This window comes from Scyliorhinus torazame, chromosome 5 (genome assembly GCF_047496885.1).
Source record: "Scyliorhinus torazame isolate Kashiwa2021f chromosome 5, sScyTor2.1, whole genome shotgun sequence".
Classification (NCBI taxonomy): Eukaryota; Metazoa; Chordata; class Chondrichthyes; order Carcharhiniformes; family Scyliorhinidae; genus Scyliorhinus; species Scyliorhinus torazame.
In genome coordinates, this window is record NC_092711.1 from 154,351,641 (window position 1) to 154,422,862 (window position 71,222).

A 71,222-nucleotide genomic window follows, 5' to 3' on the forward strand; every position below is an offset into this window, starting at 1 on the left:
CTCACAGTTTCTCTCAGTACACTGACTGGGTTCTCTCTCTCTCACAGTTTCTCTCAGTACAGTGACTGGGGTCTCTCTCTCTCACAGTTTCTCTCAGTACACTGACTGGGTTCTCTCTCTCACAGTTTCTCTCAGTACACTGACTGGGTTCTCTCTCACAGTTTCTCTCAGTACACTGACTGGGTTCTCTCTCTCTCACAGTTTCTCTCAGTACACTGACTGGGTTCTCTCTCTCTCTCACAGTTTCTCTCAGTACACTGACTGGGTTCTCTCTCTCACAGTTTCTCTCAGTACACTGACTGGGTTCTCTCTCTCACAGTTTCTCTCAGTACACTGACTGGGTTCTCTCTCTCACAGTTTCTCTCAGTACACTGACTGGGGTCTCTCTCTCACAGTTTCTCTCAGTACACTGACTGGGTTCTCTCTCTCTCACAGTTTCTCTCAGTACACTGACTGGGTTCTCTCTCTCTCACAGTTTCTCTCAGTACACTGACTGGGTTCTCTCTCTCACAGTTTCTCTCAGTACACTGACTGGGGTCTCTCTCTCTCACAGTTTCTCTCAGTACACTGACTGGGGTCTCTCTCTCTCACAGTTTCTCTCAGTACACTGACTGGGTTCTCTCTCTCTCAGTTTCTCTCAGTACACTGACTGGGTTCTCTCTCTCACAGTCTCTCTCAGTACACTGACTGGGTTCTCTCTCTCTCACAGTTTCTCTCAGTACACTGACTGGGGTCTCTCTCTCTCACAGTTTCTCTCAGTACACTGACTGGGGTCTCTCACAGTTTCTCTCAGTACACTGACTGGGTTCTCTCTATCTCACAGTTTCTCTCAGTACACTGACTGGGTTCTCTCTCTCTCACAGTTTCTCTCAGTACACTGACTGGGGTCTCTCTCTCTCACAGTTTCTCTCAGTACACTGACTGGGTTCTCTCTCTCTCACAGTTTCTCTCAGTACACTGACTGGGTTCTCTCTCTCACAGTTTCTCTCAGTACACTGACTGGGGTCTCTCTCTCTCACAGTTTCTCTCAGTACACTGACTGGGGTCTCACTCTCTCACAGTTTCTCTCAGTACACTGACTGGGGTCTCTCACAGTTTCTCTCAGTACACTGACTGGGTTCTCTCTATCTCACAGTTTCTCTCAGTACACTGACTGGGTTCTCTCTCTCTCACAGTTTCTCTCAGTACACTGACTGGGGTCTCTCTCTCTCACAGTTTCTCTCAGTACACTGACTGGGGTCTCTCTCTCTCACAGTTTCTCTCAGTACACTGACTGGGTTCTCTCTCTCAGTTTCGCTCAGTACACTGACTGGGGTCTCTCTCTCTCACAGTTTCTCTCAGTACACTGACTGGGGTCTCTCTCTCTCACAGTTTCTCTCAGTACACTGACTGGGGTCTCTCACAGTTTCTCTCAGTACACTGACTGGGTTCTCTCTCTCTCACAGTTTCTCTCAGTACACTGACTGGGTTCTCTCTCTCTCTCACAGTTTCTCTCAGTACACTGACTGCGGTCTCTCTCTCTCACAGTTTCTCTCAGTACACTGACTGGGGTCTCTCACAGTTTCTCTCAGTACACTGACTGGGTTCTCTCTCTCACAGTTTCTCTCAGTACACTGACTGGGGTCTCTCTCTCTCACAGTTTCTCTCAGTACACTGACTGGGTTCTCTCTCACAGTTTCTCTCAGTACACTGACTGGGTTCTCTCTCTCTCACAGTTTCTCTCAGTACACTGACTGGGTTCTCTCTCTCACAGTTTCTCTCAGTACACTGACTGGGTTCTCTCTCTCTCACAGTTTCTCTCAGTACACTGACTGGGGTCTCTCTCTCTCACAGTTTCTCTCAGTACACTGACTGGGTTCTCTCTCTCACAGTTTCTCTCAGTACACTGACTGGGTTCTCTCTCTCACAGTTTCTCTCAGTACACTGACTGGGGTCTCTCTCTCACAGTTTCTCTCAGTACACTGACTGGGTTCTCTCTCTCTCGCAGTTTCTCTCAGTACACTGACTGGGTTCTCTCTCTCACAGTTTCTCTCAGTACACTGACTGGGTTCTCTCTCTCACAGTTTCTCTCAGTACACTGGGGTCTCTCTCTCTCACAGTCTCTCTCAGTACACTGACTGGGTTCTCTCTCTCTCACAGTTTCTCTCAGTACACTGACTTGGGTGTCTCTCTCTCACAGTTTCTCTCAGTACACTGACTGGGGTCTCTCTCTTTCACAGTTTCTCTCAGTACACTGACTGGGTTCTCTCTCTCTCGCAGTTTCTCTCAGTACACTGTCTGGGTTCTCTCTCTCTCACAGTTTCTCTCAGTACACTGACTGGGTTCTCTCTCTCTCACAGTTTCTCTCAGTACACTGACTGGGGTCTCTCTCTCTCGCAGTTTCTCTCAGTACACTGACTGGGTTCTCTCTCTCTCACAGTTTCTCTCAGTACACTGACTGGGGTCTCTCTCTCTCACAGTTTCTCTCAGTACACTGACTGGGGTCTCTCTCTCTCACAGTTTCTCTCAGTACACTGACTGGGTTCTCTCTCTCTCACAGTTTCTCTCAGTACACTGACTGGGTTCTCTCTCTCAGTTTCGCTCAGTACACTGACTGGGTTCTCTCTCTCTCACAGTTTCTCTCAGTACACTGACTGGGTTCTCTCTCTCTCACAGTTTCTCTCAGTACACTGACTGGGGTCTCTCTCTCTCACAGTTTCTCTCAGTACACTGACTGGATTCTCTCTCTCAGTTTCGCTCAGTACACTGACTGGGTTCTCTCTCTCACAGTTTCTCTCAGTACACTGACTGGGGTCTCTCTCTTTCACAGTTTCTCTCAGTACACTGACTGGGTTCTCTCTCTCTCACAGTTTCTCTCAGTACACTGACTGGGGTCTCTCTCTCTCTCAGATTCTCTCAGTACACTGACTGGGTTCTCTCTCTCTCACAGTTTCTCTCAGTACACTGACTGGGGTCTCTCTCTCTCACAGTTTCCCTCAGTACAGTGACTGGGGTCTCTCTCTCTCACAGTTTCTCTCAGTACACTGACTGGGGTCTCTCTCTCTCTCAGTACACTGACTGGGGTCTCTCTCTCTCACAGTTTCTCTCAGTACGCTGACTGGGTTCTCTCTCTCAGTTTCTCTCAGTACACTGACTGGGTTCTCTCTCTCAGTTTCGCTCAGTACACTGACTGGGTTCTCTCTCTCTCACAGTTTCTCTCAGTACACTGACTGGGGTCTCTCTCTCTCACAGTTTCTCTCAGTACACTGACTGGGGTCTCTCTCTTTCACAGTTTCTCTCAGTACACTGACTGGGTTCTCTCTCTCTCACAGTTTCTCTCAGTACACTGACTGGGTTCTCTCTCTCTCACAGTTTCTCTCAGTACACTGACTGGGTTCTCTCTCTCTCACAGTTTCTCTCAGTACACTGACTGGGGTCTCTCTCTCTCACAGTTTCTCTCAGTACACTGACTGGATTCTCTCTCTCAGTTTCGCTCAGTACACTGACTGGGTTCTCTCTCTCTCACAGTTTCTCTCAGTACACTGACTGGGGTCTCTCTCTCTCACAGTTTCTCTCAGTACACTGACTGGGGTCTCTCTCTTTCACAGTTTCTCTCAGTACACTGACTGGGTTCTCTCTCTCTCACAGTTTCTCTCAGTACACTGACTGGGTTCTCTCTCTCTCACAGTTTCTCTCAGTACACTGACTGGGTTCTCTCTCTCTCACAGTTTCTCTCAGTACACTGACTGGGGTCTCTCTCTCTCACAGTTTCTCTCAGTACACTGACTGGGGTCTCTCTCTCTCTCAGATTCTCTCAGTACACTGACTGGGTTCTCTCTCTCTCACAGTTTCTCTCAGTACACTGACTGGGGTCTCTCTCTCTCACAGTTTCCCTCAGTACAGTGACTGGGGTCTCTCTCTCTCACAGTTTCTCTCAGTACACTGACTGGGTTCTCTCTCTCTCACAGTTTCTCTCAGTACACTGACTGGGTTCTCTCTCTCTCACAGTTTCTCTCAGTACACTGACTGGGTTCTCTCTCTCTCACAGTTTCTCTCAGTACACTGACTGGGTTCTCTCTCTCTCACAGTTTCTCTCAGTACACTGACTGGGTTCTCTCTCTCTCACAGTTTCTCTCAGTACACTGACTGGGTTCTCTCTCTCTCGCAGTTTCTCTCAGTACACTGACTGGGGTCTCTCTCTCTCACAGTTTCTCTCAGTACACTGACTGGGTTCTCTCTCTCAGTTTCGCTCAGTACACTGACTGGGTTCTCTCTCTCTCACAGTTTCTCTCAGTACACTGACTGGGTTCTCTCTCTCTCACAGTTTCTCTCAGTACACTGACTGGGTTCTCTCTCTCTCACAGTTTCTCTCAGTACACTGACTGGGTTCTCTCTCTCTCACAGTTTCTCTCAGTACACTGACTGGGTTCTCTCTCTCTCACAGTTTCTCTCAGTACACTGACTGGGTTCTCTCTCTCTCACAGTTTCTCTCAGTACACTGACTGGGTTCTCTCTCACAGTTTCTCTCAGTACACTGACTGGGGTCTCTCTCTCTCTCAGTTTCTCTCAGTACACTGACTGGGTTCTCTCTCTCTCACAGTTTCTCTCAGTACACTGGGGTCTCTCTCTCTCACAGTTTCTCTCAGTACAGTGACTGGGGTCTCTCTCTCTCACAGTTTCTCTCAGTACACTGACTGGGTTCTCTCTCTCACAGTTTCTCTCAGTACACTGACTGGGTTCTCTCTCACAGTTTCTCTCAGTACACTGACTGGGTTCTCTCTCTCTCACAGTTTCTCTCAGTACACTGACTGGGTTCTCTCTCTCTCTCACAGTTTCTCTCAGTACACTGACTGGGTTCTCTCTCTCACAGTTTCTCTCAGTACACTGACTGGGTTCTCTCTCTCTCACAGTTTCTCTCAGTACACTGACTGGGTTCTCTCTCTCACAGTTTCTCTCAGTACACTGACTGGGGTCTCTCTCTCTCACAGTTTCTCTCAGTACACTGACTGGGTTCTCTCTCTCTCACAGTTTCTCTCAGTACACTGACTGGGTTCTCTCTCTCTCACAGTTTCTCTCAGTACACTGACTGGGTTCTCTCTCTCACAGTTTCTCTCAGTACACTGACTGGGGTCTCTCTCTCTCACAGTTTCTCTCAGTACACTGACTGGGTTCTCTCTCTCACAGTTTCTCTCAGTACACTGACTGGGGTCTCTCTCTCTCTCACAGTTTCTCTCAGTACACTGACTGGGTTCTCTCTCTCACAGTTTCTCTCAGTACACTGACTGGGGTCTCTCTCTCTCACAGTTTCTCTCAGTACACTGACTGGGGTCTCTCTCTCTCTCAGTTTCTCTCAGTACACTGACTGGGTTCTCTCTCTCTCGCAGTTTCTCTCAGTACACTGACTGGGTTCTCTCTCTCTCACAGTTTCTCTCAGTACACTGACTGGGTTCTCTCTCTCTCTCACAGTTTCTCTCAGTACACTGACTGGGGTCTCTCTCTCTCACAGTTTCTCTCAGTACACTGACTGGGTTCTCTCTCTCTCACAGTTTCTCTCAGTACACTGACTGGGTTCTCTCTCTCTCTCACAGTTTCTCTCAGTACACTGACTGGGGTCTCTCTCTCTCACAGTTTCTCTCAGTACACTGACTGGGGTCTTTCACAGTTTCTCTCAGTACACTGACTGGGTTCTCTCTCTCACAGTTTCTCTCAGTACACTGACTGGGGTCTCTCTCTCTCTCTCTCACAGTTTCTCTCAGCACACTGACTGGGTTCTCTCTCTCTCTCACAGTTTCTCTCAGTACACTGACTGGGGTCTCTCTCTCTCACAGTTTCTCTCAGTACACTGACTGGGGTCTCTCACAGTTTCTCTCAGTACACTGACTGGGGTCTCTCTCTCTCACAGTTTCTCTCAGTACACTGACTGGGTTCTCTCTCACAGTTTCTCTCAGTACACTGACTGGGTTCTCTCTCTCTCACAGTTTCTCTCAGTACACTGACTGGGTTCTCTCTCTCACAGTTTCTCTCAGTACACTGACTGGGTTCTCTCTCTCTCACAGTTTCTCTCAGTGCACTGACTGGGTTCTCTCTCTCACAGTTTCTCTCAGTACACTGACTGGGGTCTCTCTCTCTCTCTCTCTCTCAGTACACTGACTGGGTTCTCTCTCTCTCACAGATCCTCTCAGTACACTGACTGGGGTCTCTCTCTCTCACAGTTTCTCTCAGTACACTGACTGGGTTCTCTCTCTCACAGTTTCTCTCAGTACACTGACTGGGTTCTCTCTCTCACAGTTTCTCTCAGTACACTGGGGTCTCTCTCTCTCACAGTCTCTCTCAGTACACTGACTGGGTTCTCTCTCTCTCACAGTTTCTCTCAGTACACTGACTTCGGTGTCTCTCTCTCACAGTTTCTCTCAGTACACTGACTGGGGTCTCTCTCTTTCACAGTTTCTCTCAGTACACTGACTTGGGTGTCTCTCTCTCACAGTTTCTCTCAGTACACTGACTGGGGTCTCTCTCTTTCACAGTTTCTCTCAGTACACTGACTGGGTTCTCTCTCTCTCTCAGTTTCTCTCAGTACACTGTCTGGGTTCTCTCTCTCTCACAGTTTCTCTCAGTACACTGACTGGGGTCTCTCTCTCTCGCAGTTTCTCTCAGTACACTGACTGGGTTCTCTCTCTCTCACAGTTTCTCTCAGTACACTGACTGGGGTCTCTCTCTCTCACAGTTTCTCTCAGTACACTGACTGGGGTCTCTCTCTCTCACAGTTTCTCTCAGTACACTGACTGGGTTCTCTCTATCTCACAGTTTCTCTCAGTACACTGACTGGGTTCTCTCTCTCTCACAGTTTCTCTCAGTACACTGACTGGGGTCTCTCTCTCTCACAGTTTCTCTCAGTACACTGACTGGGTTCTCTCTCTCAGTTTCGCTCAGTACACTGACTGGGTTCTCTCTCTCTCACAGTTTCTCTCAGTACACTGACTGGGGTCTCTCTCTCTCTCAGTTTCTCTCAGTACACTGACTGGGGTCTCTCTCTCTCACAGTTTCTCTCAGTACACTGACTGGGTTCTCTCTCTCTCACAGTTTCTCTCAGTACACTGACTGGGTTCTCTCTCTCTCACAGTTTCTCTCAGTACACTGACTGGGGTCTCTCTCTCTCTCAGTTTCTCTCAGTACACTGACTGGGGTCTCTCTCTCTCACAGTTTCTCTCAGTACACTGACTGGGTTCTCTCTCTCTCACAGTTTCTCTCAGTACACTGACTGGGGTCTCTCTCTCTCACAGTTTCTCTCAGTACACTGACTGGGTTCTCTCTCTCTCACAGTTTCTCTCAGTACACTGACTGGGTTCTCTCTCACAGTTTCTCTCAGTACACTGACTGGGGTCTCTCTCTCTCTCTCAGTTTCTCTCCGTACACTGACTGGGGTCTCTCTCTCTCACAGTTTCTCTCAGTACACTGACTGGGTTCTCTCTCTCTCACAGTTTCTCTCAGTACACTGACTGGGTTCTCTCTCTCTCACAGTTTCTCTCAGTACACTGACTGGGTTCTCTCTCTCACAGTTTCTCTCAGTACACTGACTGGGGTCTCTCTCTCTCACAGTTTCTCTCAGTACACTGACTGGGGTCTCTCACAGTTTCTCTCAGTACACTGACTGGGTTCTCTCTCTCACAGTTTCTCTCAGTACACTGACTGGGTTCTCTCTCTCTCACAGTTTCTCTCAGTACACTGACTGGGGTCTCTCTCTCTCACAGTTTCTCTCAGTACACTGACTGGGTTCTCTCTCTCTCACAGTTTCTCTCAGTACACTGACTGGGGTCTCTCTCTCTCACAGTTTCTCTCAGTACACTGACTGGGGTCTCTCACAGTTTCTCTCAGTACACTGACTGGGTTCTCTCTCTCACAGTTTCTCTCAGTACACTGACTGGGGTCTCTCTCTCTCACAGTTTCTCTCAGTACACTGACTGGGGTCTCTCTCTCTCACAGTTTCTCTCAGTACACTGACTGGGTTCTCTCTCACAGTTTCTCTCAGTACACTGACTGGGTTCTCTCTCTCTCACAGTTTCTCTCAGTACACTGACTGGGTTCTCTCTCTCACAGTTTCTCTCAGTACACTGACTGGGTTCTCTCTCTCTCACAGTTTCTCTCAGTGCACTGACTGGGGTCTCTCTCTCTCACAGTTTCTCTCAGTACACTGACTGGGTTCTCTCTCTCACAGTTTCTCTCAGTACACTGACTGGGTTCTCTCTCTCACAGTTTCTCTCAGTACACTGACTGGGTTCTCTCTCTCACAGTTTCTCTCAGTACACTGACTGGGTTCTCTCTCTCTCGCAGTTTCTCTCAGTACACTGACTGGGTTCTCTCTCTCACAGTTTCTCTCAGTACACTGACTGAGTTCTCTCTCTCACAGTTTCTCTCAGTACACTGGGGTCTCTCTCTCTCACAGTCTCTCTCAGTACACTGACTGGGTTCTCTCTCTCTCACAGTTTCTCTCAGTACACTGACTTGGGTGTCTCTCTCTCACAGTTTCTCTCAGTACACTGACTGGGGTCTCTCTCTTTCACAGTTTCTCTCAGTACACTGACTGGGTTCTCTCTCTCTCTCTCAGTTTCTCTCAGTACACTGTCTGGGTTCTCTCTCTCTCACAGTTTCTCTCAGTACACTGACTGGGTTCTCTCTCTCTCACAGTTTCTCTCAGTACACTGACTGGGGCCTCTCTCTCTCGCAGTTTCTCTCAGTACACTGACTGGGTTCTCTCTCTCACACAGTTTCTCTCAGTACACTGACTGGGGTCTCTCTCTCTCACAGTTTCTCTCAGTACACTGACTGGGGTCTCTCTCTCTCACAGTTTCTCTCAGTACACTGACTGGGTTCTCTCTATCTCACAGTTTCTCTCAGTACACTGACTGGGTTCTCTCTCTCTCACAGTTTCTCTCAGTACACTGACTGGGGTCTCTCTCTCTCACAGTTTCTCTCAGTACACTGACTGGGTTCTCTCTCTCAGTTTCGCTCAGTACACTGACTGGGTTCTCTCTCTCTCACAGTTTCTCTCAGTACACTGACTGGGTTCTCTCTCTCACAGTTTCTCTCAGTACACTGACTGGGTTCTCTCTCTTTCACAGTTTCTCTCAGTACACTGACTGGGGTCTCTCTCTCTCTCAGTTTCTCTCAGTACACTGACTGGGGTCTCTCTCTCTCACAGTTTCTCTCAGTACACTGACTGGGTTCTCTCTCTCTCACAGTTTCTCTCAGTACAGTGACTGGGGTCTCTCTCTCTCACAGTTTCTCTCAGTACACTGACTGGGTTCTCTCTCTCACAGTTTCTCTCAGTACACTGACTGGGTTCTCTCTCACAGTTTCTCTCAGTACACTGACTGGGTTCTCTCTCTCTCACAGTTTCTCTCAGTACACTGACTGGGTTCTCTCTCTCTCTCACAGTTTCTCTCAGTACACTGACTGGGTTCTCTCTCTCACAGTTTCTCTCAGTACACTGACTGGGTTCTCTCTCTCTCACAGTTTCTCTCAGTACACTGACTGGGTTCTCTCTCTCACAGTTTCTCTCAGTACACTGACTGGGTTCTCTCTCTCTCACAGTTTCTCTCAGTACACTGACTGGGTTCTCTCTCTCTCACAGTTTCTCTCAGTACACTGACTGGGTTCTCTCTCTCTCTCACAGTTTCTCTCAGTACACTGACTGGGTTCTCTCTCTCACAGTTTCTCTCAGTACACTGACTGGGTTCTCTCTCTCTCACAGTTTCTCTCAGTACACTGACTGGGTTCTCTCTCTCACAGTTTCTCTCAGTACACTGACTGGGGTCTCTCTCTCTCACAGTTTCTCTCAGTACACTGACTGGGTTCTCTCTCTCTCTCAGTTTCTGTCAGTACACTGACTGGGGTCTCTCTCTCTCACAGTTTCTCTCAGTACACTGACTGGGTTCTCTCTCTCACAGTTTCTCTCAGTACACTGACTGGGTTCTCTCTCTCTCACAGTTTCTCTCAGTACACTGACTGGGGTCTCTCTCTCTCACAGTCTCTCTCAGTACACTGACTGGGTTCTCTCTCTCTCACAGTCTCTCTCAGTACACTGACTGGGTTCTCTCTCTCTCACAGTTTCTCTCAGTACACTGACTGGGTTCTCTCTCTCTCTCACAGTTTCTCTCAGTACACTGACTGGGGTCTCTCTCTCTCACAGTTTCTCTCAGTACACTGACTGGGGTCTCTCTCTCTCACAGTTTCTCTCAGTACACTGACTGGGGTCTCTCTCTCTCACAGTCTCTCTCAGTACACTGACTGGGTTCTCTCTCTCTCACAGTTTCTCTCAGTACACTGACTGGGTTCTCTCTCTCTCTCACAGTTTCTCTCAGTACACTGACTGGGGTCTCTCTCTCTCACAGTTTCTCTCAGTACACTGACTGGGGTCTCTCTCTCTCTCAGCACACTGACTGGGGTCTCTCTCTCTCACAGTTTCTCTCAGTACACTGACTGGGTTCTCTCTCTCTCAGTTTCTCTCAGTACACTGACTGGGTTCTCTCTCTCACAGTTTCTCTCAGTACACTGACTGGGGTCTCTCTCTCTCACAGTTTCTCTCAGTACACTGACTGGGTTCTCTCTCTCTCACAGTTTCTCTCAGTACACTGACTGGGTTCTCTCTCTCTCACAGTTTCTCTCAGTACACTGACTGGGTTCTCTCTCTCACAGTTTCTCTCAGTACACTGACTGGGTTCTCTCTCTCTCGCAGTTTCTCTCAGTACACTGACTGGGTTCTCTCTCAACCCTGGTTACTTTCAGTATAAGTTGTCATTTAAAAAGTCACGGATTAGACAATGGAGGGTTCCCGTTCAGCAACGGCATTTTCGGGGCTTTAAGCCCGGTCCCGGGATCCACGGAGGCGGCAGAAGCAGGGAGAAGGCACGGAGAAGGCACAGTGAAGACACAGGAGGAAAAAAAGAACAAAGAAAAATGTCGAGGGTGAGCAAGAAAACAGCCAGAAAAAAAACAGCTGAAGGTCCGTCAGGGAGTGGAAAGGTCACCGTGGGGTCACCAAGGAAAATGGAGGCTGGAGCACCAGGGAAGGCCGCACTGCTTACGGCTGAAGAAATAACCAAGGTGATGGCTGCGGAATTTGAAAAGCAGTTGGCGCAGATTGCGAAATGCATGGAGACGGTGAGGAAGGAGATGTGGGAGGTTTTGAGTGTGCTGGTGGAGGAGGCGGTTTCCCCGGTGAGGACGGAGGTGGCGAGCGCAGTGGCGGAGGTGCGAGAGCAAGGGGAGGCGCTGAAGGAAGTGGAGGAGACGTTATTGCAGCACGGTGATCAACTTGCCTCGATGGGGAAAGAGATGCGGAAGGTGATGGATACTAACAAGGATCTGCGAGGAAAAATGGAAGACCTGGAAAACAGATCCAGGCGACAGAATTTGAGGATTGTGGGGCTGCCCGAAGGAGTTGAAGGACCGAAGCCGACTGAGAATTTTGCCGCGATGTTGGCAAAACTATTGGGGGAGGGGGAGGATCCTTCCCGATATGAACTGGATCGGGCTCATCGGTCGTGGAGGCCTGTACCAAAGGCAAGTGAGCCGCCAAGGGCAGTGACTCTGTGCTTCCGTAGGTACAGGGTGAAGGAGAAGGTCCTGAGCTGGGCCAAGCAGAAGCGGGTGGTGCAGTGGGCTGGAGCTGGTATACGTGTATACCAGGACTTTACGGTGGAGCTGGCAAGGAGGCGGGCTGCTTTCAACCGGGTGAAGAGGGCACTGTACATTAGCAAGGTGCGGTGCGGCATTGTATAATCCAGCGAAGCTGAGGGTGACTTACAAGCTCAGGGACTTTTATTTCTATGTTCTATTTTGGAACGGCGGAAGCAGCGGAGGAGTTTGCGAAAGCAGAAGGACTGTGGCAGAACTGAGAAATTGAGGAATGGCCATGTGCCGATCTAACCTCGACTGTATTTTCTTCTTTTTTGTATCACTGCGCGCGGGTGTAGAGACTAAAGGAGCCAATGTGGTATATATTTGGACAAGGGAAGGTACAGGACTTTCACTCGAAATGAGGGTTCTTTGGGGTGTAGGTGGATATGCGGGGTTTGTGTGCTAAAAGGGGATCTTTGGGCTTTCCTAGGGCCGGGCAAGTGGGAAAGGGACCCGGGCGGGGGCCTCCACGCTGGCCGGTTTAAGCTGGCCAGTGAATGGGAGTGAGGTGGGGGGAGGGGCTGCAGCCATCGGAGCCTGGCAGAACAGGGTCCGAGTGGTCTAGCCGGGGTGGAAAGTTGGGGGGGAAGGAACCGAGGTAGGGGGGAGGAGTTTTACAAGAGGCAGTGGACGGGAGGAGCTGGAGACCTGGGGTGGGGGGGGGGGCTGTGTAAGATTAAGGGTGACTACGGGTAATCCCTGATTCCTTTTTGTCATTTGTTTATTTAAACATGTGGGTTGAGCTTTGGGGGTTGGTGGGTAGATGGGATCGTTGTTATTATGGGGACTGACATATCTTGCTGATTATTGTTTATTGTTGATGGATGAAAATGTGAAAAAGGAGGCGAATAAAAGATTTTTTTTTTTTTTAAACTCTTTCTGTGGTAGCGAATTCCCCAGCCAGACCACTCTCTGGGTGATGAAATTTCTCCTCATCTCTGTCCTAAGTGGTCTACCCCATATCCTTAGATTATGAAGAATTTAACTCCCCCACCATCGGGAATATCCTTCCCGCATTTACCCTGTCTAGTCCTGTTAGAAGTTTATAGGTTTCCATAAGATCCCTCTCATTCTTCTGATCTCCAGCGAACATAATCCTAACTGGCTGAATCTCTCCTCATATGTCAGTCCCGCCATCCCAGGAATCAGTCTGGTAAACCTTCGCTGCACTCCCTCTATAGCGAGAACATCCTTCCTCAGATAAGGAGACCAAAGCTGCAGACAATACTCAGGTGTGGCCTCACCAAGGCCCTGTAAAATTTCAACAAGACATCCCTGCTCCTGTACTCACATCCTGTTAATAAGGCCAGCATACTATTTTTCTTCTTCACCACCTGCTGTACCTGCGTGCTTCCCTTCAGTGACTGGTGTGCGAAGACACCCAGGTTTCATTGCACATTCCCCTCCCTTAATTTATAGTTATTCAGATAATCTGCCCTCCTGTTTTTGCTACCAAACTGGATAACCTCGTATTATCCACATTATTGCATCTGCCAGGCATTTTTCCACTCAGCTTGTCCAAATAACACTGAAGCATCTCTGCATCCTCCTCACAGCTCACCCGACCACATAGTTTTGTGTCATCTGCAAATTTTGAGATATTACATTTATTCCCTCATCTTAATCATGAATATATATTGTGAATAGCTGAGGTCCTAGTACCGATCCATTCGGAAAAATACTTGTTTATTTCTACTCGTTTATTCCTGCTCTTTATTTCCTGCCTGCCAACCAGTTTTCTATCCATCTCAATACACTATCCCCAAACCCATGCGGTTCAACTTCACACGCTAATCTCTGATGTGGAACTTTGTTGAAAGCCTTCTGAAAGTCCAAATAAACCACATCCACTGGCTTCCCCTCATCGACTCCTAGTTACATCCTTGAAGAATTCCAATAGATTTGTCAAGCATGATTCCCTTTCATAAATCCATGTTGATTCTGTCCAATTCTGCCACTGTTTTCTAAGTACTTCGCTTTAAAACCTTTGATCATGGACTTTAGAATTTTCCCCACTGCCGTCATCACGTTGATTGGTCTATAATTCCGTTTACTTTCTACCTCCCTTTTTAAAGAGTGGGGTTACATTAGCCACCCTCTAATCTGTAGGAACTGTCGAATTGGAAATCTTTCCTACTTCGAGACTGTGGAGAAAACAACTTTACAACTCTGTTTCGATAAAAATAACTTAGTCTTTATTGACCAAAGTCTGCACGCAGTACGGCTACAGTTTGAAGTGAGAGAGCAGTTAAGGCAAAACTGCTGATTCTTCCTCAAGCTCGCAAAGACATGGAGAAAACGTTCAATATTTATACAAAAGCTGTATCATTTTACAAAAACAGACCTTGTTCAAAAATGTAATTTTTGGGGCAGCACGGTAGCATTGTGGATAGCACAATTGCTTCACAGCTCCAGGGTCCCAGGTTCGATTCTGGCTTGGGTCACTGTCTGTGCGGAGTCTGCACATCCTCCCCGTGTGTGCGTGGGTTTCCTCCGGGTGTTCCGGTTTCCTCCCACAGTCCAAAGATGTGCAGGTTAGGTGGATTGGCCATGATAAATTGCCCTTAGTGTCCAAAATTGCCCTTAGTGTTGGGTGGAGTTACTGGGTTATGGGGATAGGGTGGAGATGTTGACCTTGGGTAGGGTGCTCTTTCCGGGAGCCGGTGCAGACTCGATGGGCCGAATGGCCTCCTTTGCACTGTAAATTCTATGATCTATGGTAATCAGAAGTAAGGAATCAGTAGTAAGGAATCAATACAGTCATAACTTCTGATCAAACATGTTGTCATGGAAAGACCCTGACTCGGCTTATTTGCAGTATTTTGTCTTTAGACGGTTGAAGACGTGGTCCTATTTTGCTTTCACCTCTGCCCTCATGGTGCCTTGACGCAGATGGTCCTAGGTCATGAGGAGGTTGTGTTATTAGGACATTCCTAGATCATGACTTTGTTATCAGGTTTTACTAAGGTCAGGCACTATTTTCCCTCTTCTGGCCTTGTACGATACGATTATGTGGATTCTTAGCTTTGTCTAGTTTGTCAGGGTCTGGTCTTGGTAATAGCTGACACAGCTTTCTTATACATGGTTACATAAGTTGGCTATTTTTCCCATCATGCTATTGCTGAGTTTGTACACTTTCACAGAACTGTTCCAGACTCTATACAATCTTGGAAGATGACCACCAATGCATCCACTATTTCTTGAGTCACTTCCTTAAGTAGTCTGGTATGTAGATTATCAGGCCCCGGAGATTTATTGACCTTCAATCCCAACAATTTCCCCAACACCATTGCTCTACTCTGATTTCCTTCAGTTCCTCCCCTCTCTGAACCCTGCATTCCCCAACATTTCTGGTATGTTATTTGTGTCGTCCTTTGAGAAAACAGAACCAAAGTATGTATTGAGTTGCTCAGCCATTTGTCTTCACCAATCTCTTTCTCTTCACGTATCGATAGAAACTTTTGCAGTCAGTTTTTTATGTTCCACGCCAGCTTACTCTCATACGCTATTTTCCCCTTCCTAATCAATCTCTTGGTCCTCCTTTGCTGAATTCTAACCTGCTCCCAATCCTCAGGTTTGTTATTTCTCCTGGCCAATTTGTATGCTTAGTCCTTGGATCTTGAAGCAATGTTTCAGAACTCACAAACTGTGGGAGGCTCCACCCTCTTTAAGAAGGTTGAAGCTTACCTGTGAAAGCTAATGTTCTTGCTTTATTTTTCTTCAGGTTTATTCCTGTGATTTGGAAAGTTGCCTCAAGGAGAATGGGGGGAAAACAGTCACAATTGGGCAAAGCTGAAACCCCCTTCCCAAAAGAATTGGAAAACAAAGTTTAAAATGGTGTTTGGTTCATCTTTGATCTGAAAAGAAAAGTCACCTAAAGTCAGCACAATTGGGCACAGTTAGAAATGTTTGCAACCAATCCCTTTGCAAACAAACAGAGAAGTTAACCCTTTCCACTGACAGCACGGTGACAATTTGTCATTTGTGAGAATCACCGGAGACACCCAAAATGGCGATTCTCCGGCACCTCCGCTATTCTGAGGCCCGGATGGGCCGAGCGGCCAGGCCAAAACAGCGGGTTCCCCCTGACGCCGTCCACACCTGGTCGCTGCAGTCATGGGCGGTGCGTGAACGCTGGGGGGGCGGCCTGTGGGGGGATCCTGCACCGGGCTTCACCTGGAATGTGGGGTGGCCCGCGATCGGTGCCCACCGATCATCGGGCCGTCCTCTCTGAAGGAGGACCTCCTTCCTTCCGCGGCCCCGCAAGATCCGTCCCCCATCTTCTTGCGGGGCGGATTTAGAGAGGACGGCAACCACGCATGCCGGACGCATCATCTCTGCGGCGCCGCATTTACGCGGGCGACAAGGCCTGGCACGTGTAGATGACGCGGCCCCGATCCTGGCCCATTGTCAGGGCCTGAATCGGTCGGGACCGGGGCCGTTCCGCGCTGTCGTGAACCTCAACGGCGATCGCGACAGCGCGGCCACTTCTGCGTGGGAGTGGAGAATCCCGTTATCTTTCAAAACAGGGTGAACGGGAGATATCATAGATTATCATAGAATTTACAATGCAGAAGAAGGCCATTCGGCCCATCGAGTCTGCACCGGTTCTTGGAAAGAGCACCCTACCCAGGGTCAACACCTCCACCCTATCCCCATAACCCAGTAACCCCACCCAACACTAAGGGCAATTTTGGACACTAAGGGCAATTTATCATGGCCAATCCATCTAACCTGCACATCTTTGGACTGTGGGAGGAAACCGGAGCACCCGGAGGAAACCCACACACACACACGGGGAGGATGTGCAGACTCCGCACAGACAGTGACCCAAGCCGGATTCAAACCTGGGACCCTGGAGCTGTGAAGCAATTGTGCTATCCACAATGCTACCGTGCTGCCCTAAGATATGGGAGTTATCTCCAAACTGATTTCAAATACTTGTGTCTCTGATATACAAAGACAATATTGTGTGAATGCAATACTATTGGACAGTAAAGTTTCTCCAGGACTCCTGAATGAAACTGAATAATAATTAATAGGATGGCCCACTCAGAATAAGATCGAGAAAATCACATTACCCAATGGAAATTGGAATAACTCACCCCGGGGAGAGCTCAATAGAATAGATCAATGTTATATCGATGTACATTCTAGTGAAAATCAGTATAGATCAGACAAATAAATTGATAACTTTCTCTTGGAAATAAATGTGTCCCTGCCTCTGAACTTTAAAAGATAAACTGAATTGATTGGCCATTGACTGAGGCATTGGAGCCATGCAGGGAGAGAGAAGTACAGATCCTCTGACAGAGATCCCCCCCCCCACGCGCCAGATTTTTTGGTAAAATCACCTGAAAGTCCAAGAAAGAAATGAAAATCGCTTATTGTCACAAGTAGGCTTCAAATGAAGTTACTATGAAAAGCCCCTAGTCGCCACATTCCGGTGCCTGTTCGGGGAGGCTGGTACGGGAATTGAACCATGCTGCTGGCCTGCCTTGGTCTGCTTTCAAAGCCAGCGATTTAGCCCTCTGCTAAACCAGCCCCACGAGAGTGACTTGTATGGCACATGGAGCCTGATACTGGGATACCAGTGTGGGTGTGCTGATGTGGAAATGCATGGTGAAGCTGGAAGCTGCACTGAAGAACGGGTCCCAGACATACTCAGCTATTCGATAACAGAACAACATCGAGTGATTAATGGGTCAATGGAATGAGACATTATGATATTGACACATACTCCACTGAAAAACTGACTTCAAAACAATCAGAATATAATTATACACACTTGTATCTGTCAGAGGGAGTGAAATTAAAGTGAAAAGTGATCTGCATGAACTTCTGTTTGAAGCTGATGTATTTTCAACATGCCAATAATTTGGAATGGTGTGAGATGCTCTGCAGCTGGGAAAGATGAATCTAAGTGAACAGTTATCACATTTTACTGGAAAGGTTTTTACTTTTATTCTTGGCGGCAGCTCAAGCATTTGTGTTGCTGATTCTGATAACTTTAGCAGTTTTAGTATGTTATCTAAATGTGTTATCTATGTAATCAAGAAATTATGAAAACAAGCTTGTAGTGTAGAAATAGGTGGGTTGATCAGAAATCAGTTGAGAGAAGTCAATAAGGATATTCACTTCTCAAGACGAGAAGATTTGTAAGAAATAAATGATAAAATATGAAGCATTTATTGAATATTATAGGAATAGCTCACTTCCTTTCTCGCCTGTGAAGAAATCTTCCACAGCAGCTTGCTGGATGACAAACACAGGACAGGCCTGTTCTTTCTGCCCAGGACTGGTCTCCAACACAGGCTCTTAAATTGACATTTCTAACCCTGATATGATTGGATGTCAGGATCCATCCGCAAACCATTTGTCTGTGTAAAGGTTAAAACAGGAAGAGATTTCTAAATAGATCCATATTGGCTTCACCCAACACCCACACTGACTCACAGCAGTGAACCATCCAGAGGAGACTGCAGCCACTAGTAATGGAGACCAGTACTCATTCTGCATCATCCGTCTGTCCTCTGGGACTGGGAAATCATTCTCAGGCTGTATGATTTTTTTTGTATCCATTATGCATCATTTTTAAATTTGTTTCTTAATAAACCAGCATAAAATCGCATATTAGCTTGGTCCCATTTTTCTTTGGATTATCTGTAACTCCTGGATCAAGGATCTCACCGATCACTGCATGCTGTTCTCGTCACCATATTATAAAATGATACCGAGGCACTGAAGAGGGTGCAAAGAAGATTTATAATGGTGAAACCAGAAATGTGTAGGTACATATAAAATATCAGGAAAGGATTGACAGGCTGGGTTTCCTCTCTCCTTAGAAATGAAGGCGGCGGGGATAACCTAATAGAAATCTTTAAAATAATGGAAGGTTTTGTGAGAGAGGATATGGAGAGAATGTGGGGAAGAGCATAACTAGAGAACATCAATATTTTATACACATGATATGGAGACACCAATCCCTATCTACACGTGTTCCAGATTTTAATGTAATTGTCCAATACAGAAAACACAGTATTTTGTGTCTGTGTGGGTCTCACCCCCAAACCCAAGGAAGTAATAAGGTATGAGAATTGAAATAATCTAGAGTTAGAAAGGAGAAAAGTCCCAAAAATGGAGCAATCTGTGACAGGATACAAATTAGTTGCCTCTTATTCTAGGGAAATTAAGGTCCCAACAAAGCGTGTGTCTGAAACATTAATTCATTTGACAAATATTAAACTCCAACTGGTTACAGGGATTATTATCAGCAGCAACAAACTCTAGCTGTCAGAATGAACATGGTTCAGTCCTGGATGTGATTAACAGCAACAATAACAACAGAATCCAACCCCTGCAATCACTTGTGAAGTCTCTGGGGCGAGATTCTCCGACCCCCCACCGGGTCGGAGAATCGCCGGGGGCTGGCATGAATCCCGCCCCCGCCGGTTGCCGAATTCTCCGGCACCAGATATTCGGCGGGGGCGGGAATCGAGCTGCGCCGGTAGGCGTCACCCCCCCCCCCATATGGGCCGAAGTCCCGTTGCTAGAATGCCTGTCCCGCCGGCGTAGATTAAACCACCTACCTTACCGGCAGGACAAGGCGGCGTGGGCGGGCTCTGGGGGGGGGGCGCGAGGCGATTTGGCCCCGCGGGGTGCCCCCACGGTGGCCTGGCCCACGATCGGGGCCCACTGTGCCATGGGGGCACTCTTTTCCTTCCGCCGTTGCCACGGTCTCCACCATGGCAGAGGGGGAAGAGACTCCCTCCACAGCGCATGCGCGGAGATGCCGTAAGCGGCCGCTAACGCTCCCGCGCATGCGCCGCCCGGAGATGTCATTTCCTCGCCAGCTGGCGGGGCACCAAAGGCCTTTTCCGCCGGCTGGCGGGGCAGAAATTAGTCCGGAGCGGGCCTAGCCCCTTAAGGTTGGGGCTCGGGCCCCCAAGATGCGGAGGATTCCGCACCTTTGGGGCGGCGCGATGCCCGACTGATTTGCGCCGTTTTGGGCGCCAGTCGGCGGACATCGCGCTGATACCGGAGAACTTCGCCCCTGGTGTCTCAGCATGTGGGATGACCAAGTGAATCTCTCCCACACACACAGCAGATGAATGGCCTCTCCCCACTGTGAGTGCGTTGGTGTTTCAGCAGATCAGATGTAGTTTTATAGCTCTTCTCACAGTCAGAACATTTAAAAGGTTTCTGATCACTGTGAACAAGTTGATGTGCAGCAAGGTTCCATCAGTGAAGGAATCTCTTCCCACACTCGGAGCCGGTGAACGACCTCTCTCCAGTGTGACCTCGCTGGTGTCTCTGCAGGTTAGATAAATGATTAAATCTTTCCCCACACACAGAGCAAGGGAACAGCCTCTCCCCAGTGTGAACCTGCTGGTGTGTGAGCAGGTTGGTTGACTGAGTGAATCCCTTCGCACACTCGGAGCAGGTGAATGGCCTCTTTCCGGTGTGAACTCGCTGGTGTCTCAGCAGATCCATTTCACATTTGAAGCTCTTCTCACAGTCAGAACATTTAAAAGATCTCGTATTACTGTGCACAAGTTGATGTTTCATAAGGTGTGCTGACTGAGTAAATCCCTTTCCACACAGGGAGCAGTTGAACGGTCTCTCCCCAGTGTGACTGCGTTGATGAGCTTCCGGCAGGGATGGAGATTTGAACCCCTTCCCACAACCTCCACATTTCCACCGTTTCTCCATGGTGCCGATGACCTTGTGTCTCTCCAGATTGGAGCCTCAATCACACACAGAGCATCGTGTACACTTTCTCTCTGCTGTGAATGATGTGATGTTTTTCAGGCTGTGTATCTGGTTAAGGCTCTTTTCACAGTCAGCTCACTGGAACACATTCACTTGCGTATTTATGTGTCTCGGTGCTTTTTCCAGTCACACTGACCTTCCCACAGATAGAAGACAAACATTTCTCCTTCCACATTCAGGGACCAATGATATTCATATCCTGACAAATCAAAAGGCTCTTAAACCTTGAGTTTGCTCTCTGTAAGTCTTTCCATTCCAATACCCTGTAAAAAGAATTGAAGTAGAATGAAATTCAATAGACAGCACAAAAACAGGTCATTGTACCCAGTGTCAGTGTATATATTCCCCGTGAGCCTATCGCTTCTCTCTGTCAGCAGGTCTTTCTATTCCTTTCTCTCTTGTGTCTGCAACTTGCTAAGTGCATCCATGCTGTTTTCCTCAACCAGTCCCTGTGGCAGCAAGTTCCACACCCTCTGGATAAAGACATTGAATCTAACCAGTACTATCCTGTGTGGCCGCAGAGCAATGCTGCCTCTTTTCTCAATTTCCTGCAGAGGCTGAATCATTGTTGATGAAAAAGCGTTGAACCCAGCAGCATTACTCCTGCCTGATCATCTCTGCAAAGCAGGCGTACCAGAAAAGTCAGCTCAGCCTTCACAACACTCAGAATAAAGCTGATACCTTGTCAAGGAACTGCAATGAACCACAGACAACTATTTGTAGGAACCACTGTCTGCCTATCCTCCGGTAAAACATCTTCAGATGTTAGTGCCGATATGTGAATAAGATGAGGCGTTTCTTCATTCAAGTTTGTCAATTGGAATTCGACACCCTTGAAGGCTGTGGATGCTCAGTCGCTGAGTATATTCAAGACTGAATTCAAGAGATTATTGGATACAGAGGGAAAGAAGGAAAATGGCGACATGGAGAAAAAGTGGAGCAGGCTCTATGTCCTACAACTGCTCCTATTTATTCTGCTCTTAAGTGGCTCTTTTTAAAAAAAAAAAAAAAAAAAAATTTTTTTTAATTCTCCTTTTTCACATTTTCTCCCACATTTACATCCATCAACAATAATCAGCACGATATGTCAGTCCCCAGAGTAACAACGATCCCATCTACCAACCAAACCTCAACCCGCATGTTTACATAAACAAGTGGCAAAAAGGGATCAGGGATTACCCGTAGTCACCCTTAATCTTACACAGCTCTCTTCCCCCCCCCCACCCCCCCAACCCCTACCACCGCAGGTCTCCAGCTCCTCCTGTCCACTGCCTCTTGTAAAACTCCTCCTCCCAACCTCGGTTCCTTCCCCCCAACTTTCCACCCCGGCTAGACCACTCGGACCCTGTTCTGCCAGGCTCCGATGGCCGCAGCCCCTCCCTCCATCTCACTCCCGTTCACTGGCCGGCTTAAACCGGCCAGCGTGGAGGCCCCCACCCGGGTCCCTTTCCCTCTTGCCCGGCCCTAGGAAAGCCCAAAGATCCCCTTTTAGCACACAAACCCCGCATATCCACCTACACCCCAAAGAACTCTCATTTCAAGTGAAAGTCCCGTCCCTTCCCTTGTCCAAATATATTACACATTGGCTCCTTTAATCTCTACACCCGCGCGCAGTGATACAAAAAAGAAGAAAATACAGTCATGAGGTTACATCAGCACCTGGCCATTCCTCAATTTGTCAGTTCTGCCACAGTCCTTCTGCTTTCGCAAACTCCTCCACTGCTTCCGCCGTTCCAAAATAAAATTCCCTGAGCTTGTAAGTCACCCTCAGCTTCGCTGGATATACAATGCCGCACCGCACCTTGCTAATGTACAGTGCCCTCTTCACCCGGTTGAAGGCAGCCCGCCTCGTTGCCAGCTCCACCGTAAAGTCCTGGTATACACATACACCAGCTCCAGCCCACTGCACCACCCGCTTCTGCTTGGCCCAGCTCAGGACCTTCTCCTTCACCCTGTACCTACGGAAGCACAGAGTCACTGCCCTTGGCGGCTCACTCGCCTTTGGTATAGGCCTCCACGACCGATGAGCCCGATCCAGTTCATATCGGGAGGGATCCTCCCCCTCCCCCAATAATTTGGCCAGCATCGCGGCAAAGTACTCAGTCGGCTTCGGTCCTTCAACTCCTTCGGGCAGCCCCACAATCCTCAAATTCTGTCGCCTGGATCTGTTTTCCAGGTCTTCCATTTTTCCTCGCAGATCCTTGTTAGTATCCATCACCTTCCGCATCTCTTTCCCCATCGAGGCAAGTTGATCACCGTGCTGCAATAACGTCTCCTCCATTTCCTTCAGCGCCTCCCCTTGCTCTCGCATCTCCGCCACTGCGCTCGCCACCTCCGTCCTCACCGGGGAAACCGCCTCCTCCACCAGCACACTCAAAACCTCCCTCATCTCCTTCCTCACCGTCTCCATGCATTTCGCAATCTGCGCCAACTGCTTTTCAAATTCCGCAGCCATCACCTTGGTTATTTCTTCAGCCATAAACAGTGCGGCCTTCCCTGGTGCTCCAGCCTCCATTTTCCCTGGTGACCCCGCGGTGACCTTTCCACTCCCCGACGGACCTCCAGCTGTTTTTTTTCCGGCCGTTTTCTTGCTCACCCTCAACATTTTTCTTTGTTCCTTTTTTCCTCCTGTGTCTTCACTGTGCCTCCTCTGTGCCTTCTCCCTTCTTCTGCCGCTTCTGCGGACCCTGGGACCGGGCTTAAAGCCCCGAAAATGCCGTTGCCGACCGGGAGCCCTCCATTGTGCGGCCGCCTCCCTCCCGCCGTCACCGGAAGCCTCTCCTCTTAAGTGGCTCTTGATGGACAGTGTCGTCTTTACATTTAGTAAAATGACCAATAACGATTTCAGATTCTATTTTGGTTCCATTCAGGTTCAGAGAATCGTAGAGGTGCATTGCACAAGGTGGGGTGGTGGGGGTTGTTCAGCCCATCTTTCCTGTGCTGACTTTTAGAAAGAACGGACTTGTTCAGTCCCTCATTCCTGTTTCATGTCAGAGGAGCTGGAGAAGTTTAGATTTCATGCCTCAGCACCGCCATCAATAGTGGAATAACTAAAATCAGGATGACAAAGAAGCCAGAATGAGGAGAATGCAGATTTCTCAGAGGTTTGTGCTACTGGAGATTATAGAGATAGGGAGGGACAAGACCATTGAGGAACTTTAAAACAAAGATCCCAATTTTAAAATCAAGACATTACTTGACCTGGAGCCAATGGAGGTCAGTGAATGGAACTTGGTGTCAGAAAGTACAAGGGCATCCAGTTTAGGATAATTTCACGTTTCCGTGTGGGAGTGGGGTCAATGGGGATGGCCAGGACTGTATTGGAATCTTGACAGGGATGCCCCCTCTCCCCACTGCTGTTTGCGCTGGCAATAGAGCCGCTGGCAATTGCTCTGAGGGCCTCAAGGGGCTGGAAGAGGGTGGTCTGGGGGGGTAGAGCACAGAGTCTCGCTGTATGCGAACAATCTACTGTTGTATGTCTCAGACCTAATGGAGGGGATGGAAGAAATTATGGGAATTTTTGGGGAATTCGGACGGTTTTCGGGGTATAAGCTCAATATGGGGAAGAGCGAGATGTTTGTGGTTCAGGCGCGAGGTCAGGAGAGGCGACTGGGGGAACTGCCGTTTAGAGTGGTAGGGGACAGTTTCAGGTACCTGGGTATCCAAGTGGCGCGGGATTGGGACCGGCTACACAAATTGAACCTGGCCCGGTGGGTGGATCAGATGAAGGAGGATTTCCGGAGATGGGATGCGCTCCAGTTGTCTCTGGCGGGCAGAGTTCAATCGGTAAAAATGACGGTCCTCCCGAGATTACTATTCGTTTTCCAGTGCCTCCCATCTTCATCCCACGGTCCTTTTTTAAGCGGGTCAATAAGATTATCGTGGGCTTTGTGTGGAGGGGCAGCCCCCACAGGTGAAGAGGGCAATGCTCGAGGGGAGTCGGGGGGGGGGATGGTTGGCTGGCGCTGCCGAATTTCAGCAATTACTATTGGGCGGCTAACATAGCCATGGTTAGGAGGTGGCTGGTGGGGGCTGAGCTGGTGTGGGTGCTTGTAAGGGCACAAGTCTGAGGGCATTGGTAACAGCGCCTCTGTTGTTCCTGCCGGAGCGGTACTTCACCAGTCCAGTGGTGGTGGTGGCCCTGAGAGTCTGGGGGCAGTGGAGGGGACATGTGGGAGCAGAGGGGGGCATCGGTGTGGTCCCCAATCTGCGATAATCACCGGTTTGCCCCGGGGAGGATGGACGGGGGGGGGGGGGTTCCAAATATGGCGGAGAGCGGGGACCGAGAGGATGGGGGATTTGTTTATCGAAGGAAGCTTCCCGAGTTTGAGGGCACTGGAGGAGAAGTTTGCATTGGCAGGGGGAAATTAATTTCGATATCTGCAGGTGCGGGACTTTTTGCGGAAGCAGGTACCAACCTTCCCACTCCTGCCGCTAAGGGGGATTCAGGATAGGGTGGTTTCTAGAGGATGGATAGGAGAGGGAAGCGCCTCGGACATATATAGAGAGTTTATGGGATCGGAGGAGACGCAGACTGAGGAGCTGAAGCAAAAGTGGGAGGAGGAGCTGGGGGGAGAGTTAGAGGAGGGCCTTTGGGCGGACACGCTGAGTAGGGTCAACCCGACAGCAACATGTGCCAGGCTCAGCCGGAACCAATTTAAGGTCGTTCACCGGGCCCACAGGACGGTGGCCCGGATGAGCTGATTCTTTGGGGTGGAGGACAGGTGTGCGAAGTGCGCGGGGTGGGCCAGTGAACCATGTCCATATCCACAGGATCCGGGAATCCAGGAGGAGAAAGAGGCGGATGTTCTGGCCTTTGCTTCCCTGGTAGCCCGGAGGCGGATATTACTGGCATGGAGGGACTCAAAGCCCCCAAAATCGGAGACCTGGCTTTTGGACATGGCTGGCTTCCTCTGCCTGGAGAAAATTAAGTTCGCCATGACAGGGTCTCTGGTGGGGTTCGCCCGGAGGTGGCAATCTCACAGAGAATTAATCATCAGCAGAAGAGGGGGGAGAGGTGGTTAGGTTAGCATAGATTAGGGGGGTAAACAATGGTAGGACCTGTGGGAGAGGGAGGCGGTATTTGCACTATGTTAATATTTTCCTTGTTATGTACATTGTTGATTTTGCTGTTGTTACAATGCCAAAGAAATACCTCAATAAAATGTTAATTAGAAAAAAAAGGAATGTATTGGAATCATCAGTCTAAAGGGAACCCAGACATGGATGAGGGTTTCAGCAGCAGATGAGCTTGGATGGAGTGGCGACAGGTGAGATTATGGAGATTGAAATATCTGGTATTCGTGTTGGTGTGGATATGTGGTCGGACACTCACCTTGGGGTCAAATCTGACACGGAGATTGTGCAGAGTGTGGTTCAGCCTCAGATCGTTCCCAGGGAGAGGGATGGACTCGGGAGTTTGGAACAGGATTTGTGGTGGTGACTGAAGGCAATGGCTCTGGTCTTCCCAATTTTTAATTGGAGGAAATTTAGGCTCATCCATACTGGAAGTGGGAGAAGCAGTTTGATAATTTAGTAACAGTGGAGGAATGGAGAAGGATGGTGGTGAGGTAGATGTGGGCGTTGTCAGTGTCCAGGTGAAAACTAACACGGTGCTTTTGGATGGTGTCACCTAGTGGCAGCATGCAGATGAGAAATAGGAGGGGCCGAGGATAGATCCTTAGGGAAATACAAGTACAAGGACCTCGGAGAGGCAAGGGAGGTCGGAGCTGGGACACTAGTTTGCAATTACAGTGGGGGTCAAAAGTTCTTTTTTAGGATGGTTGGTGACAGTGGATTTAATGGCGACATGAACTGAACCATATGAGAAAGAGAACTGTGAACAATATCAACTAATGTGGAGAAATTGGATGATCAGAGTTTAGCAAGAAGAGGGTCAAGAGAGCAGAAGGCAGGCCTCATGGACAACGTGAGCTCTGAGGGAGATAGAGGTTAGGAGAGAAACTGGAGAACGATGTGAGTTCAGGGCCCAGGCAAGGGGTGACTAGAGAGACAGTTTGACCCGGTGAGCTGGCAGAGGCAATTGATCAGATTGTTTCAATCTTAGTGACGAGAAAGCTCCAAGAGCTCATCACACGTGTTGTTGGAGGAGAGGATGGAGGAGACATTTCAAAAGGAACTAACTTGGATGTGAAATTGAGCTGAATGAATCTGGTTATTTGTGGGGCTGGAATTGGAAAAAAGTGGCCATGAAAACGGCTGGATTGTCATTAAAAACCCAACTGGTTCAGTAATGTCCTTCAGGGAAGGGAAGCTGACACCCAGTGTGGGCCGACACTGCACTCTGGGCACTTTGGGAGCAGAAGGGGACAAATAGAAGTGGAGAGGCAGGAGGCGAAGGAGACAGATTTTATACAACTACAACTTGAACAATAACTTTGACAGAATCTCAAACCCCCAACTTCCCCAAAGTAAGAGGTGGAGATGAAAACCACCACCTCCAATTCACACATCGTCCTGACTTGTCTGACATCCAGAATTGGGTGAGCAGACATTTCCTCCAATTAAACATTGGAAATAGTGAAGTCATTGAGTTTGCACATTCTCCCAGTGTCTGCGTGGGTTTCATCCCCACAACCCAAAGATGTGCAGCGTAGGTGGATTGGCCACGCTAAATTGGAAAATAATAATTGGGAACTCGAAATTTATTTTAAAAAATAAATAGTGAAGCCATTGTCTTATGGCCCTGCTACAAACTCCATTCTCTAGTCACCATCCACCTCCCTGGCAACTGTGTTTATTTTATCCTTTCACAGGGAGTGGATATTGCTGGGAGAAATCATTGCCCACTCCTAATTGCCCTCGAGAAGATGGTGGTGAGTTGTCTTCTCAAACCGCTGTAATACACGATGTGCAGGTTGAGCCACAGCATAGCCAGGGTGGGAGTTCCAGGATTTTCACCCAACAACAGTGAAGGAACAGTGACATAGAATAGAATAGAATAGAACATAACAGCGCAGTTCAGGCCCTTCGGCCCTCGATGTTGCGCCGACCTGTGAAACCAATCGAAAGCCCATCTACACTATTCTATTGTCATCCATATGTTTATCCAATGACCATTTAAATGCCCTTAGTATTGGCGAGTCCACTACTGTTGCAGGCAGGGCATTCCACGCCCTTACTACTCTCTGAGTAAAGAACCTACCTCTGACATCTGACATATATCTACCTCCCCTCAATTTAAAGCTCTGTTCCCTCATGCTAGCCATCACCATCCGAGGAAAAAGGCTCTCACTGTCCACCCTATCTAATCCTCTGATCATCTTGTATGCCTCTATTAAGTCACCTCTTAACCTTCTTCTCTCTAACAAACCAGCCTAAAGTCTCTCAGCCTTTCCTCATAAGATCTTCCCTCCATACCAAGCAACATCCTGGTAAATCTCCTCTGCACCCTTTCCATTTCTTCCACATCCTTTCTATAATGCAGCAACCAGAACTGCACGCAATACTCCAAATGCGGCTGCACCAGAGTTTTGTACAGCTGCAACGTGACCTCATGGCTTCGAAACTCAATCCCTCTACCAATAAAAGCTAACACACCGTACACCTTCTTAACAACCTAATCAACCTGAGTGGCAACTTTCAGGGATCTATGTACATGGATACCGAGATCTCTCTGCTCATCCACACTACCAAGAATCTTACCATTAGCCCAGTACTCTGTATTCCTGTTTCTCCTTCCAAAATCAATCACCTCACACTTTTCTGCATTAAACTCCATTTGCCACCTCTCAGCCCAGCTCTGCAGCTTATCTATGTCCCTCTGTAACCTGCAACATCCTTCCGCACTGTCCACAACTCCACCGACTTTAGTGCCATCCGCAAATTTACTCATCCATCCTTCTACGCCCCCCTCCAGGATATTTATAAAAATAACAAACAGCAGTGGCCCCAAAACAGATCATTGTCGCACACCATTAGTAACTGAATTCCAGGCTGAACATTTCCCATCAACTGCCACCCTCCTCTGTCTTCTTACAGCTAACCAATTTCTGATCCAAACTGCTAAATCACCAAGTCAGGATGTTGTGTGGCTTGGAGGGGAACTTGCAGGTGAAGGTGTTCTCATGTTCTTGTCGTATGAGGCGGTCACAAGTTGAAAAGTACTGTCTAAAGCGCCTTGATGAGTTGTTGCAGTGCATCTTGTAGGTGGTACGTACACTGTGTTTGACTAATGCAGATTTCAATGTCATATTTGACCTGAAGATGAGCTTTTGACTACATATTTGCACCATCACTAAGACTGTTTATATCCAGCTCAATAATATTGCCCGACCTAGCCCTCACCTCTGTGTGTCTGCTCTGAAACCAACATCCATGCAACTGTTATCTTTAAACTTGATGATTGCAACATACTCCTGAACAGCATCCCAACTTTTATCATCTGTAAACTTGAGATCATTTGCTGCCCATTTTCTCACTCTTACCAATTCCCTTTTCACTTGGCGCAGTCTTATCAACTGGTTGAACTGTTGATTACCAGAGGCAGCAGCAACACATCCAGCTCTACCTGGCCCTGCTCTCCTCTGCCTAAACTGAACACTATTTCTGGATTGTTCCTGGAAGCAAGGACAACCCAGATTCTGTTCTTCATGATCATCTTCTTAAATCTCTCTCCTGGCTTCGAACAAGTGCAAGGAGCTCATTGATTTCTTTGTCACTGACACTGAGATCATCCGTTCAGCTGAATCTACTTCCAAAAGTTATTTGTGAACTCGCCTGTGTCTCATTAGGTTTTGTGACTGCGTGAATCTCTTCCCACACATGGAGCAGTTGAACGGCCTCTCCCCGATGTGAACTCGCTGGTGTGTTAGAAGGTCAGGTGAATTAGTAAATCTCTTCCCACACTTGAAGCAGATGAAAGGTCTTTCCCCAGTGTGACCACGCTTGTGTTTCAGCAGGTGTGATGAACTGCTGAATCCCTTCATACACACAGAGCAGATGAATGGCCGCTCTCCAGTGTGAATTTGCTGGTGTGTGCGAAGGTTGAACAATCGATTAAATTGTTTCCCACACATGGAGCAGGTGAAAGGTCTCTCCCCTGAGTGACTACGCAGATGAGTTTCCAGTTGGGATGGAGATATGAATGCCTTCCCACAGGCCCCGCATTTCCAAGGTTTGTCTATGGTGTGGATGTCCTTGTGTCTCTCCAAGTTGGACGATTTCACACCTGTAGATTTCAAATTTCCCATAAAAAGAGTTTATAAACATCATCATTGTCAACACCGAATAAAAATAAAGGACAGACAATTCTCGTTTGTATGGAACAGGTTTTCTGCACTTCTTTCTGCAAAACAGTAAATCCTCATCACATACGTTCTTCCTCTTTCCTATGCTGGAATCCAAACCCCAGGGTGACAAACCAGCCCACATTTTATGGGCCATATTTGAATCCACTGAGATTTGCTGCTTGGGTGTCTGACTCATCAACTGGACCTATGTAGAACTCTGTTCCAACCGTTCTGACAGCCAACCACCCCCTCCCTGGCCTCACATTTCTGTCAGCAGCCCACCCAACACCGCCCACCTCTTCACGCAGACCCATGCAGGCTTACCTTTAATTTTCACCATGAGGGTTTGTCAGTCTTCCAAACCTTTCAAACCACCTTCAAAATTCCTTTCCTTACAGTTTACCCGCTCCCTCCACTCTGGCTGGGTTCAGTTCTCAAGTCCCTCTGTGTAGAGTGAGAATAAATCGGTAATTTTCTCTCCTGGTCACTGGTACCCCGATGCTCCGCCCACTCTGTTGTTTCACCAAGACGGCCGCAGCTGAAGCAAACAAGCCCCGGGAGCTCAAAATCAGGATCTGTGGGTTCTTCTTGGCAGTTTGGGGCCTCCAGCGGGTGTTTGTGAATCCTCCCCGCCCACCTCCCAGGGCTTCCTTCCTTTCCAGAGATCAGAGTCCTCATTGATTTGAGTGCAAAGTGTAAGCTCTTATTTATTGTTCCCCTCCCCCATCCTCTGATGTGAACCATCCTCCAGTCGCTGAAGCAGGATGGTGACCTTTAACCTGGGCCTGTTCCTAGGAGGGAGAAGCCCCGCAGCTGCAAATCAGGGAGCTGACAATGATTGTGAAGGGTTTGCGGATCCTCCCTCCCACCGCCTGATGCTAACGTTGCTTCCGCGGGACAAAGGACTCTCCTCCAGACGAACAACAGCATTGCGCCTGCGCGCTACTGTCTCACCTCATCAACCGCACTGCGCATGCTCCAGATCACAATGGGAATGATTGATGGCGGCTCCGGACCACTAGTAATAGGGGGCGGGACTGGAGGACCGAATGGGAGCAGCTGGTCCTCCAACCAATCTGAGCGAATGAGGGGCAGTGAATGAAGCATGCACAATGCGGGAAATGGTGAGGGGTGGATGCTTTTTTTCTTGGATCTGTAATTTGTAAGCGGCAAATTGCAGATCGGAGCGTATGATGGAGCTGGCGTGTGGACGGGACGGTTTCTATAAAGGTTCTGTCATCTACAAACTCCCTCAAAAACTCAGCAATCCCATTTGTACTGAGCGGGGCCAAAGATCCCTAAAGTCGTCCCGGTTAATGATCACCATCTTTATTGGGGGCAATGTGCAGCACTGAGCATGTGCGGCCGCCATCATGTTGGGGGCAATATTTTCATAGCTGGGTGGAGCTTGTCCCCCATTGTTTCGAATAGAGACAAACTGTCCATCAAACTGGGTCACCCTTTGTGTCCCAGTGTCTTAATGAGGAGGCAGGGTGGAAGCAGGGAAGGAAAGAAAAGGATGTAACTCCTGCTCTCTGGATCCTACTACCTCAAGGGACGTCCTGCCTTATGTGCCCAGAAATCTGTGGCAAACGTACCCTAAAACATATGGAATTATCTTCACTACTCCCAAAATGTTCCCCGACTGAAACCTCAACCACCTGTCCAGGCTCATTCCCCAATACCAGATCCACTGCCCCTTCCCTCGTTGGACTATCTACATATTGCACCAAGAAGGGATTGCTGACAATGACAAGGGGTAAAGTTAAGTTCAGTAGGGCACACGAGTGGTCATCCTAAGTTAGAATTATATTCACACCCAAAGATGTGCTGGTTGGGTGGATTGGCCGCGCTAAATTGCCCCTTAATTGGAAAAGAAATATAATTGGCTACACTAAAATATTCTTTAAAAGTTAGAATTATAGAATCCCTGTTTCTGGAAGGGCCGTTTACGAGCTTTGACGGGCTGACTGAGCTGTTTGGGTTGGCGTGGGGAGAATGTTTTAGGTATATGCGGGTGCTGGACTTTGCAAGGAAGGTCTTCCCGACCTTCCCAATAGTGCCTGTCTCCTCGCTGTTGGAGGTGGTGTTGTCAGCGGACGGGGTGAGGGGGTGGGAGAGGGGGGGGGGGGGGTGGCGACAGGGGATGGTCTCGGTGATTTACAGGAGGGTTTTGGAGGAGGATGGGGTGTCCATGGAGGGGTTAATGCGAAGTGGGAGGAAAAGCTGGCTGTGGCGCTGGAGGAGGGGTGTGTGCTGCGGAGGCTAAACGCCTCGATTTTGTGTGTGAGGCTGGGGCTGATACCGCTGAAGGTGGTGTACAAGGTGCACCTTACAAAGTCTTGAGGTCTTGGCACCTTCAGGTGATGCCACCTAAGACAGAGTAAATAAAATCAGGAATACTCAGGAAGTATCAATTTGAGGATCATAGATCTCTCAGAGATAACAAAGGAATAGATCAGAGTTTTAGCAACAGATGCTCTGAGCCTTGGGTGGAGTCAGGCAATGTTACTGAGGTGGAATCCAGTCTTCAAGATGATGTAAATATGTGGTTGGGAGCAAGTCACGGGGTCAAATATCACACCAACCATTTGGACAATGTCTTTCAATCTCAATCTCAAAACAATGACCAGGGTGAGGGATGGAGTCAGTGGCTAATAAAGGAGTTTGTTACAGGGGCTGAACGCAATGTCTTCCCAATACTGAAGTGGAGAAAGTTTCTGCTCACCCATTACTTACTGTCAGAACTGTGTGTGCCTTGGAGGGAAACCTGGATGTGATGGTGTTCACAGACCTGATATCTTGGTCCTTCAAGGAGGCAGAGGTTGAAGGTTTGGGAGATTCTGTCAATGTTCTGGTTGAATTTTGGAAATATAAATTCCCTCTCCTTCTCCGCCTCTGCTCTCAATCTTTTCTCACTCTCCTCCCACCACAGAGGCCTGAAACTTTTCTGGTCCAGACCTGCGGAAGGTTCCCTTCCCTGAACGACATCAGTGAATCAGTTGTTCTTTTGTGAAAATCTGGCAGTTTTCAAGGTCACCTTTTCCTAGTGCCGGCCTCACAGGTTTTGAACATAATATAAGAACATAAGAACTGGAAGCAGGAGTAGGCCACCTGGACCTTCGAGCCTGCTCCGCCATTCAATGAGATCATGGCTGATCTTTTGTCGACTCAGCTCCACTTTCTCGCCAGAACACCATAACCCTTTATTCCTTTATTCTTCAAAAAACTATCTATCTTTATCTTGAAAACATTGAATGAAGGAGCCTCAACTGCTTCACTGGGCAGGGAATTCCATCAATTCACATGGAAGGAAAAAACACCGTTCACAGTGGAGAGAAACCATACATGTGTTGTGTGTGTGGGCGAGGTTTCAGCCAATCTTCTGGCCTGTCAAGACACAAGCGCATTCACACTGGCGCGAAACCGTGGAAATGTGGGGATTGTGAGGCGGCATTTGGTTTCCCGTCTGAGCTGGAAACTCATCGACGCACTCACACTGGGGAGAGACCATTCATCTGCTCCGTGAGTGGGAAGAGATCTACTTGGTCATCAAACTTGCTGACACAACAGCGGGTTCACACTGGAGAGAAGCTGTTCACCTGCTGTGTGTGTGGAAAAGGATTCACTGATTCATCCAAGCGACTGAAACAGCAGCGAGTTCACACCGGGGAGAGACCATTTGCCTGCACTGAGTGTGGGAAGGGATTCACTCATATATCCACCCTGCTGAGACACCAGCGAGTTCACACTGACAAAATACCTTTTAAATGTCTGCACTGTGGGAAGTTCTTTAAAAGCTCTGGAAAACGGATGTACCATCAACATGTTCACACTGATGGGAGACATTTTAAATGCCCAGACTATGTGAAATGTTATAAAGTCTCCTGGGAGCTGATGGCCCATCAACATATTCACACTGATGAGAGACCGTTCAGGTGCTCTCGCTGTGTGACTGGGTTCAGGCGATCATCTCAACTCACTGTCCACCAGCGAAGTCACACTGGGGAGAGGCCATTCATCTGATTGTGGGAAGGGATTCATGCAGTCATCCGCCTTGCTGAAATACTAGTGGGATCATATTGGGGTGGTACAGTAGCACAGTGGGTAGCACTGTTGCTTCATAGCGCCAGGGTCTCAGGTTCAATCCCAGCTCTGGGTCACTGTCCGTGTGGAGTTTCCACATTCTTCCCGTGTTTGCGTGGGTGTCACCCCCACGCCCCAAAAGATGTGCATGGTAGGTGGATTGAACATGCTAAATTGCCCCTTAATTGGAAAAGGTGAATTGGGTACTCTAAATTTAAAAAAAAAACAGAACAATACAGCACAGGAACAGGCCCTTCGGCCCTCCAAGCCTGCGCCGACCCTGGTATCTGCCTAAACTAAAACTGTCTGCACTTATGGAGTCCATATCCTTCCATTCCCACCCTATTCATATATTTATCTAGATGTCCCTAAAATGCCGCGACGGTACCGGCTCCCACCACCTCCCCAGGCAGCACGTTCCATATATTTCCCACCCTGTGTAAAAAACCTGCTCCGCACATCTGTTCTGAACTTTTCTCCGTGCACTTTAAACCTATGTCCCCGAGTACTTGACTCTCCTACCCTAGGAAAGAGCACCTGACTATCCACTCTGTCCATACCACTCATAATCTTGTAAACCTCTATCAGCTCGCCTCTCAACCTCCGTCGTTCCAGTGAGAACTGACCGAGTTTATCTAACGTGCTGTTGGGTAATTTGGATATTCTGAATTCTCCCTCCGTGTACCCGAACAGACGGCAGAATGTGGCGACTCGGGGCTTTTCACTTCATTGCAATGTTAATGTCAGCTTACTTGTGACAAGAGATTATTATTAAAGACAGACCTTTCAAATGTCTAAACTGTGGGAAATTCTATAAAACGTCCGGGGAACTGATGCCCCATCAGCTTGTTCACTGATGAGAGACCGTTCAGGTGCTCTCACTGTGGGACGAGATTCATGCGATCGGAGCAACTCACTGTACACCGGCGAATTCACACTGGGGAGATCCAATATTTCCTCACAGTTAAAATTCTCCATCCCTGGTAACATCATCATAAATCTCCTCTGCAGCAGGCAGCATGAGGTCCCAGGTTCGATCCCGACTCTGGGTCACTGTCCGTGCGGAGTTTGCACATTCTCCCCCCGTTTGCGTGGGTTTCGCCCCCACAACACAAAGTTGTGCAGGGTAGGTCGATTGGCCAAAATAAATTGCCCCTTAATTGGAAAAATTAATTGGGAACTCTAAATTTAAATAAATAAATAAATAAATCTCCTCTGCCGTCTCTCTCGTGTGATCACATCCTTCATGTAATATGGCTGTGGTCTAACTGGTGTTTGATGCAGTTCCAGCACAATCTCCCTGTTCTCATAATCTCAGCCCTCGGCTACCAAAGGAAACTATCCCACCTGCCTTCCTAAGCACGGAAGAGAGAGAGTGATTGGCAGCTGAGAGAGACAGAGGGAGAGAGAGGAAGCAGAGGGAGTGAGAGGCACCAGAGAGAAAGGAGCACCAGAGACTGAGAGAGGCAGGAGAGAGAGAGGAGAGAAGAGAGAGACAGTCTAGTCAGTAACAAAAATAAGTAATGGAATTGAGTTCAGACATGGATCTGCATGAACTGACACCACTTTACTGACAGATTGACATGGTAGTTACTTTACTTGAATCAATGTTATTCAATTTTGAATAAAGGGTAAGATTAACTATATCACAATCACCCAGTATCAACTAGGTCTTCTGTTTAATACAGAACAGGATTAAACCCAGTGCCCATTATTACAGGTCTCTGTGGCTGTTGGATGCCTGGTTTCACTGGACAGCTGACGAGCCCACAGCTTCACTGAACTCGTCTACCCAGGGTCTGTTTCTAAACCCTCATCACAACATATTACCTGGTTAGCTATTGCATATATCATCATGGTCAGACACCTCACACAAAGCTCAACCAGAAACAACGGTTCTTCTTTCTACTGATCCCAGCTCCTACAATGGGTCACAGCATCTCCAGCCCTCAGCTCTGTTACTGGGCTGTCATTGACATGAGCAACAAAGAGACAGCAAGTTGCCTGAGGCTGAATGGGAAGTTGAAACTTGTGACTCAAAACCAACTGTGTAAGATCTCTGAAAAGATCAGGAATTTTAAAAGATAAATTCTATACCCAGTGAACAAATTAATGAGTCATAAGACAAAAACATCATGTTTTATGATTTTTACTGCAACAAACTAGAAGCAACAATGCCTTAACACTATTTTTATAGGGAACGTATCCCTTGAACTATAAATAGAATGTTGCCCTTTTACTTTTAAGACAATCAAAAATCACACTCCATGGTTTTGTCGCTGAAGTTGTCACTCAATTCTCCTGGTACCAGCCCAATGTGATTCTTCATTCCTGTGTTTACTTCCATTCTGTTCCTTCGCCTGACTGGCAATCCTTAACCCCAGATGTGTCTTTTGCAGTGATAGTTTTCCTGATGATATTCAGGTCCTGATAAACCAAGTGACTCTTCCAAATCCTGAAGTGACGTTCGTTTTTTTTCTGCAAATCTTCATCTAATATCCTGTAAAAGGAATTTATAAATGGAAATTGAGAACAGGCAATTCTAGTTTCCATCCAACACACACTTCCCTCCATTCTCACTCTGTAATGTTCATCCTCCTAATTCTCTAAAGGTGCTGATTCAGGCTGACTGACAGATCCCTGCTCACTGCTTCCCATCTTGGAGAGGCCTGAAAATCTCCATGCAGACTGCCAGACATAAATATGTCTATATTACTGAACTCAAAATGTGTGGAACATACAGACTAGATTCACTTCCTTTCTCTACAGTTGCTGCAAGTTACCAATGACCCCTCAGGATGAGAAAAGAAATGGAAAGATAAAGTAGACTTGGAGCGGCTGCTGCCTCTTGTGGGGCATTCCAGAACGAGAGGTAATAGTCTTACGGTAAGCGGTAGCAAATTCAAAACAGTTTTAATTTAAAAAAAAATTTTTTTAGAGTAACCAATTATTTTTTTTTCCAATTAAGGGGCAATTTAGTGTGACCAATTCACCAACTCTGCACATCTTTGGGTTGTGGGGGTGAAACCTACGCAGACACGGGGAGAAAGTGCAAATTCCACAGGCAGTGACCCGGGGCCGGGATCGAACCCAGGTCCTCAGCACCGTAGACAGCAGTGCTAACCACTGGTCCACAGTGCTGCCCTAATCAAAACAGAGTTGAAGAAAAACTGTTTCTACCAAGGGCTGTGAATATGTGGAATTCACTACCCCAGAGTGCGGTGGAGCTGGGACAGTGAGTAAATTTAGAGTTGGACAGATTTTTAATCGGGTTCAATGATTCTGAAGAACTCTCAGGACAGTGGAGATAAGGCCAGGATGAGATCAGCCATGACCGAATGGCAGAGCAGACTCGATGGGCCAAATGGCCTAATTCTGCTCCTATATCTTATGAACTTCTGGTTAAAGTCCAACAGGTTTATTTCGATGTCACTAGCTTTCGGAGCTCTGCTCCTTCCTCAGGTGAATGAGCAGCGCTCCAAAGCTAGTGACATCGAAACAAACCTGTTGGACTTTAATCTGGTGTTGTAAGACTTCTTACTGTGCCCACCCCAGTCCAACGCCGGTCTCCACATTATGACTTTATGAAAGGGGGAGACATTGATTTGATTCCCAGATGTTGCCCAGAGGAGGAAGTTTTAGTCTGAAACTCATTGTCCAACCTCCACATTGTGACATCACAAAGGAGCTCATCCTCTAAATCAGCCAATAGGAATCGATCCGCTCCGCGGTGACGTCAATGCATTAGTGCGCACACGCCGGCGCGCGGACACGCGAGCCCCGTCCCCACCCTTTGTTCTCTCTTCCCCAACACATCCTCGAAACGGTTTCCAGGCAACCGGCTGACAGTTCCGACTGTCGGTGTTCCCCCTGCCCTGACCCGGGACTGCGCATGTCTCAGGGAGAGGGGAAGCTCCGCACGCGCAGGAGAGCTCACTTCCGCTGACCTTTCCACTCAGATGTTGACCAATGGAAAGACTGGGAGGACCGGAAAGGATCTGCCCCTCCGCCAATCAGATGCGGAAGTTGGAAAAGGAGGTTTCTGCGGAGCAAAGCTGTTGTTCCTTGAACCCTGAATGAGCTTGAACTTCACACAGACTCCTGTCTCCAACATCTGTGAGTAAAACACTTTCTTTTCTCCCCCTAGTCTCATTCTCACCTTTAATTGGTCACTTGCAGCAACTGAAGGGAAAGGAAGTGAATCCATGGAGGGTGCGGACTCTGCAAAGCTTGGCCCAGGTCTCTCTCTTAAAGACATTGACATCCTTTGCTCCCTCAGCTTGACACATTTATTTGTCTGGCTAAAAGGATGTTCACAATTAAAGGGCTGGTTTCTCCAGGAGATGGCTGGCATTGATGGGGTCAGTAAACAGGCCAAATCAAACCCAGTCAATTACTTCCCTGTCGGAATACTCTCCATCATCAGCAAAGTGATGGAAGGAGTCATCAAAGTTCCTATTAAGTGGCACTTATTCTGCAATAACCTGCTCCTGGACGCTCAGTTTGGGTTCCGCCAGGGCCACTCAGCTCCTGACCTCATTACATCCTTGGTTCAAACTTGGACGAAAGAGCTGAATGCCAAAAGTGAGGTGAGAGTGACTCCCCTTGACATCAAGGCAGCATTTGACCGAGTATGGCATCAAGGAGCCCCAGCTAAACTGGAGTCAATGGGAATCGGGGGATAACTTTCCACTGGTTGGAGTCATACCTGGCACAAAGGAAGATGGTTGTGGTGATTGGAGGTCAATCATATCAGCTCCATGACATCACTGCAGGAATTCCTCAGGACAGTATCCTAGGCCCAACCATCTTCAGCTGCTTCATCAATGATCTCCCTTCCATCATAAGGTGAGAAGTGGTGATGTTTGCGGATGACTGCACAATGTTCAGCACCATTCTCAACTCCTCAGATAATGAAGCAGTCCATGTCCAAATTTAGTAAGACCTGGACAATATCTAGACTTGGGCTGATAAGTGGCAAGTTACATTTGCGCTACACAAGTGCCAGGCAATGACCATCTTCGAAAAGAGAGGATCTAACTACCACCCCTTGACATTCAGTGGCATTCCCATCGCTGACACCCACACAACCAACATCCTGGGGGTTACCATTGATCAAAAACTGAACTGGACTAGCCATATTAATACTGTAGCTACCAGGGCAGATCAAGGGCTGGGAATCCTACGACGAGTAACACGCTTCCTGATACCCCAAAGCCTGTCCACCAGACATCTACAAGCACAAGTCAGGAGTGTAATCGAATGCGCTCCACTTTGCTGGATGAGTGCAGCTCCAACAACAAAGAAGCTCTACTCTATCCAGGACAAAGCAGCCTAATTGATTGCACCCCCTTCCATAAACATTCAAACCTTCCACCATCGACAAACAGTAGCAGCTGTGTATACCATCTACAAGATACACTGCAGTAACTCATAAAGGTTCCTCAGACAGCACCTTCCAAACCCACAACCACTACCATCTAGAAGGACAAGAGCAGCAGAAACCTGGGAAGCTCACCACCTGGAAGTTCTCCTCCAAGTTACTCACAACCGTGACTTGGAAATATATTGCTATTCCTTCACTGTCCCTGGGGCAACACCCTGGAATTCCCTCCCTAACAGCACAGGGGATGTACCTGCTCCTCCAGGACTGCAGCAGTTCAAGAAGGCAGCTCACCACTACTTCGGAAGGGCAACTGGGGAAGGGCAATAAATGCCGGCCTAACCAGCATTGTCCACATCCCGTAAATTAATTTTTAAAAATTTAATATTGGACAGAGATATGTCTAGTGTTGTTATATGGTATGTATTGTATGGTATTATTGATGGTTCTGTAATAAAATACATGGATTATTATTTCTACTTTTGTAACGTAGTACTGTACCTACATTATATATTTCCAGTCATACAGTCATTGCAGCACTGACAGAATCCATTTGGGAACTCAACTCAATGCTGACTCTCTGTACAGCAATCCAGTCAGTCCCATTCCCCCTCGATATCCCTGTTCACCTGAAAGTTTATTTTCTTCACGTGACCATCCTATTTTACTTTAAATTATTGATCATCTCGACTTCCACAACCCTTGTGGGCAGTGAGTTCCCTGTCATGACTAAATAAAATTCTTCCTCAGAATTTCCCTACCTCTAATCAGTAAATATACTTATATGGAGATTCTCTACTCTTGTACAGGTTTTAGCGAGTTTAGATTTGTTGATCAGCGCCTTCACGAAAACTGGGAGGGAAAATAAGTGAATACAATCTGTATATTACACACATTTTTCATCCAGTAATATCGACATATATCTGTCTGGCAGCCTGCATGAAGATTTTCAGGTCTCTGTGTCCAGGACAGGAAGCAGTGAGCTTGGATCTGTCAATGAGCCTGAATCAGCACTTTCAGGAGAATTGGGAGGGTGAATATTAGATACAATGAAAATGAAATGAAAATCGCTTATTGTCACAAGTAGGCTTCAAATGAAGGTACTGTGAAAAGCCCCTAGTCGTCACATTCTGGCGCCTGTTCGGGGAGGCTATTACGGGAATTGAACCGTGCTGCTGGCCTGCCTTGGAGTGTGTGGGATTGAGATTTACAGCATTTCAGGGGAAGAGAGAGGAAAGAATGTTCGATATAAACTAGAATTGTCTGTTCTGAGTTTCTATCCTGTACTGACAATGATTACTATTGTAAAATCTGTTTGCAGGAAGTTCGAACGAGAGGAGTTTGAGGCCGATATCGCAAACTAAATATCACATCAAGAACTGACTGAGTAACTCAATTCTTGGGATCATCGGCCTTTGAATCTAGAAGGAGAAATGTTTGTCTATTCTGTCTGCTTCACGAGATTTTAAACATTAGTGTGTCTGGAAGAGCACTGAGACACACACACACACACCCGTGTGAGACTGTTTCAGAGCACTGACTGGAAAGAGCTTTAACCAGTGACACAGTCTGAAAAAGTACTACACCATTCACAGCAGGGAGAGACTGTATAGGTGTTGTGTGTGTGGACGAGGCTTCACTGATTGGCCAACGCGGTGAGATGCAAGATCACCTGGACTATGGAGAAACCATGGAAATGTGAGGATTGTGGGAAGGGATTCACAGCCCCACACGAGCTGGAAAGGCATCAACACAGTCACACTGGAGAGAGACCTTTCACCTCTCAGTGTTTAAAGGGATTCACTGCCATTGGCAGCCTGCGGAGACACGAACGTATTCACACTGGGGAGAGGCCATTCATCTGCACTGTGTGTGAAAAGGGGTTCACTGACATTGGCAGCCTGCGGAGACACGAACGAGTTCACACCGGGGAGAGGCCTTTCATCTGCACTGTGTGTGATAAGGGATTCACTGACATTAGCAGCCTGCGGAGACACGAAAGAGTCCACACTGGAGAGAGGCCTTTCACCTGCTCTCAGTGTGATAAGGGATTCACTGACATTGGCAGCCTGCGGAGACACGAACGAGTTCACACCGGGGAGAGGCCATTCATCTGCACTGTGTGTGATAAGGGATTCACTCATTTACACAACCTGCAGACCCACCAGCGAGTTCACACCGGGGAGAGACCATTCATCTGCACTGTGTGTGATAAGGGATTTACTCGGTTACCCCACCTGCAGAGACACCAGAGAGTTCACACCGGGGAGAAGCCGTTCATCTGCACTGTGTGTGATAAGGGATTCACTCAGTTATCCCACCTGCAGAGACACCAGCGAGTTCACACCGGGGAGAAGCCATACATCTGCTCTGTGTGTGATATGGGATTCACTCAATTATCCAACCTGCGTAGCCACAATGTCACTCACACCAAGAGCAGGCCCTTTAAATGCTCTGACTGCAGGAAGGGTTTCAAAAGCGCTCAGCTACTGATGTCCCACCAGCGCATTCACACTGAGGAGAGACCGTTCAGCTGCTCTCACTGCACAAAGAGGTTTCAAACATCATCCAGATTGCGGAGACACCAGCGAGTTCACACTGGAAAGAAGCCATTCACCTGCTCTCACTGTGGGGAGGGATTCACTCAGTCGTCCAACATGCTGAAACACCAAAGGGTTCACAAGTGATGTTGGGTTAGATTCTGCTGTTAATCACATCCAGGACTGAACCTGGAGTGGGTGAAAGTGTTTGTCTCCTCGCCAACTCCTGGTGCTCGGACGTGGTGACCCTGGCGAACTACTGCTCCCCGGATCTGGAATACCCGACTGTGAAGTGCCGTCCAAACTACCTTCCATGGGAATTCTCTTCTGCCATCATCACGGCGGTCTACATCCCACCCCAGGCGGAAGTGAAGAAGGCGCTTGATGAATTGTACACCGCACTGCTATAAATAACAATGAAGCAGAATACCCGGAGGCCTTGTTCATCGTGGCCGGGGACTTCAACCAGGCCAACCTCGAGTGTACTGCCAAAATTTCACCAACACATCTCCTGTCCCGACAGGGACCCCAACATCCTTGACTGGAAGTATCGGCAGTATCAAGGTGCTAAAGTACGTCCTGTACTTTCCCACTAACCTGCAGACAAAACAGCTGCAACTGTACTGTGTATAAACGTGTGTTATTGTAACTACTCCTTGAGGTGCTTCGGTTCGCTGAAGCATTCCCTGCATGTTTGTAATAAAGATTCCTAAACTTTACCCAACTCTAGACTCCGAGTGACATTTGTCCCAAAACAACCTGGTGTCAGGAACAGGATCCACTGACGGCTCTGATTAAAGGAAAGTCCCCGTGGACAGCAGATACCGGGGTGAGTATTGTTTGTTTTATACCACCCGTGTTTAGTTCAGTTTGACTGACCATTGGGGACTCCTCAGAACCTCAGGGAGCTGTTTCTGGTCTGTTTCTTTGACATCAATTCAATGCAATTTCAATAACTGGAACATTTCAGGCAGGGAATTGTCGGTTTTATACCAAGGATATGTTTGGGGGCGATACTGAAGTCCCCGTGACCGAGAGGGTTTTGTAGCTGCCAAAATATGAGGGGATAAAGGCGTACGGGAGGTGAAACAGAAAGAGTTAGGCAGTTGGACAGAGTTTGGCGTGTGTTCAGAGGTCCCAGATAGGGGTCAGCCAGCATCATCACATCGATGGATCTGCACAGAAAAGGTCCAACCAGATGGAACTTATAAGGCCCAAGGTGAGGTCAGTGACGCGGGAATTTGAAGAAGTCTTCGGAGAGAAAGAGGTCAGAGTGGACTCACCCACAGCGGGAAAGGTAATTTTGAAATTTCTTTGGCCCTTTTCGTGACATTTTCTCGGAACCTTCAGTCAAGAAATATAAAAGCTGCATTTGCGCTGGGTGATCACCTCCAGAGGGCAGTGTTTCTGCAACCACCTACGGTGCCAGATGGAGATCGAAGACTTTGGAAGTTCAATAAGTTTGTCTATGTTTTGAACAATGTTTCAAGTGTATGGCACTTCTCAGTTAGATCAGTTTTGTCCAAGTCAGGTTGTCCCTACCTGAAGGCAGAAGCTGCCGTGCTTTATTGGTACGAAGGCAGGAAACTCTCGGGCATCTTTATGATGCATGTTGATGACTGCCTATGTGGTGGTACTAGTGAGTTCCAAAACAATGTTACTGACAGGATCAGAACAACATTTAAGGTTGGAGTCAGACTTCTGGGACCTTTAAATAAATTGGATTGGAAATCGGGAAGTGTGGGTCTGACGTGACTTTACATCAACAATCTCACGGAGACAGTATGAACCCTGTCACAGTCAATGGGGCCGGGGCCTCACAGAAAGATGAAGATGTTTCCAAAGCTGGGACTGAGCTGCTGCAAAGTTGAATTGATGAATGGGGCACACAGGCAAAGCCGGATACAAGTTTTGATGTCTTCGAGCTGAGTTCTGTAATGAAACATCCAGAGGGCAAGGATATTTAACGGGCAAACAAAACATTAAAAAATACAAGATGGAGAAATGTGTGCTGAAATTTCCATCTTTGAGTGAGCTGCAAAATATAAAATGGATTTTTTTAGTGATGCCTCACTCGGATGAGCCTGGCTCAGTGTCTGTACACTGAGTGATGTTTAAAAATCTCTTTCAGCAGAAGAACAGACAAACATTTCTCATTCTAAATTCAAAGGTCGATGATATTCAGCACCCATGAATCGAGTGACTCTGTCACATCTTGATATGTTTGGTGTGAAATTTCTGTCTGTAACTCCTCCCCTTCTAATATCCTGTAAAAGGAGTTTACAAAAGCCATCACTGTTAGTGCAGGATACCCAAATGAAATGTGAAATTCGATCCTATTGCAAGATCCGGGTTTGGCTCCAATCTCAATTGTAACACTCAAATCAATTACATGTCAGACTGTGTTGTGAAAGTTACCTGCAGCTCCTGACTAGTTACAGACCATTCCAGGTACAAGAATATTGTCACAGAATTTATTAAGTTAATTGTAATAAGTACAAAATCACAATAATTAACAAAGGCAGTGGATCAGTCCGTTCACTCTGGATCACCAGCTCTCAGCTTCCAGGTGACTGTGGAGCTGTCTCTTGTTCTGTTGACTGAAGTCTATCCTCTTACTTCATGTTGAGTTGTGCACCGAGCTCCAGAGAATTGTAGCTCATTAACCCTTTCTAGTACCTACCTCTACGCATGGCTGGTAGTTTCCTGTGGTTCTGATTGGCCCAAGCAGCCCATGATCAGTCCCTGATTGGTTAAATGGGGCACGATCACTGTCTGATTGCTCTCTGAAGGATATCGGTCACCTTGCTGATGTGTGATGTCAGTTTCTCATTGTGGTGTCACTTCCTCATGATTAATATTCGTCAGGCTCATCGTCCTAACTGATGCCTAAAGTCACCCATGATTATTGTGGTACATTAATTACAAGCCTTATTTAATACTTCCTGTACACTCTACCTACAATGTAACTACTGTTAGGAGGCCCATTAACTACTCACACAAGAGACCTTGTAACTTATTAGTTCTTATCTCGAGCAAAGCTGATTCCACACCCTTAACGTTCAGGCTAAGTTGATCTCTCTGTCCTGAACTAATGTAATCCTTAATGAACAGGAGCAATCCCATCATCTTTTCCGAGCTTCATGCATTCCAATATGTCAAATACCCTTCAACATTTAGATTCCAGCCTTGGTCCCCTTTCAAACAAGTCTCTGTAACGTCTATCAGGACACACATTTATCTCTATCCGTGCTGACAATTCTTTTTTTTAAATTTAGAGTACCCAATTCATTTTTCCAATTAAGGGGCAATTTAGCATGGCCAATCCACCTAGCCTGCACATCTTTCAATTGTGGGGGTGAAACCCACGCAAACACGGGGAGAATGTGCAAACTCCACATGTCAGTGACCCAGAGCCAGGATCGAACCTGGGACCTCGGCGCCGTGAGGCAGCACTGCTAACCACTGCACCACCGTGCTGCCCCATCTGCGCTGACAATTCATCCAATCTCTGTCAAATGCTGCGTGCATTTTCGATCCATTTTCAGGGGTTCAATAATCCAATAGGGATTTCAAGTGAAACCTCTTTACCCAGCGAGTGGTGAGAATCTGGAACTCACTACCACAGTGAGTGGTTGAGGTGAACAGCATGAATGCTGCATGAACAGCTGTATCTTGACAAGGGAGAAAGGAATAGAGGGAGATGAAGAGGGCTGGGTGGAGGCTCATGCGGAACATAAATACTGACAGAGACCAATTGAGCCGACTGGCCTGGCCCTGTGCTGTAGACTCAATGGAACAGAGACAAATGTATTCATTTTAGATCCACCTGATAAAACTCTTTTCTTGGGATGGAGGCATCACGGGCTGGGTCAGCATTTGTTACCCATTCATAATTGCCCTTGAACTGAGTGGCTTGCTAGGTCATTACAGTGGGGGACAGTTAAGAGTCAACCACATCTGTGTGGCTCTGGAGTCACGTGTGGGCCAGACCAGGTAAGGATGGCAGATTTCTTTCACTAAAGGACATTAGTAAAACAGATGGGTTTTTACAACAATCGACAATGGTTCCATGGTCATCATTAGACTTTGAATTCCAAATTTTTATTGAATTAAAATTTCACCATCTGTCCTGGTGGGATTCGAACCCCAGAATAATACCTGGGTCTCTGGATTACTCGTCCAGTGGCAATACCACTAGGCCACCGCCTCCCCCATACTATCCAGGATAAAATAAATGCAAAGCCGTGAGACTGTCCAGAATGTACCTGTTGTGTAGAACCTTGGTCAGACCGCAGCTGGAGGACTGTGTGCAGTTTTACTGCCCTTGTCGCCAGAGGGAAAGGGCAACAAAGGTTCACCAGACTTGTTCCGGGGATGGCAGGACTGCCCTTAGAGGAGAGATTGGAGAAACCTGGCCTGTATTCTCTAGTGTCAAATAATGAGAAGTGATCACAATGAAACCTACAAAATACTGAAAGGAATAGACAGGGGGGGTGCAGGTGAGATGTTTCCCCTGGTTGGGGAGTCTGGAACCAGTGGACACAATTTCAAAATAAGGGGGAAGCCACTTAGGACCGGTCTCGGAGGAGACATTTTTTTACTCACTGTGAGTGTTGTGAATCTTTGGAATTCTCTACCCCAGAGGGCTGTGGAAGCTCAGTCATTGAGTGTGTTTAAAGCAGAGACTGACAGATTTCTAAATACCAATAACACAAAGGGATATGGGGATAGTGTGGGGGACCCAGACTCACTCACACAGACTCACTCACTCACTCACACAGACTCACTCAAGTGGATGATCAGCCATGATCGTATTGAATGTTGGCGCAGGCTCGATGGGCTGAATGGCCAAGTCCTGCTCCTATGTTCCAATGATACAAAGAAAGGTAGGAAAGTGAATTGTGAAGAGGACATAAGGAGGTTACAAGGTGATATAGATAGGTTAAGTGAGTGGAAAAAATATGCAAAATGGAGAATAATGTGGGAAAATGTGAAATTGTCCATTTTGGCAGGAAGAATAAAAAAGCTTCTTATCTAAACGGTGAGAGATTGCAGAGCTCTGAGATTCAGAGGGATCTGGATGTCCAAGAGCATGAATCACAAAAGGCGAGTATACAGGTACAGCAAGTAATTAGGAAAGCTAATAGAATGTTATTGTTTATTGTGAGGGGAATTGAATACAAAAGTAGGTTATGCTCCTGTGAGCGGGAATGAATCCAAAAGAATCCCTCGACATTCAGGTCTGCTTCAAACACCAAACAGTTTATTGTTGTAACACCGGCGGGGAGTAAGCCTCTGGGCAAAGGCAGATACCTCTCCACTGAACAAAGGGAATCATCATCATTTATACAATTTCAAATAGTTAGTCAGCCCAACTCAGCCGGACACGATCCAATCACAATGATTGTAGATTACACACATTGACTGGTAGATCCAATGAAAGTGGTTACTGGGCAGCAGGGAATTGCGTGATCAGCTCATGGACAGCTAGGGGGTTACTCATGAACTCATGATGCCTTCCAGACCCCCTCATCGACCATCCTTGGGTCTCGTGTATACATAACTCACTTATCTTAACCTTGTTACTGGCTGGTACCATTGTCAGAATTCCATAAGAGCATCCCCCTTTGTGAGGGAGAGAGTGAGCTGACTGGTGGTGATTTAATCTGACGGTCACCACACCTCAGACGAGGGACAATGTTGAGGAGGCGGGGCCTTCATGGATGGCCTCAGCCGGTACGGCAGTTGAACCCACGCTGTTGGTGTCGCTCAGTATCACAAACCAGCCATCCAGCCAACTGAGCTAACCAATCCCCTGAAATATTAGTTATTGCCTGTCTCCCGTCACACCATTTAATGTTGTTTCTCAGTCCATGTCAGACAACCTGCCCCATACCTTGATAATTTTCTTCTGCGAGAAACACGAGATAAATTAAACAAAAGAACCATGTACCCTCCATGGCCCATCTCCATGGCAAGGTGGCATGCTTTAGGGGGATCCAAACAGAAATGGGAAGGAAACTTCTTCCAACTTCCAAACCAACTTTCAATCTGTGATCCTTGTGAAATTTGAAACCAGGTATTCGCAACAAGGCTCGAAGAGCAACAGCCCACTGGAGTCAAAGTCATGAGACCGGCCAGTCCAGTAGAGGAAACGCTCCAACCATCCCCATTGACCAACTGTCAGAATGAACAAAATGTAGTCCTGGATGTCATTGAGAACAGAAACAATAACAGTAGAATCCAACCCCTGTAATCACTTGTGAACTTGTTTGTGTCTCAGCAGGTGCGATGAATCACTGAATCCCTTCTCACATTCAGAGCAGGTGAACAAACTCTCCCCAGTGTGAACTCGCTGATGTGCCTGCAGATGGGATAACTGAGTGAATCCCTTCTCACACTGAGAGCAGGTGAACGGCTTCTCCCCAGTGTGAACTCACTGGTGTCTCTGTAGGTTGGATAACTGAGTGAATCCCTTCCCACACGGAGAGCAGGTGAATGGCTTCTCCCCAGTGTGAACTCGCTGGTGTCTCTGTAGGTTGGATAACCGAGTGAATCCCTTCCTACAATGAGAGCAGGCGAATGGCTTCTCCCCAGTGTGAACTTGACGGTGTGCCCGCAGGTTGGATAACAAAGTGAATGTCTTCCCACACTGAGAACAGGTGAATGGCCTCTCCCCAGTGTGAACTCGCTGGTGTGTCTGCAGGTGGGATAACCGAGTGAATCCCTTCCCACACTGGGAGCAGGCGAATGTCCTCTCCCCAGTGTGAACTCGCTGGTGTGACTGCAGGCTGGACATATGAGTGAATGCCTTCCCACACTGGGAGCAGGTGAATGGCTTCTCCCCAGTGTGAACTTGCTGGTGTGTCTGCAGGTGGGATAAGCGAGTGAATCCCTTCCCACACTGGGAGCAGGTGAACGGCCTCTCCCCAGTGTGAACTCGCTGGTGTCTCTGTAGGTTGGATAACCGAGTGAATCCCTTCCTACAATGAGAGCAGGCGAATGGCTTCTCCCCAGTGTGAACTTGCTGGTGTATCTGCAGGCTGATCAACTGAGTGAATCTCTTCTCACACTGAGAGCAGGTGAACGGCCTCTCCCCAGTGTGAACTCGCTGGTGTATCTGCAGATGGGATAACTGAGTGAATCCCTTCCCACACTGGGAGCAGGCAAACGGCCTCTCCCCTGTGTAAACTCGCTGGTGTCTCTGCAGGTTGGATGAGGAAATGAATCCTTTCCCACACTGAGAGCAGGTGAATGGCCTCTCCCCAGTGTGAATGCGTCGATGAATCTCCAGCGCAGATGGGACTCTGAATCCCTTCCCACAGTCCCCACATTTCCATCGTTTCTCCATATTTTGGGTCTATTTGTGTCTCTCCAGGGCGGACAATCAGTTGACGCCTTGTTCACACACAGAACACGTGTACGGTCTCTTCCTGCTGTTTTTTCAGGCTGTGTAACTGATTAGAGCTCTTTCCACAGTCAGTGCTCTGGAACACTCTCACTCGGGTGTGTGTGTCTCGGTGCTTTTCCAGTCACACTGATGTTTTAAAATCTTCTCAAGCCAACAGACGAGGCAAACATTTCTCCTTCTAGATTCAAAGTCCGATGATGTTCATGCCCTGATGAATCGAGTGACTCAGTCTGATCGAGACGCTTAGTTTGAGATATCTGTCTGTAATTCCTCCTTTTCTAATATCCTGTAAAAACAATTTACAAAACACATCAGTGTCAGTACAGGACAGAAACTCAGAACACACGGGGACTTCCGGTTGCGACATGTCGGGAGCGGCCGCATATGAGGCAGCTCTCATCCGGGGACTTTGTTTTCCATCTTTTTCACCCAGTCTTTGAGGAGGTTTAGGGATATTTCAAATTTGACAATGGGATAAAGCTCAATTACTGTGGAAATGTCCAAGAAACCAAGTTTGAAGAAGCCAGCGGGCAAAGAATCGTCATCCGATTCAGATTCTTTTCCAGGCTCATTGGAAACAAAATGGCGGCGGCTGCTGCCGAAGCGAAAGTTATAGTGTTGTCAGTTGAGATGCTCATGGGCATCTTAGCAACAGCCGACTATCTCCGAGGATTTCCCTATATCAACCGAGGAGCCCCCAGCTCCTATTCAATTGATAAACGGTAAAGGGTGCAGGGCATGGGGGTGGCTCTTTCGATGAAGAGCACGCGGATTGTCTCTTTAGAGGCTAAGATGGTCTTTTGGCTGATAATAACAAATCTCTATGTGCCGAAGTAGACGACTTAGAGAATCGCTTCAGGAGACAAACTCTTCGCGTTATGGGCTGCTGGAGGGATTGGAGGGCCCGCACCCGACTGAATACACGTCCAGGATGTTTGGGAAGATGGTGGGGAGGGTGAACAGTTGTTCCTTCCTGAGCTGGATGGGGCCCATCACTCGCTCTGTCAGACGCCTTGCCCAGGAGAGCCACCTCGGGCAATTACTGTCAGGTTCCACAGTTACCGGGATAAGGAACAAGTCCTGAGGTGGGCGAATGATCACCGTAACTACAAATGGGATAGCCATGCCATCAGGCCCCACCAGGATGTGGGGGCGGAGCTGCCAAAAAAGAGGGCGGCATTTATCAAGGCCAAGGCTGCACTTTTCATACGTAGTGTTCGGTTTGGGGTGGTTTACCCCGCACACCTCCCAGTGAGTTTTAATTCAAAAGACCACTACTTTTGAGGCGCTGGATGATGCCGATGCTTTTGTGAGGAAGCTCAGGCTCGGTATATTTTGTATTATATATGGGGTCTTGTTGTTTTTGGAGAGGGATTGTGGTTTTGGGGTCTTGTTGGGGTTTCTTGTACCAGTTTGTATTTGACTGTTTTTTTGTGGGGGTGGGGGTTTCCTTTATTTAAAGTTGGGTGCAGGTGGGAGGGGGGTTTGTTATGGTTACTCAGTTTTATATGCCCCGGGGGGGAGTTGCCCTGCGAGCTGAAGAAGGTAGTTAATGGGAACGAAGTGGTGGGGGTAACTGCAGCTCATTAACATAGTATAGGTTTTAGATTATGGGCTGAGTGTGTTGGTTCTGTTTGGCGTTAAGGATTGTTGAGCAAGGATTGTTGAGCTAAGGGTCTGGGGGGGTTCTTCGGGCTTTTGGTTGTGGTTTTAATGAGAGGCAGGGAGATGGGGAGCTGGGGGATGGGGAGCTGGGGGATGGGGAGCTGGGGGATGGGGAGCTGGGGGATGGGGGGATGGGGAGCTGGGGCATGGGGAGCTGGGGCATGGGGAGCTGGGGGATGGGGAGGGTTTATCGACAGTGACTACAGCTTGCTCTTTGCTCTGTTTTGTTGGGGGCCTGGTGGCCGACTCAGGTGGGCTCGATGCCGATACTTTTTCAGTCATTTTAGAATGATCTCTTTTGGTGGATATGGCTGACTGGGGTACGGGGTGGGTGGGGGTAAACCCTCAATCCGACTGGCCATTTGAAATGTGAGGATGTGAGGGGGTTGAACGGTCTAGTGAAGAGATCAGGGATATTCGCTTATGTGAGGAGTTTGAATGCAGATGTGGTGTTTTTGCTGGAGAGCCATTTGCGGGTCAGGACCAGACACGGTTACGGAAGGCTTGGGTGGGACAGATGTAGGTCCCAGGGGACCGCAGTGTTCATAAGTAAAAGCGTTTCTTTTTCAGCTTTTCGAATTCTGACAGATCCGAATGGGAGACACGTGATTGTCAGTGGGTCTTTCGTGGGCACCTTGATAGTCCCAGTACATGTGTCCACTCCGAATTGGGACGATCACAGTTTATATTAATAAATTACTGACCTCTATTCCTGACTTGGACACACATCAGCTAATCTTGGGGGGAGACTTTAATTGTGTTTTGGATCCTAGTCTGACCGATCTATGCCCAGGTCTGTGATTCCTTCAGGGTGGCCAAAGTGGTGGTGATTTTCATAAGACCATATGACATAGGAGCAGAATTAGGCCACTCGGCCCATCGAGTCTGCTCCGCCATTCAATCATGGCTGATATTTTCTCATCCCCATTCTCCTGCGTTCTCCCCATAACCCCTGATCCCCTTATTAATCAAGAACCCATCTAACTTAATGGAGCAGATTGGGGGGCAGAAATTCATACCTTGGATCCGTTGTTATAAAGGCCTCCCACCACTAGTGTTTATACAAATATGCTGAGCTCAGGTCATTTTCAGTTGGATAGGGGCACAAGGCAGTGTTGCCCACTGTCTCTGCTTCTGTTTGCCTTGGGGTGGCATGGTGGCACAGTGGTTAGCACTGCTGCCTCACAGCACCATGGACCAGGGTTCAATTCCAGCCTTGGGTGACTGTCTGTGTGGAGTTTGCACTTTCTCCTCGTATCTCAGTGGGTTTCCTCCGGGAGCTCCGGTTTCCTCCCAGAGTCCAAAGATGTTCAGGTGAGGTGGACCGGCCGTGATAAACATCCCCCTAGTGTCCAAAAGGGGATGGTTGGGTTACAGGAATAGGGTAGAGGTGTGGGCCTAGGTAGGATGGTCTTTCAGAGGGGCGGTGCAGACTTGATGGGCCGAATTGCCTCCTTCTGTACTGTAGGAATTCGATATTACTATGAATAAAGCCATTGGCTACTATGTTGAGGTTTTCCGGGTGATGGACAGGGTTAGGGAGGCGAGGGAGAGAGCACAGGGTGTCCCTGTATGCAGATGATCTGCTTCTTTATATCATGGACCCAGTCTCCATGATGGATGAGATAATGAAGCTTCTGTGGAGTTTTGACTCCTTTTCTGGGTACAGAGTAAATCCGGACAAGAGCTCATATTATCTGATGATCCCCCAGAGAGGGGGGCTGACCTGGGGATGTTGCCTTTTAACCTTGCCAGATCCAGCTTGGTTATCTGGGAATCCAGGTAGCCCACGAGTGGGCCTCTCTTCAGAAATGTCAGTTTGCTCGGCTGGTGAATGAGGTCAGGGCAGATTTGCAGAGGTGGCAACCTCCCACTGTCTTTGGCCGACAGGGTTCAGATGGTTAACATGAACATCCTTCCGAGGTTGCTGTTTCTTTTCCAATGTCTCCCTATCTTTTATCTTTCTTCCCAAATCATCCAATGTTAAAATCAATACGCTGATTACTTCTTTCATTTGGGTGGGAAGGACCCCGAGGATTTGCAGGACATTCCTGCAGAGAGAGAGAGACAGGCTTAGCCATATTTCATCTGTTTAAGAAGGGTAGCAAGGATAATCCAGGGAACTACTGGCCGGTGAGCCTTACGTCAGTGATAGGGAAATTACTGGAGAGAATTCTTTGAGACAGGATCTACTCCCATTTGGAAGCAAATGGACGTATTAGTGAGAGGCAGCATGGTTTTGTGAAGGGGAGGTCGTGTCTCACTAACTTGATAGAGTTTTTCGAGGAGGTCACAAAGATGATTGATACAGGTAGGGCAGTGGATGTTGTCTATATGGACTTCAGTAAGGCCTTTGACAAGGTCCCTCACGGTAGACTAGTACAAAAGGTGAAGTCACACGGGATCAGGAGTGAGCTGGCAAGGTGGATACAGAACTGGCTAGGCCATAGAAGGCAGAGAGGAGCAATGGAAGGATGCTTTTCTAATTGGAGGGCTGTGACTAGTGGTGTTCCGCAGGGATCAGTGCTGGGACCTTTGCTGTTTGTAGTATATATAAATGATTTGGAGGAAAATGTAACTAGTCTGATTAGTAAGTTTGCAGACGACACAAAGGTTGGTGGAATTGCGGATAGCGATGAGGACTGTCAGAGGATACAGCAGGATTTAGATTGTTTTGGAGACTTGGGCGGAGAGATGGCAGATGGAGTTTAATCCGAACAAATGTGAGGTAATGCATTTTGGAAGGTCTAATGCAGGTAGGGAATATACAGTGAATGGTAGACCCCTCAAGAGTATTGAAAGTCAGAGAGATCTAGGTGTACAGGTTCACAGGTCACTGAAAGGGGCAACACAGGTGGAGGAGGTAGTCAAGAAGGCATACAGTATGCTTGCCTTCATTGGCCGGGGCATTGAGTATAAGAATTGGCAAGTCATGTTGCAGCTGTATAGAACCTTAGTTAGGCCACACTTGGAGTATAGTGTTCAATTCTGGTCGCCACACTACCAGACGGATGTGGAGGCTTTAGAGAGGGTGCAGAAGAGATGTACCAGAATGTTGCCTGGTATGGAGGGCATTAGCTATGAGGAGCGGTTGAATAAACTCGGTTTGTTCTCACTGGAACGACGGAGGTTGAAGGGCGATCTGATAAAGATCTACAAAATTGTGAGGGGCATAGACAGAGTGGATAGTCAGAGGTTTTTCCCCAGGGTAGAGGGGTCAATTACTCGGGGGCATAGGTTTAAGGTGCGAGGGGCAAGGTTTAGAGTAGATGTACGAGGCAAGTTTTTTTAAACAGAGGGTAGTGAGTGCCTGGAACTCACTACCGGAGGAGGTGGTGGAAGCAGGGACGATAGTGACATTTAAGGGGCGTCTTGACAAATACATGAATAGGATGGGAATAGAGGGATACGGACCCAGGAAGTGTAGAAGATTGTAGTTTAGTCGGGCAGCATGGTCGGCACAGGCTTGGAGGGCCGAAGGGCCTGTTCCTGTGCTGTACTTTTCTTTGTTCTATTATTGGGCAGCCAATATTGAAAGGGTGCTGGGGTTATTCAGAGATCTGAATTCTATATGGGGGCAGATGGAGACAGGCACTTGTCAGGGTCCAGTTTACGGGCCTTGGTTAATGCCTTGCTTCCGTTTTCTCCTATGAAATTTACCTTCAGCCCTGTGGTGGTGGCTACACTGAGGGTTTGGAGACAGTTCAGGCAACGCTATTGGCTCAGCTCAATATTGTTGTTGGCCCCTCTCTATGGGACTCACCACTTTTTGCCTACGGATTTAGATTTAGGTCCTGGAGGAGGGAAGCTCTGGAGAAGTTTGGTGACTTGTTTGTGAACGGCAGGTTTATTGGTTTTGATGAACTGGTGGAAAAATTACAACTCGCGAGCTCTAATTTTCTTAGATGCATGATTTCCTACGTAAGGAGATCTCGGCGTTTCCTTTAGCACCCCTGCCGTCTCTGATGATTTGGATTCTATCTCTTGCTGACGTGGGTGAGGGTAGTATTTCAGATATCTACAGTCTGCAGAGCAAGCTCCACTGAATGAGGTGAGGAGAAAGTAGAAGGGGGAATTGGATCTGGTTTCTGTGGAGGGGGTGTGGAGTGAGACTGTACAGGGTCAACACAACCTCCTCCTGTGTTAAGTGGAGCTTGACAGGGGACATCTGACTAGGTTGTGTGGTTTTGTTCTCAGGGGTGGCAGACAGGTGAGCTTGGTGTTCTCGGGTCTGGCGAATCATAAAAGGTACCATCCTTTTAGCCAGACAAATAAATGTGTCAAGCTGAGGGAGCAAAGGATGTCAATGTCTTTGAGAGAGAGAGAGAGACCTGGGCCAAGCTTTGCAGAGTCTGCACCCTCCCTGGATTCACTTCCTTTCCCTTCAGTTGCTGCAAGTCACCAATTAAAGATCAGAATGAGAAAATAAATGGAAAGGGGGAGGAAAGAAACTGTTTTACTCACAGATGTTGGAGACAAGAGGATGTATCAGTCTGGGTAAAGCTCAATAGTCATTCACACAAGGCCCGCGCTCTGATTGGCTGGAGGGCAAAAGTCCTTCCGGTGGCCCACTCTTTCCTTTCATCAACATTTCAGCGGGAAGTCAGGGCGGGGGGAGGGTCTCTGCACATGCGCAGCTGCCTCTCTGTTATGGACATGCGCATTACCGGTCGACGTTTGGAAGCAAGCGGAATTGTCGGTGTTTGGAGCATGCGCATTCGGAATAATGGGCCTGTTCGTTTTGGAAAGCCCGAGCAAAACTAAGGAGGTGGGTGGAAAGATTTGGAAATACTCTGTGGAGCCGCAAAACCTGATGAATAGTTGTCAGCTCCCTGATTCTGGTTCGGGAAATTCTTTCCCAGGTCCAGGCTCAAGTTAATGCCCAAAATATTTGTTCAGTGAGTGGAGGAAGGGGAGGGGAAAACAATCAGGTTAGACCCCGCCCCTCATTCACTCTGACTGGCTGCAGGTCCGAGCGGCTGTCTCCGTCCTCTAGCCCCGCCCCTCATTCTCTCTGATTGACTGGAGGACCGAGCGGCTCTCTGAGTCCTCCAGACCCGCCCCTCATTCACTGCGTGCTGGAGGACCATGCGTCTGTCTCAGTCCTCCAGCGCCGCACCTCATTAACTCTGACTGGCTGGAGGGCCAAGCGGCAGTCTCAGTCCTCCAGGCCCGCCCCTCATTATCTCTGATTGACTGGAGGACCAGTCGGCTCTCAGTCATCCAGCCCCGCCTCTCATTCACTCTGATTGGCTGGAGGACCAGTCGGCTCTCAGTCCTCCAGCTCCGATCCGTTACCTGGAGACTGGGCAGCGCATTCCCAACGTAAGATATTCAAATTCCGGCTCCAAAATCACACCCTGGCGAGTAGGCCGTGAATCCCCAAGGAAAGGTTTTTTCATTGAGCTCCGAAAATCCGGACCTCTCAGTCCACTCCCTGGAAACTAGGCCGTGAATCCCCGAGGAAAGGTCTTTATACTGACTGCTCCGAGACTCTGCCCCTCCAAGTCCGCTCCCTGAAGACAGGGAGAAAGAGGCGTTAGAGACTCGGTATTGGGGAATGAGAGAGGAAAGAATGTTCTCCCGGAACTAGAATTGTCTGTTCTGAATTTCTATCCTGTGCTGACAGTGATGTCTTTTGTAAACTCCTTTTACAGGATATGAGAAGAGGAGGAATTATAGACAGAAATCTCAAACGTAACGTCTCGATCTGACAGTCACCAGATTCCTTGGGAATCTGACTATCATCAGCCTTTGAATCTACAAGGGAAGAAGAACTGTTTGCCTAATCTGACAGCCTCTAAAGGATTTTAAACATCATTGTGACTGGAAAAGCACTGAGACCCCCTGCCCCCCCCCCCCCCCCCCCCCCATGAATCAACATTGTGCCATTCACAGCGGGGAGTGACACGTGTGAACGAGACTTCCAACTAATTTTCTGACCTGGAGAGACACAAGGAGACACAAAACATGGAGAAACCGTGGATATGTGGGGACTGTGGGAAGGGATTCAATGCACCATCTCAACTTGAGATTCATCAACGCAGTCACACAGGGGAGAGGCCGTTCACCTGTGCTCAGTGTCAGGAGGGATTCACTGTGTTATCCCGCCTACAGACACACCAGCGAGTTCACACTGGGGAGAGGCCGTTCAACTGCTCAGGGTGGGAAGGGATTCACTCAGTTATCCCATCGACAGACACACCAGCGAGTTCACACTGGGCATAAGCCATTCAACTGTTCAGTGTGGGAAGTGATTCACTCAGTTATCTCACCTGCGGAGACATCAGCAAGTTCACACTGGGGAGAGGCTGTTCACCAGCTCTCAGTGTGGAAATAAATTCTCTGAGTTATCCAGCCTGCAGACACACCAGTGAGTTCACACTGCGGAGAGGCCTGAGAAAGATGGAAAACAAAGTCCCCGGATGAGAGCTGCCTCACATGCGGCCGCTCCCGACATGTCGCAACCGAAGTCCCCGTCTGTTCTTAATTTCTGCTGTACTGACACTGATGTCTTTTGTAAATTGTTTTTACAAGATATTAGAAAAGGAGGAATTACAGACAGATATCTCAAACTAAACGTCTCGATCAGACTGGGTCACTCGATTCATCAGGGCCTGAACGTCATCGGACTTTAAATCTAGAAGGAGAAATGTTTGCCTCGTCTGTCAGCTTGAGAAGATTTTGAACATCAGTATGACTGGAAAAGCACCAAGCCACACACACCCGACTGAGAGTGTTCCAGAGCACTGACTGTGGAAAGAGCTTTAACCAGTTACACAGCCTGAAAAAACCATCACACCATTCACATTGGGGAGAGACCGTACACGTGTTCTGTGTGTGAACAAGGCGTCAACTGATTGTCCGCCCTGGAGAGACACGATAGACCCAGAATATGGAGAAACGATGGAAATGTGGGGACTGGGAAGGGATTCAGAGTCCCATCTGCGCTGGAGATTCATCAACGTAGTCACACTGGGGAGAGGCCCTTCACCTGCTCTCAGTGTGAGAAGGGATTCACTCAGTATTCTGACCTGCAGACACACCAGCGAGTTCACACCGGGGAGAGGCCGTTCACCTGCTCTCCGTGTGAGAAAGGATTCAGTCAGTTATCCAGTCTGCGGACACACCAGCGAGTTCACACTGGAGAGAGACCATTCACCTGCTCTCAGTGTGGGGAGGGATTCATTCAGTTGATCAGCCTGCAGATACACGAGCGAGTTCATAGCGGCAAGTGGCCGTTCACCTGCTCTCAGTGTGGGAAGGGATTCATTTCCTCATCCAACCTGCAGATACACCAGCGAGTTCATACTGGGAAGAGGCCGTTCACCTGCTCTCAGTGTGGGAAGGGAGTCACTCAGTTATCCCACCTGCAGTCCCCGCATATCCACGGTTTCTCTCACCTGTGGAGACATCAGCGAATTCACACTGGGGAGAGGCTGTTCACCTGCTCTCAGTGTGGAAATAAATTCTCTGAGTTATCCAGCCTGCAGACACACCAGCGAGTTCACACTGGGGAGAGGCCGTTCACCTGCTCTCCGTGTGAGAAGGCCATCACCGTGTTATCCAACCTGCGGAAACACCAACGAGTTCACACCAGGGAGAATTAACTCAGTTGGCTGGATGGCTGGTTTGTGATGCAAAGCGACTCCAACATCAGGGGGTTCAACTCCCGTACCGGCTGAGGTTATCCATGAAGGCCCCACCTTTTCAACATTGCCCCTTGCCTGAGGTGTGGTGACCGTCAGATTCAATCACCACCAGTCAGCTCTCTCTCTCTCAAGAGGGCAAAGCAGACTCTGGTCCTCTGGGACTTTGGCGACTCTTATTTCACACAAATACAACAAACATAGATTCCTTTAAGGAGCAAAAATCCAACAGGAAAAGTGATGCAACCGTGGCTAACAAGAAATGTTAAAGATTCCATTAGATCAATGGAGGAGACTCATAAAGTGGCCAAAATAGTCGTAAGCCTGAGGATTGAGAACTTGTTTGAGAATTCAGCAAAGGAGGATCAAGAAACTGATCAAGAGAAAATAGAATATGAGAGCGATAAACATAAAAAACGACTGGAAAAGCTCCTATAGGAATGTGAAAAGGAAAAGATTAGCAAAGACCAATGTGGGTCCATTCCAGGCAGAGACAGGAGTGTTTTTTTTTTAAATTTAGAGTACCCAATTCATTCTTTCCAATTAAGGAGCAATGTAGAGTGGCCAATTCACCAACTCTGGACTTCCGGTTGCGGCTATGGAGGGAGACTTCCGGTGGCGGCTGTGAAGGAGTAAGTTGCACATTTGGTGGCTCCCGCTCTGGTCGGACTTTCGGACCTTTCCCCTGGACTTTTTTCTGGTTTTAAACGGTAAATTCAAAGGCTGAATCAATTGGGCACTGTTTCCACGTATTCGTGTATGGAGCAAAGAACCAGAAGTGCACGAAAAGGCAGAAATAAAAAGTTAGCCAAGAGCTGTGTTGAAGCTGCAGCAGGAGACAGCATGGCCGAGGACCGGACGCCTGGGGTGGCGGCGCTGCGACCATCGGAGCAGTTGATGCAGGTCATCCAGGATGGTTTCGGGGTATAAGCTCAATATGGGGAAGAGCAAGATGTTTGTGGTCCAGGCGAGAGATCAGGAGAGACGACTGCGGGATCTGCCATTCAGAGTGGTAGGGGACAGTTTCAGGTACCTAGGTATCCGAGTGGCGATGGATTTGCGACTAAATAGAATTTGGCCCGACTGGAGGATCAGATGAAGGAGGGATCCGGAAATGGGATGCGCTCCCGTTGTCTCTGGCGGGCAGAGATTAAACGGTAAAAATGACGGTCCTCCCAAGATTCCTATTCATTTTTCAATGTCTTCCCATCTTCATCCCGCAGTCCTTTTTTCAGCGGGTCAATAAAGTTATTGTGGGCTGTGTGTGGGGGGGGCAAGTCCTCGCGGGTGAAGAGGGCAATGCTTGAGTGGAGTCAGGGGGATCGTGAGCTGGCGCTGCCGAATTTCAGCAGTTATTACTGGGCGGCTAACATAGCCATGGTGAGGAGGTGACTGGTGGGGGGGGAAGCCGGCGTGGGTGCGCATGGAGACGGCTTCTTGGAAGGGCACAAGTCTGGGGGCGTTGGTAACAGCGCCTCTACCATTCCCGCCAGCGCGGTACTCCACCAGTCCGAGTGGTGGTGGCGGCCTGAGAGTCTGGGGGGAGTGGAGGAGACATGTGGAAGCAGAGGGGGCATCGGTGTGGTCCCCAATCTGCAATAATCACTGCTTTGCCCTGGGGAGGATGGACGGGGGGGGTTCCGAATTTGGCGGAGAGCGGGGATCGAGAGGATGGGCGACATGTTTATAGAGGGGAGTTTTCCGAGTATGAGGGCGCTGGAGGAGAAGTTTGCATTGGCGGGGGGAAATGAATTTCGATATCTGCAGGTGCGGGACTTTTTGCAGAAGCAGGTACCAACCTTCCCACTCCTGCCGCTAAGGGGGATTCAGGATAGGGTGGTTTCTAGAGGATGGATAGGAGAGGGAAGCGCCTCGGACATATATAAAGAGCTTATGGGATTGGAGGAGACGCAGACTGAGGAGCCAAAGCAAAAGTGGGAGGAGGAGCTGGGGGGAGAGTTAGAGGAGGGCCTTTGGGCGGACACGCTGAGTAGGGTCAACGCGACCGCAACATGTGCCCGGCTCAGCCGGATCCAATTCAAGGCCGTTCACCGGCCCACATGACAGTGGCTCGGATGAGCAGATTCTTTGGGGTGGAGGACAGGTGTGCGAAATGTGCGGGGGGGCCAGTGAACCATGTCCACATGTTCTGGGCATGTCCAAGGCTGAGGGGATTTTGGCAGGGGTTTGCCGACGTCATGTCCAAGGTATTAAATACGAGGGTGGCAATGAGTCCAGAGGTGGCGATTTTCGGGTTGTCGCAGGATCCGGGAATCCAGGAGGAGAAAGAGGTGGATGTTCTGGCCTTTGCTTCCCTGGTAGCCCGGAGGCGGATATTACTGGCATGGAGAGACTCAAAGCCCCTGAAATCGGAGACTTGGCTTTCGGACATGGCTGGCTTCCTCTGCCTGGAGAAAATTAAGTTTGCCATGAGAGTCTCTGTTAGGGTTCACCCGGAGGTGGCAACCATCCGTCGACTTCGCGGAGAATTAATCATCAGCAGAAGGGGGGGGGGGGGGGGAGGAGGGGGTTAGGCTCGCGTAGATTAGGGGGGTAAGTAATTGTAGGACCTGTGGGAGAGGGAGGTGGTATTTGCACTAGGTTAATATTTTCCTTGTTATGTACATTGTTATTTTGTTGCTGTTACAATGCCAAAGAAATACCTCAATAAAATGTTTCTTTAAAAAAAACGGGGTGAGGGGGGGCGGGGAGGCCTCGGGGTGGCACCAAGTTGAGGTGGGGGGGGAGATTTCTGGGGGGGGGGGGGGTGTAAGGATGTTGTGGCTGTTCGCTGTTGCCATGGTTATTTTGTGTTTTTCTTCTTTGTTAAGTATATATTTGAAAATGCCTCCAATAAAATATTTAAACAAAAAGAATCCCGCCGCCGGCGAATGGCGCGCCGCCGAGAACCACGCGGCTGGGGAACCGCAGAACCCCGCGCCCTATCTCTCTCGGTACATCCAGACCATCTAACTCGCCCTATCTCTGTTACCAATTCCAATCTCTGCAACGATCCCCATCAATCTCACATTTTCCTCCCACTAGAACCCTCCAGTTCTCTTTACGATCCACTAAACCTTCGCCCCTTCTGATCTGAGTTTGTCATTCAGAGGCTACATCCTATATCCTCCAGCTCCTACAACCCTTCCTATCTCTGTGACCTCCTCCAATCCCAAAACTATCCCTATTTCTCCAACCTCATTAAGAGGTATAACCCTGTTTATCGTTGTAATATTCTTCAGTTCCTACATCCCCTCCACCCTCCATAACACCCGTTAGCTCAACTCTTAGATAGCACATCAAATTACAGCAATCTCCTCCAGATGCTGCAACCCTAAAGCCCCTGCAACCCTACCTTATCTCTAAAACCACTTTAACCCCCTCCAACCTCTTTTTTTCTGTTAAATCCTCGATGCCCCCACAATGCACACAGTGCTGTAATCTTCCCCAGCCTCTAAAAATACTCACTATTGCTGTATCCCCTCAATTGCTCCCTTGTCTGATAATCCCAATAGCCATAAAACTCTCTCCATCCCAGTTACTGTGTTGAGACTCTTAATACCACCCCATGCCTGTTACCTTCTCTCAACTGTACAATTCTCCCTGTCTCTGTCACATCCTCCAGCCCCTACAACTCTCTCTATCTCTGTAGCTTCCTCCCATCCCTACACCGCTTCCTATCTTTGAAACCTCCTATTGATTTTACACCCCACCTGAACTTTCATACTTCATACAGTCCCAACAACCTTCCCTATCTCTATAATAGTTCCCTCCCCTACAGTAAAGTAAGTCGCAATAGTTGCAGATGACCATAGGCTGCTTTCCCCTTTGAGGGGGAGAGCTAACTTGTGGTGATTTAACCTAACCGTCATGCATTACCCTACATCCCCCACAGCCCTCCCTCTGCCCCGGCACCCTTCTGTCCATATAAGTTTCCCTCTCTGTGTAAAAATTATTTTAGCCCCGAAGACCCTCTCTATCGCTGTAACATTGTCTACCCCTACAACACTCCTGAATTCTGCAACCACCTTCAGCACCTGTGACCCTCCCTATCTCTGTAACCTCTGCTGTTCTCCTGCTGTGTTCTTCTCCTTTGTAGTTAATATAAACTCCGTATCCTTAAATCTGTCTCATCCGGTTCTGGTAACTTACCGATTTTCAGTAAATTCAGCCTATCAAATACCTCACTGTCAACGTTTAACCCATCAGTGTCTCGACTGCCTCCTTTTTCACTCTGGCTTGGAAACCATGTTCTTTTTTAAAATAAATTTAGAGTAGCCAATTATTTTTTACAATTAAGGGCCAATTTAGCCTGGCCAATCCAACTACCCTGCACATCTTTTTTTGGGTTGTGGGGGTGGGACCCACACAGTCACTGCGAGAATGTGCAAACTCCACACGGACAGTGACCCGGGGCCGGGATCGAACCAGGGTCCTCGGTGCCGTGAGTCAGCAATGCCTTGGACACCAAGTTCTGTGGTAAAGGCAGATACTCATTCGGTACCAGTCGCCCTCCCTTCATGTCGAAATCCCCTTTCAGTTCCATATTCAGCTCCATGCTCCTTTTACAGCTTTGGGAGCAAAAATAGTGAAGCAGATTATTATTTGAATGGGTGTAAATTGTGTGAGGTGGATACTCAGCGAGAACTTGGTGTCCTCGTGCATCAGTCGCTGAAAGTAAGCGCACAGGTACAGAAGGCAGTAAAGAAGGCAAATAGTATGTTGGCCTTCATAGCGAGAGGATTTAATTATTGGAATCGAGATGTTTTACTGCAATTGTACAGGGCATTGCTGAGGCCACACCTGGAATATTGTGTGCAGTTTTGGTATCCTTATTGGATTGGATTTGTTTATTGTCACGTGTACCGAGGTACAGTGAAAAGTATTTTTCTGCGAGCAGCTCAACAGATCATTAAGTACATGAGAAGAAAAGGGAATAAAAGAAAATACATAATAGGGCAACACAACATATACAATGTAACTACATAAGCACTGGCATCGGATGAAGCATACAGGGTGTAGTGTTAATGAAATCAGTCCATAAGAGGGTCATTTAGGAGTCTGGTGACAGTGGGGAAGAAGCTGTTTTTGAGTCTGTTCGTGCGTGTTCTCAGACTTCTGTATCTCCTGCCCGATGGAAGAAGTTGGAAGAGTGAGTAAGCCAAGTGGGAGGGATCTTTGATTATACTGCCCGCATTCCCCAGGCAGCGGGAGGTGTAGATGGAGTCAATGGATGGGAGGCAGGTTTGTGTGATGGACTGGGCGGTATTCACGACTCTCTGAAGTTTCTTGCGGTCCTGGGCCGAGCAGTTGCCATACCAGGCTGTGATGCAGCCTGAAAGGATGCTTTCTATGGTGCATCTGTAAAAGTTGGTAAGAGTCAATGTGGACATGCCGAATTTCCTTAGTTTCCTGAGGAAGTATAGGCGCTGTTGTGCTTTCTTGGTGGTAGCGTCGACGTGGGTGGACCAGGACAGATTGTGAACCCCTAGGAATTTGAAACTGCTAACCATCTCCACCTTGGCCCCGTTGATGCTGACAGGGGTGTGTACAGTACTTTGTTTCCTGAAGTCAATTACCAGCTCTTTAGTTTTGCTGGCATTGAGGGAGAGATTGTTGTCGCTACACCACTCCACTAGGTTCTCTATCTTCCTCCTGTATTCGGACTCATCGTTATTCGAGATCCGGCCCACTATGGTTGTATCGTCAGCAAACTTGTAGATGGAGTTGGAACCAAGTTTTGCCACGCAGTCGTGTGTGTACAGGGAGTAGAGTAGGGGGCTAAGTACGCAGCCTTGCGGGGTGCCAATGTTGAGGACTATTGTGGAGGAGGTGTTGTTGTTCATTCTTACTGATTGTGGTCTGTTGGTCAGAAAATCGCGGATCCAGTTGCAGAGTGGGGAGCCAAGTCCTAGGTTTTGGAGCTTTGATATGAGCTTGGCTGGGATTATGGTGTTGAAGGCTGAGCTGTAGTCAATAAATAGGAGTCTAATGTAGGAGTCCTTGTTTTCGAGATGCTCTAGGGATGAGTGTAGGGCCAGGGAAATGGTGTCTGATGTGGACCGGTTGCAGCGGTATGCGAATTGCAGTGGATCAAGGCGTTCTGGGAATATGGAGGTGATGCGCTTCATGATCAACCTCTGGAAGCACTTCATTACGACTGAAGTCAGGGCCACTGGTCGGTAGTCATTGAGGCACGTTGCCTGGTTCTTCTTTGGTACCGGTATGATGGTGGTCTGAGGAAAGATGTTCTTGCTGTGGAGAGATTGCAGCGAAGATTTACCAGGCCGATTCCAGGGATGGCGGGACTGTCATATGAGGAGAGACTAAATCGGTTAGGATTAAATTCATTGGTGTTTAAAAGAGTGAGAGAGGATCCCATAGAAATTACAAAATTCTAACAGGATTAGACAGGGTAGATTCAGAAAGAATGTTCTCAATGGTGGGCGAGTCCAGAACTAGGGGTCCTAGTTTGAGGATAAGGGGTAAACCTTTTAGGACTGAGGTGAGGAGAAATGTCTTCACCCAGACAGTGGTGAATCTGTGGAATTCGCTAACACAAAAAGTAGTTGAGGCCAAAAGGTAGTTGTGTAATTTCGAGAGGAATTAGATATCGCTCTTGGGACTAAAGGGATAAAGGGATATGGGGAAGGCGGGATCAGAGTATTGAACTTGATGATCAGCCATGATCATAATGAAGGGTGGAGCAGGCTCGAAGGGCTGAATGGCCTCCTCCTGCTTCTATTTTCTATGTTACCACCCTGTCACTTTTTAGATGCCAATTGAAGTCTTTTGTGTTGATTTGCATGCTCACTGGCAGTCTCCACCCACAGTATTTTGGCCTCGGAGAAGGCAGTGCTGTGAACAGAATGTTCTCTGAGACCGAGGCAGTGGGTGGTGCGGTCACAGCGGCTCAGGCCCCAAACAGTAGTGACTGAGGCCGAGGCTGTGAGTGGCTCAGTAATGGGATGGGGAGATGGGAGCAGTGCAGTCACAGAGGCCGTGGCCCTGAGCCGAGTGGTGACTGAGGCCGAGGCTGTGAGTGGCTCAGTAATGGGATGGGGGGATGGGAGCAGTGCAGTCACAGAGGTCGTGGCCCTGAGCCGAGTGGTGACTGAGGCCGAGGCTGTGAGTGGCTCAGTAATGGGATGGGGGGATGGGAGCAGTGCAGCCACAGAGGTCGTGGCCCTGAGCCGAGTGGTGACAGAGGCTGAGGCCGTGAGCGGCTCAGTGGTGGGATGGGGGGATGGGAGTAGTGGAGCCACAGAGGCCGTGGCCCTGAGCCGAGTGGTGACAGAGGCTGAGGCCGTGAGCGGCTCAGTGGGGGATGGGAGCAGTGGAGCCACAGAGGCTGTGGCCCTGAGCCGAGTGGTGATGGAGGCTGAGGCCGTGAGCGGCTCAGTGGGGGGATGGGAGCAGTGGAGCCACAGAGGCCGTGGCCCTGAGCCGAGTGGTGACGGAGGCTGATGCAATGAGCAGAGCATTCATAAAGTCGGAGTCTGTGAGCGGTGTGAACAAAGAACAAAGAAAAGTACAGCACAGGAACAGGCCCTTCAGCCCTCCAAGCCTGTGCCGACCGTGCTGCCCGTCTAAACTAAAATCTTCTGCACTTCCGGGGTCCGTAGCCCTCTATTCCCATCCTATTCATGTATTTGTCAAGATGCCCCTTAAACGTCACTACCGTCCCTGCTTCCACCACCTCCTCCGGTAGCGAGTTCCAGGCATCCACTACCCTCTGTGTAAAAAAACTTGCCTCGTACATCTCCTCTAAACCTTGCCCCTCGCAACTTAAACCTATGCCCCCTAGTAATTGACCCCTCTACCCTGGGACAAAGTGTGGTGACAGTGGGTGAGACTTTGAGCAGAGCGGGCACTGAAACAGGCCATGAGGGAGCAGACACTGAGCAGGCTGTGAGCAGAGTTCTGTCAACAGGGCTCGAGGCCTTGAGTCTTTCTCCCTCTCTCTCACTCTCTCTCCTTCTCTTTCTCATTTTTCTCTCTCTGTGAGTGTGTGATTGGAGCTGGAAGAAACATTCACATCGATTATCACAACACAAGGAGGCGTGTAGGGTTAAATCTGTAAACATTGAATTTAATATAAACACCTCTAATGCAAGCTAGATCAATTAATTAATTAAAAACAAAAATGTAAACCTAATTAAAAAGCAAACTTAATTAAATACATAACATTAAAATTTCTATTTTACACATTGTATATCTATGAACAAAGGCAAATTATATCAGTAAACATTTTTAGTTTGTCTACATACAACTACATTTGTATGAAGAAATTGGATTAAACACAAGTTGAATTTGAGCAAATAATCTGTTTCAGTGGCGCGTTTATCCACGCTGCTGGTCTCCCGCTCGCTGTCTCACTGCTCCGTTATCCTCCTCGCTGATCGAGCGATCGCTGCTCTCACCGCTCCGTTAGCCTCCTCACTGATCTAGCGATCGCTGCTCTCACCGCTCCGTTATCCTCCTCGCTGATCCAGCGATCGCTGCTCTCACTGCTCCGTTATCCTCCTCGCTGAGCGACCCTGCAGCTACCCTGACCACCCTGGGGTCTCTGATGACCCGCGAGACCCTCTGGGTGCCATTCTGCCTGGTCCACCCCAGGGTGGCACTGCCAGGGGGCAAGGGGTCTTGCCCATAATATGAGGGCGGAGGGAGGGTTTGAAGGGAGGGGGAGTACAGGGCAGGTAAGTAGGGGCCTACGGGAAGTTGGGAGTGGGTGATGGGTGGGGGTCCTGAAAGGGAGACGGTGCTCTTCAAAATGGCGGCCTGATCTCTGAGTTCAGCTCCCCAGTGCCAACAGAAATTCTGGGCCTAATCGTCTGGCCTCATTACACCTGTTCTCAAGCGTAACGAGGCCGAGAGATAGCGGGAAAGGCCAAAAACGGTAACCCCGCTCTGTGCCAAACAGTTTGCGATGCAACCGGCCTGCTCCCGTCGGTGAATTCGGAATCCCGCCGTAGCGTGGCAGAAACCAACTATCACCACTCAAGGCCTATTTCCAAACAATTAACGAGAGCCACCTGTCATCCAACGGCCTCCTGTCATTTACCGGCCTCCCCAGCAAGTGGTCACGCCGTCGTCCATTGATACTCCTTTTTCAAAACGTGAACCTGGCGGAAGGGTTTCCGTGTGGAGCCGAGAAGGGGAGCAGCAATCTTTGTGCACAGGAAAGAGACCGGGGGGGCTGGTCTTGCCACCCCAGTGCTCGGCGGGGTGTGGGGACCCTCCGCAGGAGTGGGCCATCATGGGAGGGTGGAGGGGAAACTGGGGGGGACAATCCCTCGAGGCACCACCATGCCAACCCTTGAATCCCAATCCCATGCCAACCCATGAATCCCAATCCCATGTGTCAAGTGATTGACACATGCCAAGTGGGGCCATGTAGCATGTGGGAGTCATTGCCCAGCATTCCAATCAAACCTTGATGCCTGAAGACTGTGGGGGTCAACACCACTCACGCAGCAGCCAACATCCGAACACCCAGGGGCTGGGACACAACTCCCGGGAGATGATCACGGCCGGAGGGTGGGTTGGTGCCAGGGGGCGGGGGGATTGTCTGGAGAGACAGGCAAAGTGTCCGGGGGTCAGCCCGCATTGCGGAGGAAAGTGACAGAGGCATCAAAATGTTTGTGCAGAGAGTTGTTTAATGTGCTGCACAATATGCCATTTCCGAGAGAGCCCCCCCCCACCCCCCAACCCTCTCGACCCCCGACCCCACTCCCTCATCACCCTCTACCTGGCCCCTCCCCCCTACCCCAGTGCCCTCTGATCCTCAACGTGCCTGGCCCTCCGAGCTCTACCTCGGCGAATCAACTGGCGAGCCGGCATTCGGGGCGGAAAGCACTCTCGGAAATGGGATATTGTGCACATTAAACAACTCTCTGCACAAACATTTTGATGCCTCTGACACTTTCCTCCGCAATGCGGGCTGACCCCCGGACACTTTGCCTGTCTCTCCAGACAACCCCCCCTCCCCCTGGCACCAGACAACCCACCCTCCGGCCGTGATCATCTCCCGGGAGCTGTGTCCCAGCCCCTGGGTGTTCGGATGTTGGCTGCTGCGTGTGTGGTGTTGACCCCCACACAGTCTCCAGGCATCAAGGTTTGATTGGAATGCTGGGCAATGACTCCCACATGCTACATGGCCGCCTACCCACGGAACCCACTTGGCATGTGTCAAGTGCTCACTTAACCACAATTGCCAGTTCCCTATTATTGACAGCCTTCAGCCACACAGCCAGAGGCCTCACCAGTCGGTGGGGGTTATGGGTGATCAGTGGGGCAGCCGGACAGGGACAGGGGCTGCCCCCGGCATGTGGTTGGGATCTAAGGGTTGGCATGGTGGTGCCGTGAGTGATTGCACCCCTCGTGCCCCCTCCCATGGCGTCCCCCACCCCCCGCCGAGCACTGGGGTGGTAAGGCAAGCACCCCCGGTCACTTTGCCTTGGCACAAAGATTGCTACTCCCCTCCTCGGCTCCCAACAAAAGCCCTCCGTCGGGCTCCCATTTTTAAAAAGGAGTACCAATCGGACCAGCGTGACCACTTGCCGGTGAATGACAGGAGGCCGTTGGATGACAGGTGGCTCTCGTTAATTTTGTGTAAATGGGCCTGAAGTGGTGATAATTGGTTTCTGCCACACTCCGGCGAGATTCTAAATCCACCTACGGGGGCAGGCCCTGCATCACAAACTGTTTGGTGCCTGGCGTGGTTCCCCTTTTTCGCCTCACCCGCTATTCACCGGCAACGTTACGCTTGAGCGAGAGCATAACGAGGCCGGAATATCGTGCCCCAAGTTAATTTGTGGCAGGTTTTTCAGGGAATTTCCCTCCGGCTCTGCCAGCGAGTTCCCCACTGCTATTCAATGACACTTAGCCACTTTTTCGTGCACTGGGGAGTTTCTCACCGGTTTAGCCCACACTTAGGGCCACGAATGCCACGGGCGGGCCAGGTACAATGGAAAAGTCCATTGTCCTCAGGCGGGATGCTCCAGTCGCCGGGCGGACGTAGCCAGAGAGTCCTGCCCTTCGAGGTTGGGATTCTCCATTGCAAGGATTCTCCGTTCCGCCGGAAGCGCTCCTGCACCCGGGCAGTTCCTGACGGCGTGGGGTTGCCCACACTGGGAAATCCCGTTGGCTGGCTGGCAGATGGAGAATCCTGTGCAGAATGTTTTTAGCACTGGGGAGCTGAACTCCGAGATCGGGCTGCCATTTTAAAGAGGTGCCCTGAACTCCAAGAGAGCTGGAGGTTCCCCACACCCGCACTCATTGGCAATGTCAACCCCACACACATGGACAATACCCCAAACCCCCCAAGTGAAAACACCCCACTCTGTGGTGCTGGGGGTCTCCCCTGCTCAGGCCTCCCCCAAGCCCCCTTACAACATCCCTTCCCTTCCGTGACCCCCACCCATCAGCCCCTATGTACCTGCCCTGCACTCCTCCACCCTTCAAACCGCCCTCCACCCTCATTTCATGGGCATGGCCCCTCGCCCCCTGACCCTTGGCAGTGCCACTCTCACACTCGGGTACCCTTGAACGGTTTCTGGAGGGTGGCAGTGCCAAGGTGCCCACGTTCCAGGGGAGGGCCAGGGATTCACCTGCATTTAGCTGACCTCTCAGGGGTCTCCGGTGGCCCCCCCCCAGGGGCCACTCCGCCTGGTCCACGTTTGTGTGGACCAGCACTGATCGTCACCGGCTGCAGCAAATTAGACATGTGGGCAAGACTGGGGAGAAACTCGCCAAAGCCAAAACAACACAACCTATTACTATTCTCAATGTTCAATATTTTTCTACAAATGCACTGAAACAATAATATTAAAAGTTAAAATTCACTTTCCTGTTGGGCATTTCCCCGTTCCAGTCTGGGCCTCTGACGAGTTTAATTCTTCGGTCCTCTTCCCAGCCGCCTGCGGATCCTCTCTTCAACTTCGACCTTCCACCTTCTGACGCAAACTGCCGAGCGTTCAACGATGTTCCTGGTGTCTGAAGCGACTTGACTTTTTTTCAGTCCTTTCTTCACTTGAGCTGATTTGTCAGCCAACCAAGACTGCATTCTCTCAACAGAATGTGTCAGTAATGGTCTCCGAGTACACTGCTCACTCTTAGTGTCATTCGGGAACTGCAAGCGTAAACGTCCGGTGAAATTGTAGGTCTCTGAGTCCAATAGTGATTCCAGGTCGATGTTGTCGTCCATTCCTCTCGCTGTGGTATTGTCCATTATGGCTCCCTCAATGTTGCTCAGCAGTGAGTCATTCTCACCGCTGCTCGGGAATTGCACGAATAAAAATCCGGTGTACCTGAAGCTCCCAGTGTCCGACGAGGATTCTAGATCGATACTGTCCATTTCTTCATCACCTATGAAATTTGCAACAGCTCCAGCTGGGGTATTGTCCACAGTGGCTCCCTCAGTGTTGCTGAGCTGTGAGGCCTGGTCTTCTGGATGATGATCAATGGCAACAGAGGAGACCTCACCGGCAGATCTGTCTTCCACATCACTACTGCCATTGACGCTATTTTCCTGCAGTTCAATGTGGCATTCAATGTCATCAAGATGAACAGCTGGAGTAAGAGATTCAACCATTGGTTCAGGTGCGCTGCTTGTCCACTCGATCATTTTACAGTCTCTCACACCTTCGCTGATCTCCAGGGAAACTCCCAGATCCTGCTGGTCATTCTGGCCGCTCGGTACCAGGATCACCCTCCTCCACAACAGCTGACCTTTGATCTCTGACACGAGGGCCTGGAGGCTCAGCTCCTCTTCTGGCTGTTCGGTTCCAACTTCGATCTCCT

The 71,222-nt window shown here is 48.8% G+C and overlaps 2 protein-coding genes and 2 long non-coding RNA genes across 7 annotated transcripts; 2 read left to right on the forward strand and 2 right to left on the reverse strand.

The window, feature by feature from the left end:
• Positions 1-35,897: 35,897 nt before the first annotated feature.
• Positions 35,898-37,686, reverse strand: LOC140420153 (uncharacterized). Its single transcript, XR_011946208.1, has 2 exons — positions 37,555-37,686; positions 35,898-36,264 (listed from the first exon to the last, which is right to left on the reverse strand). It is a non-coding gene; the product is annotated as an uncharacterized lncRNA (long non-coding RNA).
• An 8-nt stretch (positions 37,687-37,694) lies between these two features.
• On the forward strand, positions 37,695-42,411 carry LOC140420152 (uncharacterized). The gene is made up of 2 exons (XM_072504174.1): positions 37,695-37,880; positions 40,469-42,411. Exon 2 carries the CDS (start codon positions 40,827-40,829, stop codon positions 41,832-41,834), a length of 1,008 nt encoding a protein of 335 aa, XP_072360275.1. The 5' UTR covers positions 37,695-37,880; positions 40,469-40,826; the 3' UTR covers positions 41,835-42,411.
• A 4,520-nt stretch (positions 42,412-46,931) lies between these two features.
• LOC140420154 (uncharacterized) lies at positions 46,932-55,437 on the reverse strand. Of its 4 annotated transcripts, XM_072504175.1 has the most exons (3): positions 55,231-55,437; positions 52,493-52,817; positions 46,932-49,387 (listed from the first exon to the last, which is right to left on the reverse strand). In XM_072504175.1, the coding sequence occupies exon 3, from the start codon at positions 49,039-49,041 to the stop codon at positions 48,127-48,129; it is 915 nt and encodes a 304-aa protein (XP_072360276.1). In that variant the 5' UTR covers positions 49,042-49,387; positions 52,493-52,817; positions 55,231-55,437; the 3' UTR covers positions 46,932-48,126. The 4 variants fall into 4 exon arrangements, with proteins under 4 accessions (XP_072360276.1, XP_072360278.1, XP_072360277.1 ...); XM_072504177.1 differs by lacking the exon at positions 52,493-52,817; XM_072504176.1 differs by lacking the exon at positions 55,231-55,437 and having other exon boundaries at positions 52,493-52,871.
• LOC140420155 (uncharacterized) lies at positions 55,418-59,582 on the forward strand. Its single transcript, XR_011946209.1, has 2 exons — positions 55,418-55,534; positions 56,424-59,582. It is a non-coding gene; the product is annotated as an uncharacterized lncRNA (long non-coding RNA).
• Positions 59,583-71,222: the final 11,640 nt, after the last annotated feature.

Coding starts and splice junctions, on each gene's coding strand:
- LOC140420152 (XM_072504174.1), top strand. CDS start 40,827: ATGGAGAAACCATGGAAATGTGAGGATTGTGGGAAGGGATTCACAGCC.
- LOC140420154 (XM_072504177.1), bottom strand. CDS start 49,041: ATGGAGAAACGATGGAAATGTGGGGACTGTGGGAAGGGATTCAGAGTC.